The 60,948-nt window shown below is 38.5% G+C and overlaps 6 protein-coding genes across 11 annotated transcripts in view; 2 read left to right on the top strand and 4 right to left on the bottom strand.

Annotated features, from left to right (window-relative positions):
• The first annotated feature begins 2,894 nt into the window (after positions 1–2,894).
• On the top strand, positions 2,895–12,074 carry LOC121753875 (BAG-associated GRAM protein 1-like). Of its 4 annotated transcripts, none has more exons than XM_042149145.1 (19): positions 2,895–3,286; positions 4,181–4,231; positions 4,369–4,466; positions 5,184–5,259; positions 5,744–5,872; positions 5,968–6,014; positions 6,250–6,396; positions 7,440–7,557; positions 7,703–7,819; positions 8,339–8,368; positions 8,472–8,571; positions 9,450–9,556; positions 10,046–10,255; positions 10,320–10,424; positions 10,648–10,794; positions 10,889–10,942; positions 11,255–11,318; positions 11,538–11,599; positions 11,713–12,074. In XM_042149145.1, the coding sequence occupies exons 1-19, from the start codon at positions 3,119–3,121 to the stop codon at positions 11,833–11,835; spliced, it is 1,953 nt and encodes a 650-aa protein (XP_042005079.1). In that variant the 5' UTR covers positions 2,895–3,118; the 3' UTR covers positions 11,836–12,074. The 4 variants fall into 4 exon arrangements, with proteins under 4 accessions (XP_042005079.1, XP_042005078.1, XP_042005080.1 ...); XM_042149144.1 differs by having other exon boundaries at positions 6,238–6,396; XM_042149146.1 differs by having other exon boundaries at positions 3,269–3,286; positions 4,454–4,519; positions 6,238–6,396.
• Positions 12,075–12,831: 757 nt separating this feature from the next.
• On the bottom strand, positions 12,832–15,750 carry LOC121756477 (biotin synthase, mitochondrial-like). Its single transcript, XM_042152034.1, has 6 exons — positions 15,457–15,750; positions 15,182–15,361; positions 14,706–14,812; positions 13,852–14,057; positions 13,582–13,721; positions 12,832–13,336 (listed from the first exon to the last, which is right to left on the bottom strand). The coding sequence occupies exons 1-6, from the start codon at positions 15,637–15,639 to the stop codon at positions 13,028–13,030; spliced, it is 1,125 nt and encodes a 374-aa protein (XP_042007968.1). The 5' UTR covers positions 15,640–15,750; the 3' UTR covers positions 12,832–13,027.
• Positions 15,751–20,429: 4,679 nt separating this feature from the next.
• On the bottom strand, positions 20,430–27,827 carry LOC121754673 (something about silencing protein 10-like). Its single transcript, XM_042149994.1, has 16 exons — positions 27,532–27,827; positions 27,366–27,457; positions 27,183–27,246; positions 26,155–26,294; positions 25,927–26,073; positions 25,679–25,818; positions 25,031–25,112; positions 24,185–24,313; positions 23,782–23,976; positions 23,644–23,706; positions 23,403–23,542; positions 23,179–23,296; positions 22,293–22,735; positions 21,302–21,589; positions 20,989–21,055; positions 20,430–20,730 (listed from the first exon to the last, which is right to left on the bottom strand). Exons 1-16 carry the CDS (start codon positions 27,647–27,649, stop codon positions 20,599–20,601), a joined length of 2,358 nt encoding a protein of 785 aa, XP_042005928.1. The 5' UTR covers positions 27,650–27,827; the 3' UTR covers positions 20,430–20,598.
• Positions 27,828–49,630: 21,803 nt separating this feature from the next.
• On the bottom strand, positions 49,631–52,180 carry LOC121756135. Of its 2 annotated transcripts, none has more exons than XR_006040893.1 (4): positions 51,873–52,180; positions 50,652–51,176; positions 50,356–50,569; positions 49,631–50,286 (listed from the first exon to the last, which is right to left on the bottom strand). XR_006040893.1 is itself a non-coding variant. In XM_042151597.1 (4 exons), exons 2-4 carry the CDS (start codon positions 50,659–50,661, stop codon positions 50,003–50,005), a joined length of 447 nt encoding a protein of 148 aa, XP_042007531.1. In that variant the 5' UTR covers positions 50,662–51,176; positions 51,873–52,178; the 3' UTR covers positions 49,631–50,002. The 2 variants fall into 2 exon arrangements, 1 of the variants encoding a protein (XP_042007531.1); XM_042151597.1 differs by having other exon boundaries at positions 50,356–50,508; positions 51,873–52,178.
• Positions 52,181–52,744: 564 nt separating this feature from the next.
• Positions 52,745–55,691, bottom strand: LOC121756130. The gene is made up of 8 exons (XM_042151592.1): positions 55,536–55,691; positions 55,079–55,170; positions 54,518–54,591; positions 54,336–54,430; positions 54,077–54,185; positions 53,582–53,595; positions 53,195–53,296; positions 52,745–53,118 (listed from the first exon to the last, which is right to left on the bottom strand). Exons 1-8 carry the CDS (start codon positions 55,578–55,580, stop codon positions 52,969–52,971), a joined length of 681 nt encoding a protein of 226 aa, XP_042007526.1. The 5' UTR covers positions 55,581–55,691; the 3' UTR covers positions 52,745–52,968.
• Positions 55,692–58,682: 2,991 nt separating this feature from the next.
• LOC121756136 (signal recognition particle 14 kDa protein-like) overlaps positions 58,683–60,948 on the top strand; it is a 2,937-nt gene continuing 671 nt past the window's right edge. Inside the window, exons 1-3 of one of the 2 annotated variants that reach the window (XM_042151599.1) lie at positions 58,683–58,832; positions 60,034–60,127; positions 60,233–60,342. In XM_042151599.1, coding sequence (XP_042007533.1) covers positions 58,830–58,832; positions 60,034–60,127; positions 60,233–60,342 — 207 coding nt within the window. In that variant the 5' untranslated portion in view covers positions 58,683–58,829. Of the gene's footprint in view, positions 58,910–60,033; positions 60,128–60,232; positions 60,343–60,948 lie in introns of both variants that reach the window. The other variant, XM_042151600.1, reaches the window with a different exon arrangement.

Genomic DNA, 60,948 nt, shown 5'->3' with positions numbered 1-60,948 from the left:
GTACAAATGAGCATGTGGGTGTGATCATTAAAGCCTCCAATGAGACCACACAACAAGTCCATGTATTGCTAAAGTTGGTATTATAAATTATATTGAATGGGTCATGTATGATTAAAGTTTTCTAAGTGGTATACAAACCATCCATTACCATTATTTTACTTTTATTTTAATTAATAAACAATATTCCGTACCAAAAATTGAGTTCAGTATTCGAAAAGTATTATTACCATTATAATGGTCCCAAGTCTTCTAAATCGTTCACTCTTTGTTAATTGAACAAAAGCGCTTAGACATTGAAAAGGAAAAATGTTGCTTGAAGCAATTTATGACACCCAAAATAAATTTAATTTGACATAAAAACGCATTTCTCGCTTCAATCTTCATATTATTTGATATGAAACTAAAGCTCGTGAGTTCGCTTAATAATAACATAAACTCATAAAAACCTAATAATATTGTATTTTCCTTCTAATGGGAATAAATTACTAAAATTATATCCCATCAAGATGATAGACCTAAACTTCAATTAAATTGGTATTTTTGCTGAAAAGTTCATCCTACAAAAGAGCAATGCATTGATATAATAAAGTTATTATGTTTCGAAATACAAGTTGCTTAATATTTGCTCTGTCATTTGATAACCCATGTCATCAATTTCCCAAGATAGGATGTAATCAAATGCAAACTCTAAATATTGTACAAACTCCAAACTATAATCTGGATCGTTAAAAAATGTCAACAGATGATAAAATTACATAAACAGAAAATGTCAACACAGTGTCAACGGTTGATGTTGTATTTACATTGTGTTGATATCGTGTTGACATTTTGTGTTGATATAATTTTATCATCTGTTGACATTTTTCAACAGCTCAGATCATAGTTTGGAGTTTTTATAATATTTAGAGTTTTACATTTTATCACTACCCTTCCCAATATAGGATGTAATGTCAAAATCTTGTAATCATTCACAATAAGTTTGTCACATTTGGCTTTGAATGTTAATCTTTCTTCTAATTTTTTTTAAAAACTATTGAAAGATCTTGTATCCATTAGCCTATCATTTAGTCTAAAACGTAGAAAAATGACTTGTTTTTTCTAATTTATACAAGACTATTATTTTTAATGAACATATATAATAAGCACAAATAATAAAAGACAAAGTATGTGATAAAATAATTTCTTCTTATTTGGAAATAAGGATTTACAAATATAAATCACCATAAAACATGTTTTCCAGTATATATTCTAACAAATCGATATGGTGTTAGGGGACAGTGCCTCGAGTGATGGTGGATCGACTAACAATAGATCCAATGATGATGACCCAATGATTTAGGAGATGGATTTAAAAGGTGAATTGACGACGAGATGGTACCACATGATCTATATCAGAGCCTCTCGTTGTTGCGCACCCTACATGTCGTGGGCATAGTCACCCTAAATCAGCTAGTAAACTCGCACAAGTAACATTGATATCTCAATCTTAGACATTGTTCTAGTAAATTGACTAAATCTTTTACGTTTCAAATGATTTAGTAGTTGTTAGCCACGTAACATTACTAATATATGACATGTTTATATTCTCGAAGAAAACTGTTAATAAATGCAGTTTGAATTTTGTTTAGTTGAGTTAACCTTTTGTGTTTTATCGTTGTTGCTTGGGTCATTTACTCCGACTTGGACTGTTGTGAGACCTGTCTCTTATGCCGGATGAGATTGACAGATAACGCTAGGATGTATTATGTCTATTTGATTTTTTTTTGGTAACACCAATTATTTTTCTATTTAGTAATTTTGGATAGAGCGATTGATTTTATATTTATGTTGATTAATTTTCAATGTTTTATTTTTGAAATGTTACTCTGTTGCACATTATTTCTATGGCTTGAACAATTTTGTATCACATTTACATGGAATTGATATTCTTATGGGACGAATGAAAGTAATATTCTTATGGAACCAAAATGAATACATGACGCTACAAAACATCACTACTCTTTTTATAAATTGCATGGGGTCTAGGACTCTAGAAGGCCACTGTCCTACTGTCACTACGTTCATCATCTTCTTCTCTGATTTAATTGAAGATTAGAGCAATAATAAAATCTGCATGATTCATCTTCTTTTAAAAACAATTATTGTTCTTGTACATAAAACGTACGTATCTTGGTAAAAGTTATTGTTCTCGTGTTTAAAAATTAAGTATTTTGTTAAAATGTACTATTTCCCACTGATAGTCCTTATTAATACCGTTCCTTATTAATAGATACATTTCTTTTCGTCACGGAGTTTAAGAATAATGTATCAAATGGATGGTGGAAAAGCTAAAAGAGAATAAAGTAAATTGAGAATTATTTTTTACTAAAAATAGAAATATGGAACAGATGATATAATTGATTATTGTTCTTAATAAAAATCAATATTTTAATGTATATAACAAATAATTTGAAAGAAACAATTCAAGACACGACGAACCAAATCATAACATAACAAGTCTGATCATGCCCACTGTGCACGAGCACGGATAGGAGTGCGGCTCTTGACTAAAGTTAGCATAAAGAATTTCTTCTAATTTTATTTTTGGACCCTTTTCATTACATTTTTATTTCCCACTTTCACTTTAGTTTCATTCTCATCATTAATCCCACGCCATACACATCCTAGCTTTTTCATCATTTAGCCATTTTCTTTTTTGAAACAATTAATACGTACTGCTTTCCCAAAAATACCCCTACACTTATCATTTATAACAATCTAAACCCTACGCATACATACCATTCTCCTCCTCAGAGCTCTAGGCCTATTTTCGTCATTTCACAATAGTATTATTTAATATGGAGTAAAATAATAATGCACGCTTAACTTTTGAGTATTGTGTAGTGTGTGTTTTCCTGAGCTGTTTCGTTTCGTCCTTCCCTTCGCCTCTCTGTATAACTGTGTATACACATGCAGGAAAGCGTTTCCCTATATATCATGCACACAGTAGCGCACGCACTCAGTGTGTTGTTGCGTGTTGATCTCTACTCACGCCTCTGCGCATTTCTCTGATATTTTTTTGAATTGCGGTGCCTCCTTTTTGACATTTCGTAAAATTGGAGTGATTTTTGGAGGGGTAATGCTGGTGCTGGAGGCGTTGATCGAGTTCCTGCTCCCGTCATGGCCGGAGGTGCAAGTCTCTGTGGCCGCGGCGGCACTCGTGCTGGCGGCCTACTGGTTCTTAACCGTCACCGCTGCTCCGGATGAGAGAACTCTCGTCACAAATGTGACTGACGACGGAGAAGAGGTACCTTCCGTGATCTAATCACTAATCTGTGTTCTCTTTTATCTTTATTTCGGTGTTATAGCCATTCGACTTCTAATTTGCAAATTGTTTTGGTCCTTCAGCTCGGCGTTTTTGCTTCACTTATTTTTTTTCCCTCTAGTTTACAGCTAGTGTCCATGGTTTTATTGGCTTGATTTACGTTATCATGAGAATTGAGAAGTAAAAAGCTACTGTTAGTCTATTATGTGTGTAATCAAAATCTCGATTGAACGAAACATTGCTTGTGGTTGTTTTCTAAGTAGAGACTGGGCACCGATTATTTGGAGAAAGTGTGATTTATTGGAATTCATGATACTTATGGCATTTATAAACCAGATTAAGAAAGACTGATGCAATTCTGTCCATATGTCATTAAGTACCTCTATTTTGAGAACTAAAATGTGTGAATTTTGTGTACTCGATCATCATTTCTCATTATCCTGTCAGTAATATCAGTCCATTTTCCTGCCAAAATTAACTATTTGATGTTTGGTTATTTTTCATATCACAGTAGATTTATAAATTCACTCCCTCCTCTCCCAAAAAAACCGAACACTGGTATTGAAGTTGACGAGATATGATACTTCGTGAAGATTACATGTAACGGATTTGAACTAATCAAACTTATGCTGTTTAAATTGAAGCATTCATTCTGTCATTAGAGTATAATGTTATAGCAAGGGTTCTACATTTGTGATCATTCAGACCATTTACTTATAACCTTGATTTGTACATTTTGACACCTTGTAGCCTCTTCTTGCGTTTTCTATTCTGACAGTTATATTGTAGTAATTTACTCAGCTGCCTCTCTATGCAGTATAACATTTACTTATTCACTATCGGTTTCCTGGTATTTCATTTTCTTGACACAAATAGGTGGATCAGTATAAAAGAGATCTTCAGAGAAATTTAGTGTATTTAGTTAAGGTAATCTTTTACTCTAAGCATCTTTTGATCTCACTAGTTCCAATGCATGCTGAAATGGTTTTTTATAAAATTGAAATTCTAACAATTACTCCATTTTCTTTGAACTCTTTCCTTATGATAGTAAGTTTTGATTTCAGGTGGAGCTCTTAGCAGCTAAAAATCTTATTGGGGTGAACCTGAATGGCACATCAGATCCTTATGCAATTATCTCTTGTGGTGCAGAAAAGCGATTAAGGTGATTGATCTCTCTGGCCTCTCTAAAGCATTCCTGGGCAAGATTTGGAATAGGCATGACACTTCCTCTTGTATTCTTGTCTATATTTCTACATGACATATCTGAATGGAAAAAAAGAGCTATGATATCGTATTTAATTTTTCTCTGACATATTATGTTTCTACATTTCCAGTATGTTATGTATATTTGGCATTTGTTGTGCATGGTAGAAGAATGCAATGAGGGAGAAGCTTTTTCTTAATTTAGTTTTCAATACTCAAGCGTAGATATCTTTTTTATATCATTTATGATTCGATTCTGCTATATGTTATGAGATTGCATTTCTTTTTGTTATATTATGTTCACATTTTGTTATATCCTTAAAGACTCATAAGGTGTGTCAATACATTTTCATTTGACTCCAATTTTCTTTTGAATTGAATATCCATCTTATGGTACTGTCTTTTATTAATTTCGGAGATGTCTAACTCATCTCAATTGAATTTGGACAGCAACTTCTTTTTTTTTTTAGATTTAGTTTAGTGATGAACTCTAGTTATTTGGAAGGTCGTGTGTTACATTTTACATGTCACAGTATATCAATTGGAATCTGTCATTTGATATTGTGAGACTATGTTTTCCTTTATTATATTTCACATATGAAAGCCTTTACATGATTTATGTTTCTGTTGTTCATCCCTATAAGAGATTATAAGACTTTCTTTGGGGTTCTTGTAGTTCTATGGTATCTGGCTCAAGAAATCCTGTATGGAGGGAGGGGTTCAATTTTGTAGTCGATGAGCTTCCTGTTGAGGTAGTAGTTTTTTTTCCGTTACTCATTTGCAAATGAAACATCACCAAGCCCTCATCTCACGAAGGCATTAGACAGTTCACTTCTTCTTGTAGTCGATGCAGCTGTCTTTCTTTCTCAGTTACTTTAGCTAAGACTAAGAGTGGAATGCCTATGCCTTGATATGAAATGAGGCATTAAGAAACAAATTTTGATGTCTATTGTTTAAACAGAATAAGGGGATTCCTGTGAACAGAGGGTTACAGAATCAAACTCAGTTCTAAAAAAGATATAGAAGCCATGCAAGAAACACTATATGTGAACTCTATCTAATCAAAACGTCATTAAGAAGATGAATTAATGTTTTATGCTCATTTCTAAACCAACAAATATAACTGGAAGATGAATAATGTTTAATGCGGTGTTAGCTCAATTACATGTGTGCATTCAATATCAATAAAGCCGGTTCCTTTCAATTTATTCCTTCTTTTACTAAATTGTACTGCAGATTAAAGTGACAGTGTATGGTTGGGATATAATTCGAAGAAGTACAGTTCTTGGTTCTGTGAATATTTCTGTTGAACAAGAAGGTCAAACTGGTGCAATGTGGTATACATTGGATACTGCATCAGGGCAGGTTATAAATAGTTCATGTAACCTACTTTCAGATTTGTGTCTGTCCTTTTTCCTATTCTCCGGAGTCAATGAACTTGTAATTCTTGGATGTTTTAGGTATGTCTTCACGTTAAAACTGTCCAACTTCAGATGGACTCTTCCAGGTAGGTTTCTTTTCGGGCTGCCAATCATCTCTCTTCCCTGGCACTTCTTTTTTATTTAAATGGTAGCAACTTTTTCTCATCTTAAGCACATGCTTACTTTTTAAAAATGTATCAATTGTATATTTAGAAGAATTCATTTATTAACATACATACAGATCAAGTCATATAGTTTTTCCGTCTTCATTTTCTTTGACTGCTTATCTTGGATCCACAATAAACATAGACAAATGAGTAGGGAGTTTGAGAAAAAGGCATTCACAGAAGAAACAGCAATTAGTTGGAGAGAAAGTGAACAAGGCATTGCAGGGATAAAGAGAGTAGGAGTAATGATGCAGATGTCAACTTCAAAGAGGTCAGCACCTGATGGAACAAACACGTCAAGGTAGTCATTGTGGCTTCTTTAAAATATATACCACCATATAAAATATGTATAGATTGTTTTTATGGATAATTTCATGTGTTCATTAAATAGTTATGCCGAAGAGCATTGGGGATTCTAGTAGTATATTCAAAGCTTATAAATCTTTTCCCTGTCTACTGCGAAATATACAGCATACTATATTCTTCCTTTACTCACGGAGATGACTATGTTAAGGGTATTGAATGGTCTATGTTAGCTTGTGTTCACAAGATTGGCTTTATGTTTCTAATGTTTTGTTACTATTTGGCTTATATGTAGATTAACACTTGACAATCATTTACTCCCTCCGTCCCCAAAGAATATGCACTTTGGGTTCGGCATGGGTTTTAATGCAAAATGGGTAAAGTAAGAGAGAGGTAGAGAGAAAAAGTAATTAAAGTATTGTTAGTGGGGAATGGGTCCCACCTCATTAGAGAGTAAAGAATTTCTAAAATTGGAAAGTGCATATTTTTGTGGGACGGACTAAAAAGGAAAGAGTGCATACTCTTGTGGGACAGAGGGAGTATAAATTATAAGCTTTATGACACATCACTTGATGGGATAAATATATGTTATTCTCAGTTTTGAGAATTTTCTTTTATGAAGCAATATTTTGTTGCTATGAGATGCTCCCTGCCTTTTAAGTTAAAAGTATATTTTGTTCATCCTAAAATTATGCTGGATGTATTTGGAACACTGGAAAAAGTTATACATGCAATTTCACCATTCTGTTATAAATGCATGTGAATTCTTTTCTGGCATTTATGAATGATCCTAGCTTTTTGTACCTTTTGAGTAAAAATCTGGTAAACAATTTTCAATCTGAAATACTCGAGCTTGAGATAGATATATTCCTTGTACTCATACATGTTTGGAGAAACATTTTCTAGCATGTTGCCCTATTATGATACTGCATGCGTCACAATAGTAGAGTCACTCTTCTCATTTTTGGTGATAGATGCTAATTCAAACATTTACCATACTAAATCTTTTGTAAACTGAATGTTTACTTTATTCTGTTTTAGGGGTTTGAATGGCTGTGCAGATGCTGATATTCAACGAAAGAGGTTGAATAAAGAACTTATGGTTCCTTACAAAAAACATGGCCCACTACAAACAATATTTAGTCTCCTCCCAGACGAGGTATATCTAATAGTTATATTTGAGCATGCTTAGTTATTGGACTCCATTTCCAGATTCTCCTGCCTTATCTTTTGTGTTTTTACCGTTATACATTGTATTTAATTAGTATAGTAACTTAGTATTGTTTTTTCAAATGATTCTTCAGGTGGTTGTACATAGCTATTCATGCTCTCTTGAGATATCATTCTTGTATCATGGACGAATGTATGTATCCGCAAGACATATCTGCTTCCACTCTAATGTTTTCTCGAAGCAAATAAAGGTTATTTTCTCCTAATCTTTGCTTCTACGTTGCCTATTCACTATTAAAAGATCATATCTCTTGATGAGGCATTAGCTTCAAATTCTTCTATAAAATGTAATTAGCCTGATGAAGACCTTTTACAGTTAGGTATCTTTTTCAATTTAGGCATCCTCTAGCTTAAGTTGTAATGTTGTATCCTACTGAGTGTATGTATCATCAACCAACTACCTCATTGCATGATTGTTGTGCTTGTTCTTTTACAGCACAAATCAAACTCCAAATTCATAGAAAATTTCTAACATATGCCAGGGTAATTACCATTTTCATCATTGTATCTGTATGTATATTGGAATCTCAATCCTGATGCCCATGTCATATGCTAATACCTTCCAGTCAAAATAGATAGCTACTAATTCATTTGTGTAGCTTATTTATAAACTTAACTTATCTATTGCCCTTTTGATTTCTATCTAAACATTTAGTGGGGAATTTTATTTTGCTGTCTTTATTCTTATGCTTGCGTTTCCTCTTTGGCAGGTAATTATACCTTTTGGAGACATAAAAGAGGTACAATACTTCTCCCCTTACTGCTTTACCATTTTTCTGTGCTGGTAGCCTTTAACTGGAACTTTGAAAGGATTGAAATCAACTGATTTCTTTCATGTCACAGATAAGAAAGAGCCAACATGCACTGATCAATCCTTCTATCACATTAATTCTTCGAGAGGGTACTGGAGGCCATGGTCTGCCTCCTTTAGGAAATGTGGACAGTCAGTATATAGTTTCTTATTCTTCTCATCTGCCTTGCATGGCTAAAAAGGGACAAAGTTAATGTGCCTGCTTGAACATGACAATTAAATCAGTGAAACATTTATGAATTAAACAGATATCGTACATATCATTTAAGCTTATCTAGTTAATATTTGTATCTGAAAGTTACATGTAGGTCACGTCGTTATCCTTCTCCATATATAATCGTCAAGCAAGGATGCAGATGCCTAATGCTAGTGCAGTTTCTTGCTCTGTTGTCTTCAGACACTGAGTTGCTTTTAACGTTAAATTTCAAATTCTGACTATATGAATTGCCTAAAATTAAAATAAAAACAAATTTGTCCAGGAAATACTCCCTCCGTCCCATAGAAATAGGCCATATTTCCTTTTTCGTCCGTCGCATAGAAATAGTCCATATCCATTTATGGCAACTTTTTTCTCCTTGTCTTTTTATGGGTCCCACCATCCACTACACAATTTCAACTACTTTTTCTCCTTCTCTCTTACTCTACCAATTATGCATTAAAACCCGTGCCACTTCTAAATGGCCTATTTCTATGGGACGGAGGGAGTATGTTTTTTCTGTATCTATTCTTATCTTGGACCAAGGAAGATATTCAGATTTTATATTAAGTAACAGTATGTGGAAATAGCATCTCATCTCAAGCTGGTGCATTTTGTAACTGTTAATTGTGTTTTCAATATTTGACCTTCTGAAGTGGAACTCTGAAACTATCTCTGAACTAATCCAGTTAGGTTGTTGAATCTATATGTATTCGACCTTATTTACATTTGATTTTGTTGTACTAGCAGATACTTTGACTTATGCCACAATAGCTGTCTTGATGTTGCTAACATATTAATATTTCTTCTTCAGGCATAATCAGATACAAATTTGCATCTTTCTGGAATAGGAATACTGCATTGAGAGCTATACAACACATAGCAAAGAACTATGATGCCATGTTAGAAGCCGAAACCAAGGTTTGACCCTCAACCTCAATCTATTCTTAAGCCCGATTTTACCATTTCATCCGAATAACGACTCGATCCTGTCATATACTCTCATTGAACTCAACTGGACAACATTTTAAACTAGTTACATGGTCGTATGTCTCAGGTAAAGAGTTGCTATTAAGCACACGCTCATCTAAATTAGCAAAACGAGAACTAACCAAAAATACATTATTCAGAAACTTGATACTAAAACTGTTGGATCCGACTGCCTTGATTGTAATGGAAATTATTAAGTCTAGAAACTTGATACTAAATCTGTTCATTTGATACTGGTCCTCAGCATAGAATCCCCAGATAGTGTGGTCTGGAATTAGTTGATGCTTTCTGTACAAGAATAATACTTTCAGGACTTTGGATGTTGAATCACTGTTAGTTAGTTAGTAAAGCATTAACTGTTCTTGCCTGCTCATTTATCTTAGTAATGTTTCAACATATTTGTGCATTTATTTCTAAAAGGAGAGGCAACAGAGAGAATTGCTTGCTGAAATAAAGGAGGAACCAGCATTGCTTGGTTCCGTAAAGGAGAAGAAGCAGTCAGCACTGAAAACCTGTAACTGTGGTGTTAAAGACAGTGAAAGAGAATCGAAGACTTCTGAGGACATTGTGACTAAGCATAAAAACTTTCAACCATTCATCAAAGAGGAAGTGCTTACTAGTATATACAATGTAAGTATCTTCTGTCCTGTTATCTTCAGTTCAACAAGATATTTAACATCATGATTTATTGTAGGATGTTTTTCCATGCACAGTGGAGCAATTTTTCAAATTTGTTTTAGATGATGATTCAACTTTCACAAGTGAGTACCATACTGCCCGCAAGGATTCTAATCTGAAAGTAAGTCACAAAATACCCACAGCAATTATTTTTCATATCAACTAATCCAAAAGTAAAGAACTTGAGTCTGTGATCTTCATATAATTGAAAAGAAGTTTTTGTGTTTTGGGGTGGGAGGTGGAGAGGGGAACTAATATTAGTACAGAATAGTATTGTATAATGAATGAACATAAACTCTCTCTATACATATTAAATGTGTCAAGTTTCCTCTATGTAACATCAGGTGAGTCCGTGGCATGCATCTGATGAACACAATGGTCAAGTCAGAGAAGTGAAATATAGGCAAATATGTAACTTTCCGTTATGTCCTCCAGACATACCAGTAACAGAGCTGCAACATGTTGTTCTATCTGCAGATAAGAAAACAATGGTATAAGTTAACTTTTCAACAGGATAACTCTTTCATATCCTGTCTCTTTTGCCATTATTATGTTATTTTTTTATGCACTTAATTTTCACTTTAGGTGTTTGAGACCATACAACAGACAGAAGGTGTCCCTTTTGCTTCATATTTCGAGGTATGCAGATTTGTTTAGGCTCTGTTTCTAAGGATTTAAGAACTTTTAGCAACTTAAATTGGACAAAGATAAAAATTTTAAGTGCAACTTGTTTCTAAGTGATATTTTGATAACTTAATCTGGAATTTCTCAAAATTAGTTATGAAATTATTATACTAATCAGCTGAAGATTGTGCAAATTCTCTGGAGTTTGCAGAAAGATTCATGGTGTCAAAACTTATGCTTTTAGAATCAAACGATGAAGGTTATTTTCCGTCTTCTTTTTATTTCGTTCCTTATTCTTATGTTTTAGTGCACTTGTATGTCAATCAGGGCCACTGCCGGTGGTCAGTAGAGGCAAACTCTGAGTCCTTGTGCACCATCGATATCAGATTTGGTAAGTTTCTTTTCGGTTCATGACATTAAAAGTTCATATCATCATGTAAACTGCTCTTTTTTCCAACTAAACAATGTCATCAAATGCCTGAATCCATCGATTCCCATGCTTTGCAATCACAATTCACTACTGCATGTTCATTTCAAATTGACTATTTTGGGCATAAACTCGAGTTAAAATGAAACTGTGAATCTATTGAAGTTTTGATAACATTCTCAGGTGCATTTTTCAAGAAATGGTGTCTGCTGCAATCTAAAATCAAGACAGCTGCTGTGGATGATGTATGTATTCCCTTCTCACTTCCAGCCACTTTCTTCTTGTTATTAACACTACATTTAAACAAAGTTGCGATGAAAAAAACTAATGACTAGATATAATTGATCCACTCTCGCAGAATAAGAAAGTGTACAAGATAATGTTAGAAGCTGCTCGTGCGCATATCAAGCTGAGGATCACCAATAGCAACAACACTAGCAACACATGTTCTTCTTCCACTGTCATCCAAGAATGTAACTAAATCTGATGTCATTGTGGCTTCTGATTCCTCAAGCCGATTTCGAGCCTCAAAATATTGTTCCTGTAAATTTTAGTATGATGCATCTTGTAAAGTGCACGTGCTGATGCAACACAGAATAATGTTAGTAATTCACATTTGGAAATTAGATTACGGTGCCGGAGTTTGTCAAATGTGATGACATTAGCCGGCCTCAATCGTGGCCTTATCAAAGACTCCTATTACTTTACCTTTCACTGAAATACTGTTGTTAGTAAGTAATCTGAGTTTCACCCACAAATTATCCGTTTATATATTGTGGAGTTCTACAATTAAGGATGCATAGAAAAATTATTGAAATAATATTATAAAATTTTATATCATTAATAGGTATGGATGTATGGTAGAAAGAAAAATATTTAATTGGTGTTACGGTGTTTAGATGTTTAGTTGTTAATGAAGAGTGTTATTAATAGTAGTTATAGTGGCACCACTATTTCTATCACTATTCTCTATTTATTTATCTTCGAGCATCTTATACAGTCAATATCACAATTGCTTTTAGCAAACAATAACAATGGAAGTAAATTGGATGGGAAAATGTAAAACATGCTAAGCTAGTAGTATAAGAGAGGTTGGGAAGCAATGAGAAATGAGATTAACCAACCTTTGAAGAAAGAGATTCATTCGTTTTGGCATGAACCTGCTTTGCTCAAGAGAGATAGGCATAGACCCTCTTTTGTGTTGCATATGCCTATCTCTCTTGGTTGTGTAGAGCTTTGTTGTTATTGTCTTGTCGATTGCTTTGGTTTGATTGTGATGGAATCAGATGAAAACAATCTGAGTCAAGCTTAGAAGGGTTGTTGCGTGATTGCTGTGTGTTGAATGTTACTACTTCGCTCAAGGACGAGTAGGAGTTTAAGTTTTGAGGTATTTGATGCGAATCAAATATTCGATTCTTCCCCCTCATCTTTCATATGCTATATCACATTTATAGGCTCATAGAGGTGCATTTTCCACTGTTATAAAAACATAAGTACTTATATAAACTACAAAGATGTAAAAAACATAACTATCTTCCAACAGCTACAACAGTACTACATTAAAGTCTACATTATGAAAAAGAAAGGGAAAAGTCATAACTGAACTGCAGATATGAATACAGCAGAAAAACTCTTCTCCAAGTCAAAAAATATCGCAGGCGAAGATTGCAGATTCAACCAGAACTTGAAGCTGCCGCCTCAACGCGTTCTGTTTCAAATTCTTTGGCTGAATTTTGTGAGAAATCAGGAGCTTTGGGAATGAGCCCAAGCAGTTTAAACATGGTCTGATCAGCATCATAGTCATTGTTTGGAGTTGTCAAGAGCTTCTCTCCCGTAAAGATGGAATTCGCACCAGCAAGAAAGCAAAGCGCTTGCTCAGGCATTGAGAAACGAACTCTCCCGGCTGAGAGCCTCACCATCGCCTTTGGCATCACAATGCGTGCTGTTGCAATCATCCTTATCATCTCCCATATTTCAACTGGCTGAATTATGCAATCGCCAATCAATCAATTTGTGGTATCAGCAAACACAGACTCAAGAGTATAAAGACTTTATTTAAACCTAATTTCATTTATATATAAAGTGTAAACTCTACCATACGTGTGAAATTTGTATGTATAAGAAACTATATCATCTTCACTGTGCAATACCCATTTCTAGGACTCGTCTAGTCTATAAACTGATATTTTGTATGCAATGACGCCTCAGTGGCTAATTATAGGATTACCTTTTGATCTTCCAGGGGTGTGCCTTGTACAGCAATGAGTGCATTAATGGGAACACTCTCAGGGTGTGCTGGGAGAGTTGCCAATGTATGTAATAAGCCAACTCTGTCCTCCTCAGCTTCACCAAGCCCTATTATTCCACCTGAAACAGAAAATTGGAGGCAAAATTTAGCTTATGTCAAATAGACATTTTGTTACTGTAGCATGTCATCCATTCAAACTACATGTGACATAGCTGAGATGTATTTGCGCGAATAAAGTATGCAAATCACCTGAACAGACATTGATACCCGCATCACGGACATACTCAAGGGTCTGTAACCGTTCATCATAGCTTCTGGTGGTTATAATATTTGGGTAGTATTCTCTTGAGGTGTCAAGATTATGGTTGTAAGCTGTAAGTCCTGCGTCCTTGAGTGCTAAAGCTTGCTGCTTCTCCAGCATCCCCAGAGTGCAGCAAACCTCCATCCCCATACCCCTAATCAAGGAAAAACATTTCTTTTGTTGTAATTCAGATACAAAAAATGGAGGATGAATAAGTTTAGCAATCAACAAGATGGAATAAGAAGAACCCAGAACGAGCAAGAGCAAACAAATTAACCATCTGTGTATAGTAAACATTGTGTTGAAAGTGAAATGACAATAGGAACAGTTTACAGGACTCTTTTCACCAGCATGAGAAAAAATATCGGCATCCTATATATGCGCATCCAAATGGCACAAAGAAAGATTCAACTGAACTTGGATGAGCAATTTTTAACTTTACTTATTTTGGCATATATTGGGATTTGGGAAATCTTCTAATAAACCCCTTTACTGAATTAACTATACATTCTGAAGAAGCATCCCCAAGCAATTCCAACTAATATATATATGGAGATCATGTTGCTTATGAATCTTAATATAGCATACTAAATTATGGTGGGACAGTACAGTTCAAATTTTGCACAGAGCACATGTGCCAGGTGTCTTGTCTTGACTACAGTTAGATGGTCACGGATTTGTAAATATACGAGTCAATGAATATAAATAACAAGGTCTGTCATCATACCATACATATCATTATTTACTAAAAAACTGTTTTCAACACTTGTAATATGTGTGGCATAGATTCTTAGTCCGTTACCTTATTTCTTTAACATACTCAAGGATTTGGTTGAAATTAGTTTTCCTTCCCACAGTGTCTCGCCACGCTGCACCCATACAAAACCGAGTGCTACCAGCCTCTTTTGCCTGTTCCATAGCAAAGCGAAGAAATGCTTTATAAACTTGAATCACATGCATATCCAAGGAAGTTACTCAAGTAGGATAATCATATTAAAAAGAAAATCAACAGTTCACTCTACTATAGCTACCAAGAGTTGTCTTTGATACCACGGAACACTGATTGCGCTATATACACAGAAACCTCAAACCATCCCCAAATCATTTCCAAATGAGTGTTGCTAATTTGCAACAATCCCCATATTTCATAGAGAGCACATACATACCAATTTCACAGTCCCTAAGCGCAGAACAAATCCATAAAATTCAAGCTCGCATTATCAGTTGAGAATAACTATATTACTAAAGTAGATAATAAAATAACAGAGAGAATGGAACCTTTTCAGCAGCCTCCAAGACAGCGTCTTTATTCATAAGCTTGTGAGGTTTGAGGCCGGTGTTGTATCTGGACGACTGCGGGCAATAAGAGCAATCTTCGCTGCAACCGCCGGTCTTGATTGAGAGAAGTGTGCACTGCTGCACTTCCCTGAAATTGTGAGCGTGTCTATGAACTTGAGCCTGCAACATTACCACAAGCCAATTGGAGAAATTAAATCAATTAACCTAGCTAGCAGTGGAGGAAAAACAAAGGCAGAGAAGAGAAAATAGCATACAGCATGGAATAGGAGATCGAGAACAGGGGAATGGAAGATGGACTTAATCTCTTCTCTCTTCCAGTCGTTCCTCGACCCATCCCTAATGCACCTCTCCGCTTCCACCGCCGCCGCGGAAGATGAGAAATTTGCCGCCTGAAAATGGGCGAATGGGCGTCGAATGGATCTGGTTATCCACATCATTTAGGCAGTGGAGAATGTCGGGTTGTGTGAGTTCTCCTTCTCTGTTGCTCTTTGCTCCTTGAGAAGTCCGCTGTTTGGTTTGAGAGTGTTAAATGTTCAACACTGGTGCCATGTGGCTGCCTGCACATTTTTCTTATCATTTTTTCGCTAACCAATTTTACTTCTTTTCACCTGCTTTACCAGCTTTTTGTCCTAGGGTAATGCTAAATGGCCACATTATGGCCAGTTATAAAAATAAAAAAATAATAAAAGATAGTGTATTTAATGTCATTTCATTGAAATCAATACTTCTAAAAAGTATCAATTTTATTTGTACAATTGTACCCTTAGTTATGAAATATAAATATAAAGAGACTAGAATTTATTCAATTGGATCATTAGTTAACTCATGTTGCATGAAATTTATATAAATAAAAATTAATATTTATTAAGGTTACATGATAATTAATTTAATTCTTTCTTATATTTATAATACCAATACATCGTGGTAATACTTTTATTTTTCATATTTACTTAAAATACTCTAAATGTTTGTATATTTACAAATAAGTAAAATTGAGCTTTGATCAATATACTTATTTATATTAATAATCATGGGTTAATATTATAAATGATCACTAAACTACAGAGCATGTATCAAATTAGTTCCAAATAAATTTATTTCATAACGAGTACAAAACTTATTGATTCCAACTTGGTATAATAGGAAAACATTTTTAAAAGGACAAAATTTTAATCTTAAATTAAAAAATAGTGTAAAAATAAATTATTGAAAACATAAAATTAAAAAAATGAATGAATCTACTAAAAGAAATACGTATAAAAGTGTAAAATTTGGATTAGAGAAATGAAATAAAAAATAACTAGAATTAAGTAAAAGGGTAATAATGTAAAATTATTTAAGCAGTAAATGACTTATTTGAAACATTAATAGCCATACTATCTAAATTTACTAAAATGCCATTTTATGGCCAGTCATAATGTGGCTGCATAGCATTTCCCTGTGTTTTACTACGTAATTAAGCTATTGCTATTAAAACATAAAACCAACAAGCTCGTGTTGTGTTGTGTTGTGAGGAAAAAGAGAGTCTATTCTGAATTATAGATATGCCTTTTCAACCTTAAAAAATGCTACAAGCTCGTGTCTTCCCTTGTTGGAGTAATGTATTAAGTCTAAGAGCATCTGTAACGCAAGGGGCCGGGCCGCATCTCGCGAGTCCCGGCCGGTCCCGAGCGTTGCACGGAGGAGAGTCACGGCCCAGGCCCGTCCCGGGGCCGTGTTCCCGGCGCGTCCCGCGTCCCGGCCTGGGACGGCGTTGCACGGTGACGGGCCGCAACTGTAGAGTCCCTGCCCAGCGTTACACGCTCCTCGGGCCGGGCCGCAACCAATTTTTTTTTTTAATTCGAAAATTTTTTCTATAAATGCTACTCCATTTTCATACATATTCAACTTCATATTCAACTTCAAATCTCTTCCTAGAATTCGAAAAAATGCCTCCACGTCAAAGAATATTCGAAGATCAAATGTCCCGGTCGTTAGCAGAGGCGCTACCGGCAATCCAAGAAGAAATCAACAACGAAGTTGAACGCTACCAAGCTATTATTCAAGCTTGGAACGAAAAACAAACCCGGGTACCACGTACCCGGATGTATATTCACCGAGACCGTGAACAAGCTGCCTTGCGGCTTTTCACGGATTATTTCTCAAGAGGCGGCTCGGAAAGATGTCGAGCGTGCATTCGGAGTCCTCCAAGCGCGGTGGGCTATCGTGAAGGGAGCAGCCCGTGGTTGGCAGCGGTCAAACATCGCCGACACAATGTATGCATGTATCATAATGCATAACATGATCGTTGAGGACGAGCAAGATAACGTCACTTTGTGGAGCGACGATCCGCTCGCCAGCACCGGGAGCAACTACGTTGTCACCGAGCCGCCCGTGCAGGGCCTTCCTCACGACATCCGCAATGTCATGGCCCGTTCAGCTGCGATGCGCCAAGAGGAACAACACACTCGCCTCCAAGCCGATCTAATCGAAGAAATTTGGACTCGCACCAATGTTTTCCAGAATTGACGTTATGTTTTTATGTATTTTATTTTCAGTTTTAAAATTTCTATGTTGTAATTTTGCAGTATTCGATGAAATTAAATTTTCCGTGTTATAAATTTCTAGCGTTTTTTATTTTACGAGTTAAATAGGTTGGAGTTGTGAATAGTGTCATTTATTAGTTGCGGCCCGGGCCGCAACCTGCAGGGTTACAGCAGTTGGGGCCTGGGCCGCAACTGTAGAGGAATGATGACGTGGAGGGGACTTGGGGCCGGAAATGGGGACGGGGTTAATGATGCCCTAAGAGCATCCACAACCGTGCTCTTGCCAGTGGCACGGTTGTGGGCCCGACCCCACTTTTTCTGTCTGCTCTCTGACAAGAGCACAACACCCACAGTTGTGCTCTTCCGCAAAGACGAGCACAATTAATTTAAAATTCAATTACACAAAAACATTTCCATAATACTAAAATTCATTAAAAAACCACAATAAATATTACAAATTACAAATAAAATAAAAAAGACATCATTAAAATCCTAAAAATTAAAAATTACATAATTAAAATCATAAAAATTAAAAATTACATAATTAAATACTAAAAATTAAAAATTACATAATTAAACTCCTAAAAATTAAATATTACATGATTATTGGCTAATATTACCCGAGGAAGACTACGCATCCGGCGGCACCAACCCCAATTATTTTTTGAGACCCAATATCATGTCCCCGTGCACTTGAAGTTGCGTGGGGGTCATAGTTGACCTATCGGTCATATTAAGTTGTGCCAAAAGGGCCCACAATGAGTTGTTCGGGGGTGGAGGTGGAACATAGGGTGCGGGTTCGGGGGTGGGGGCCGATGGAGTCGCGGAGCGCCGGCGGTCGACCGCCGCCTTCTTCCTTCCTTGCGGTCGGCGTTTGGAACCGCTTGGTCCGGCGTCGGGGCTACCCAAGTTAGCTCCGGCGAGTTGGCTAGCCACTTCTTCGGAGCCGGAGTCGGATAGGGATACCGACCTTGACCGTTTGGAGGAGCCGCTCGAGGAGGATGTTACGCCTCCCATATACCTCGTGTTGAACCGCGTTTCCTGCCAAACGTTGAGGTACTTGAACGACTTACCGTTCAAGGATTGGTAGGTACTCAGTGCGGCAGTGATGATGTCGACCTCACTCCGGCCGCTCCCGGCATTCCGCGATTCCTGGAGGAAATAGCCATTGAACTTGCCAATTTTTTCGTTGGCTCGGCCGATGCAGTTGCGCACCATACTCTCGTTGCGCTCGATCGTTCCCGGCGGCCGGTTTGCATTGTACCGGCGAGAGACGCGCCACCAAAAGTGATCGCCGGATTGGTTCGTGCCAACCGCCGCATCTTCGGAGATTTCGAAGTACGCCTTGAACAATTTATCCATCTCCGCCGGAGTGTACGGTGTTCGGACACCGCTACGAGTAGGAGCCGGCGGAGTTTGGGAGGGGGCGGTCGGCCTAGGCTCCGGTGTCCACCCGTATCGCCCTTCGGAGGCACCTTGGTCGTCTATTGGGTATGGCCGGTAGCCACCCGGAACGGCCGAATCTTGGGTGAGAGAAGGGGCCGAATATTCCGTTTCCGGACTAGGAAACGGTTGTGCACCAAACCATTCGGGGTTCTAACCGTGAGAGGGCTGGTTGTCATCGCCTTGGATGGACATTGTTAGGGTATGAGAGAATGAAGATGAAAATGGATATGGGAGAATGAAGATGAGAATGGATATTGGAGAATGAAGATGAGAATTGTGTAGTTTGATGTGAATTTTTGGGTGTGAAAGTGGGGGTATTTATAGATGAAAGTGTGTATTTTTGGGGGAAAAAATAAAAAAAATAAAAAAAGTGTAAAAAACGGTAATAAACGGTTATAATTTTTTTGGGAAGTGAATTTTTTTTATTTTTTATCGATTTTTTTAATTAAAAAAAACATTTATAGGCAGCGGCTATGTCGTTGCCCAATCGCCGCGCGACACGTCAGCTGCTCGCTGGCGCGGCGCTGCTCGATGCGCAGCGGCGGCGAGACACATCCGTTCCAGCGGCGCGGACGGCGGTGGCGATGGCTGCCACCGTTGCAGATGCTCTAAAGTTTGAGTCCTGACAAAGATTTAGTGGAGTAGTACTTCATCCGTTCTCTCGAAAATGACTCACTTTTCCCAAGATGATCTATTACTAAAAATATAAACTTATTTATCTCTACTTTATTTCTCTTTTACTTTATACTTCATCCGTCCCAAAGAATATGCACTTTGGATTCGGTATGAATTCTAAAATAATTAGTGAAGAATGAGCCCCACCTCATTAGAGAGAAAATAGTTTTCAAAATTAAAAAGTGCATATTCTTATGAGACGAACTAAAAAGGAAAGAGTGCATATTTTTTTGTTAATATGCCTTGAATCTGTATAAATCATGTTTTTAAATTAGGATAGGATTATGTTTCCGAATTATGGTAAGATCTCATAATTTTGAACTATTCCATCACACACACACAATTTTGTAATCTGAAAACAATATGAAATCTGTAGTCACACACTGAAAACAATCTGAATAAAATATATTCTCCATTCTTGCCCGTGGATATAGCCAATTGGCAAACCACGTAAATTTTGTATCTCTTTACGTTTCTATTTATCTTGATTACACAATTGTTTATTCTGCCACGACATTACAAGACTGGGTCTTCACATCCTTCTTCAAAAACATTTTTAAATGCAATCTACAGCAATAAACTACGGGCCAAACTTGAAATTTTTTTCAATGCTCTAACTAATATAAGTTACAAATTAGTCAAAATTGCAAGCAAGCACTAATTGGTACAATGCCTGTAAATCTAATGTTGAATAAACTGCAAGAGACATAAAACATCCTGCTATCTCCAATAAATATGAGAGAAGAGCTACTAGTTCTTGAATCTGACACTCTGGCTGATCCCTGCATTAATACCAGATGCTTCACCTCCATAGCTGCCTGTTGGCTTTCTGATCTCGTGAACCTGCCCTTTTCTACGCACTTCTGCCTTTTTGTGCTTCAACTGTTGACAAAGAATCCATGTTAATGTTTACTGCAATGCATATTTTGAACTATTCCATCACACACACACACACACACACACACACACACAGAGGGAGCTTTTTCGATCAAATACCTTGTACTTCTTCCTAGGATTTTTAGTCAGTTTCTTGCGAGCACGAGTTAAACCCCTATTCTTTTCAATCTGGGAAGGAGGTAAGCAAGAACCACAATTTAAGTGAGAAAGCAAAGATAGAGGTTAACACAAATATTCCAGTACTTGATTAGTGATATGGCGCTTTCCATCATCAGCAACAGTATCTGTCAGTGATGGAACTTCCGCAACTCTGTAGTCATTAAATTTGGGTTAGTACACAATAAATACATCAAATAATCTAAGAAAACAGAATCGAGCACTATGATACACATGAGAAGTACATGATGATGCAAAATATTGCAGGAGGCAGAAGGCATGAGCAGATGAAGTAATGAGAAAGGGTAGAACAGCCAAGGTTGAAGAAACCATTGTAGCATATTTATTTTTCAAGCACGTAGGGAAATCAATTTAGAGAAGCTAGTTAAGTCAATGATACCTGGTGTACTTGGCAGATTTTTCAGCAAGCCTTGCAGCATGTTTGCTTTCCACTTGTTTGTAGAATTCTAAATCAGAATCAGCATCACTATCTCCGGTAGCATCATCAGCTTCATCACTAGAGAGGCTGCCGGTCTCATATTCAACACCAGAATTAATTCCAGCCAGTGTTGTTAGGGTCGCGGGGCGCCCCGGGGCGATGAGGGGGACCCCGGGTCGCGGGGCGATGGGGCGGCGGGCCGAGAGACCCACGAATCGGGGTGCCAGAATAGCCGAATGATGATTATATCTCTTTTATAAGTTTGTTGCTTGAATGTTTATCATATCAAATAAATCTACATACATCATTACTCCATATTAAATAAAGAAGAAGAAGATTAGACGAAAAATATAAATTTTTAAACAACATAACATAACTAAATAACTGAATTTTATTATCAAAAATCATCAAAGTTCCAAAATGATACGTAGAAAGTTGCATGTAAGTTTATGTCTGGTATCCGGATCAGCTCTTGCATATTTTCTAGCCGGGTCTTGAGACATTTTGTATAAAAATGATATCTGTACAAAGAAACAATCATTTATTTATAATTAATGATAATTGACCGTGTCTGAAATTGCTATTGATAAAAAAACTAATAAAACTAATAATTATTTTTATTCATCCGACATGACCTCGTGAACAAGTGCTTTAAAAAAACAAAAAAGGCCAAGAAACATGTTGTAAAAAATGGAATATGAGAGAAAAAAGTTGGAAAAAAGTAACACATAATTGCTTTGCTTCACGGAAGCATCTGTAAATTTTTATCTCTCTTGCTTTGCTTCACGGAAGCTGACACAATTTATAGAATATTTAATCCTGACACCTTTTTTTATTATTCAAATCAAAACTCAACAAACTAATTATGGGATTTTGGACAAGATTACACCTGTACCAACTCTCATTCTCCTCTTGCCAAATCATGTTCAACCTCTACACTCATTTTTTTCACAAACCCCGATGCAAGAAAGATAAAAAGCCAAACTTTAATTTGAGTTCACCCAAGAAAAACGATGGAAAATAGGAGAATACAGAAAAACTTTGATGCTCGTACATGTAGATAAACCTTGAGAATCTGGACGTCGAGTCGTCGAAGGAGTGGTGGCTGAAGAATAAAGTGATTTTTGCTTTTGCTGAAGAAGAGCCACCGAAGGAGTGGTGGCTGATGAAGAAGAAAGGAGAAGAAAAAATCGGCTCGCTCCACGGATCTCGCACGACCCCGCCGCATCGGGGCGATGTCGGTCTCGACCCTTGCGACCCGCGACCCGCGAAGCGCGCTCGGGGCGCGATTTTAACAACACTGATTCCAGCTCCTGCCAGAACTCGTAGCTCATGCTTTCTTCGCCTTTCCCCAATATCATCTCGTTTTGGTATATCATCATCACCATCAGCAACCTTTCATAGACACAGTTAGTTCCCACGGGAACTTATTTCAAAAAAAATTGGAAATTTCTTAACACGCAAACTGAAATGATCTCAGAATATGTATGAGATATATTATCAATCTCATAATCAAAAGAAAATAGAACTTTTGACTGATTAATTGAAGTCAAAGTTTAAGGATCACCAGCCATTCAGTTTGTTCATTCTATTTACTGTCCTTGACAAGACAAGAGCAAGTCTTGCAGTATAATTTTACAACAGTAAGTCCATCCAAGTTCTGTGCACCATTACCTGCTTCAGAGTTTGTATCCTCTGTAATGTTTTTATAACTAGAATAATTATCCTGACCTCTCTTTATGGACATATTAATGATATTTATATTATAATGGCTAAAACAATCTTTTCATTTATAGTGAATAGAAATGACTTAGATATTACTAAGACACCTTACACACCTTGCGTTTATTTGGGCGAAGAATCGTTTTCTTAATTGCATCCCCATTGCCCCCTCCCTTTGACACACCATCTATTTCCATGGCCTCATCAATAAAATCATCAAATGTCTCAAGTTGCCTATGAAATACAGTATGACATTTATTTCAATTAGTATAAGAGCATCGCATTAGTCAGATCAGTCAGCAGATGCAAAACCAGATACTTGTCGAGAACAAAAGAGTACCTGTTCACTGGTTGTTGATTTTTACTAGACTTAGCAGCCTTTGGTGCCATGGAACTAAAAACTCCTTGCTGTTTCAATTTCTCCTCAAGAGAAGCTCTTATTTTTAACATTTCCATGCTTTGTGGTCCGACTTGCTTATCCTGTCATAATTCAACAATATCAATGCAGTCAACCTAGGCCAGGCCATCTAGCAAACAAAACCTAAAACTGGAAACCACAGTTTTTACTACATGAAGCTTACATGATGCTTGTTTTGTGACCCCTTAGCTTCTTTTAAGGTATTCAACGCAACTTCTTTGTTGGGCTACAAGGTAAATATCCAAAAAGAAAGAAGAGTGAGGCTACATATATAAAAAACTCAGCATAAAGTCAGGTTGGCAGACCAATCAAAGGATCCCACCTCTACTGTTGCTTGTTCTGCAGATGCTACGATGGAACACATTTCACTGTTTTCGAAAGAATCAGATTCTACTGGAGCAGTTTGTTCCACTAACTTAACAGCTCCTGCACCATTCACTTCCTTGTTTAAAATTTCTTCCATGTCGAAAGAAAGGTTATCATCTATGGTTTTTATCTGCCAAAAAAGGGAAAAGGTTAATAATAACCAGTCGCAGAAGAAAGGACGGGTTAGCATCTTCTAGTCAAGATAAAGTGCATCTTGTAGGCTCCTCCTACAAGATTTAAAATTCCAAAATAGAGTGCTACGTTATCTTATGTTCTACAAATTGTAAAAAACTCCAGAAATTAAAAATTAAGCTCGCCAAAAAATGAGAATCAATTACCTTGTCCAATAAACTCTTGATCTCAACAAGATGAGAAACAACTGGGTGATCACGAACAGGCTGCCCCTCGGACTTGAGAAGAAGATAAAAGGTTATAGTTTGGTTCTTTCCGCTCTCTTGTCGTGTAATCTTCATACATAATTGAAAAATTAATAGAATGCATTACTAAACTCCAACTATTAAACCAAAATTTGTTAGTCAAGCATAACATCTGGATGAGCATAATATCAGAATAGTGATCCGTCTCAATATAGTTTGATATATCAATTGTAACATTACGAAAATTATTCCTTCTTACATGGTCTATCTCCACTATCGTCAAACAAAAAAAATTGTATCAAAAGTATTCTGATGACAAATCTCTTCTTTGTGCATGATAAAGCTATAGACTGTATAGCACATAAATAAGCAGCACCCCAATCTCAATAGAGGACTCTTTATAAGCCTGATAAAATAGGATAATATCCAAAATACAAGTACACATAAATGAAAATGTAACTATTTCAAATTTATTTAGTTTACAATCTACATTTGTCTTCTATGATTTTTACTATAGTATCCACTTCATCCAATTTCTTTATTCACTGATTTATCTTTTCATTTACCATGCTGATCTGTATTGGTACCTTCAATGAGAATTTTCTTACCACTGTAAACAAAAGATGCAGACAAAGGTCGCAATAAGAAATTGTTGGAATTCATATAATCTATAATGTATCAATGAGCTTTTCCATCAAGCAAAACTAAGGTAGATATTAACATAATGATACAAAGCATTATGCGCAACGTATTGAACTAGAGAAAGTACAACCAAATAGTACATAGGACGATAATTAATACCTATTCTACAAGTGGGTTCACTTTGTTCTCAAGTTGCTCAAGGGCATCTTTCAGCTCTGATAAAAGGCCAATTAACTCCGGAGCAGAGCTTTAAAACCAATCATTAGGTTAGCCGGTAAGCATAAACAGAAAGCATTCATCGGTCTGTGTTGCAATTGCACCATGACTTTATCATAATGAGATGTCAGGCTAATTAATTGTTAAAACATAAATGCACTGTAATCACATTTCAACCTTTCGACACGGTACGATTATTGTTGTACCGTACTACATAAATAGTTTGAAAAATTATTGTGCATACAACACTTACTTCGCTTTTTTGCAATAAAATAATTAAACAAAATTCAGGTATATGTGATGGAAAGGCATCAACATAATTTTGGTAAAATTGATCAGAAGAAAATGGCATCATTTAGGCTAAGTTTGCTCTGTGTGCATCAGATTTGTATCCATTTTATAGAAAGTTGGTTGTTCTAATTGTGAAAATTTGTAAGTTGGTGATGTACTTGATACAATTTAAAAGTCTCAATTGAATATCATACATGCATACAATGACAACTGATGTAGATGAAAACTATACCAAGTCACAAGCCATCCCATCCCTAATTAGGACAGCTATTCCAGGATGATCAGGATACTGAAAACAAAACTAACCTGTACACAACATCCATTTGCTCTTCCTTTGTCAATGCATTTAAATCTTTCTTTACTATTTCATATGTCATTCCTTCTTCAACCTTGATTTCTTTGTCGAGGGAAGCTTTCGATGGAACATTTCCATTGTCCAGGATTTCCTGAAATGTGACACAATATTGAATAATCAACATAGCTCCTTTCAAACCCTAGATCATGACACTATAGCATGAGAATTTGTTGAACAAAATTGTTACACATTTTTTCACCTGAAACGTGAGCTCCCTATCTGTCTCATCTTGGCTAGTATCTACAACACCATAATCCTCCATTGATAGATTATTCGCTATTGTCATTTGTCGTTTCAAAACTGCATCCTCCTCTTCAGCTGCATCTTCATCATCACTTGATTGTGGCTTAAGATAAGAACAAAATGTTAAAACAAGTCATGATTATAACATGCCAAGAACTAAACATGAATTGTTGGGTAAACAAACCTCATTGCCAACATCAGCACCATACAGGTCACTTTTTTTACCCCAAAAATCCCTTCCTGGTTCTTCTTCATCAGCATCAGCAAGAATTCCATCCTCAACATCGCCAAATTTAGCCCGCAAAAATTTTTGTGTTCTTGCAACTATAGAAACCCCATAATCAACTTAGACTACAAAACATTTAAGATAAAGGTATTTACCAGGAAAAATAATAGAGACGCAAAATGGAGATGTGACCAACTACAATCAGATAATCCAAGTCCAAAACAAACAAACAAAATCAACTCCTTTTAAATTTAAATGATACTCTTGCAAGTTGCAACTTGCAAGCATATATATCAAGGTCATATCATCATCATTGGAGTAAATTACATAGTGCAATAATAACAAAATGAAGGGAAGATTAAGGATTCATGTCAGTCATGCCTCTAATAAGTGAGAAACATTATGACTAAAACACTATGATGTTTATCATACTGTTACAGAACGAGAAATGGAGTATTGTAAGTGTAATCAATCTAATAACATATCTGTGATCTTAAGATACTGTAAGCTTCTATCGAAGCAGCCGAGCACCCCAGGCATGCTTTTGAACACTATATATTACTCCGTCCATTCCAGATTCCATAGTAGTAGAGTCATTTAACTCATTTCATTTTCTTCACTTGTTTTGGAAAGATGATAATAAATGTAGTTAAAGTGGGGAAAGAGTAAAGTAAAAAAAAGAATAATGTATATAAAAGCCTTCTCTACACTATTCTCTCTCTTACTTTACACTTTATTCACTTTATCTATTTTTATCATTTTTCCAAAATGAGTGCAGAAAATGAAATGACTCTATTACTATGGAATTAAAAGATTCAATACTTGGTATATGATTTATCACAAGATTCCCCTCATATTGATTTGAACTGTAAAACTAATCATATGTAAATAAGCTTCATTCTCCAGGGATAGCAGAACCACCTAACAACATATCAATGTCATATGCAAAAACAAAAATATTTAAAGAAACAAAGAAGCTAGCTTACTTTTTGCAGCCAGACCCTTTGGCGGCTTATCTTCGTCAGTGTGTGCATCTTCCTCATCATCATCCTAATAAAAATAAGACCGAAATTTATGAAAAGAGTAAAATAGGTCAAAGCAATGATTTCTGATCTAAGAATCAAATAGAACAAATAAACAGAAATTCCTTGAAGCCAAACAAATTCAACCTCAAAATCAAGCACAGGCTGCTCGGCATCCTCGTCGGATTCTTCCACATCCTCGTGTATGTTCAGTGGTACAACATCCCTTTTCTTGTGGACTAAAACAACAGAGAAATTACCAAAACAATTGTGTATCTGAAAAGTATGTGAAGCATCAAAACAAATGACATACAAACATCAATGTCGTCGTCCATCATGTCTTCATTATCCGAATCAAATCGAATTGAATTTTTTTTCTTGGGACGGCCATTATCTTCCTTCTTCTTGAACTTGCCGCTTTTTCTCACCATGATTTTTCCTCTCACTGACTAAACTTATACAAGTATTTGAAAGGGTTCCAAAACGCTGAGGCAGATGTAGGCGTCTTCGCCGGAAAATGCCGGCGGAGGAGTAGAGATTAAAGATGGAAAACGGCGAACACAAAACCCTCTCACAAAATTCAGTGGTCGTATGCAGCCCAACCCTTGCAAATACTCCTATCTTTATATTTTAACATAGAATACAACGATTATTAAGTTAAAGTGCTATAGAAAAATAAAATAAGAATTTTAGTACTATATTATCATTCATATTTAATGTGCTACAGAAAAATAAAATAAGAAGTATACTATATTAAGTACTATCATTCATATAGATAATTTATTATGTGCAATACTTGTTAATAGAATAACAAAAATAATTCCATTAAATATTGTGTACAATGCATTTTATCAAGTTAATGTGTTATTGGTGATGATGAAATGGTGGCTTTTTTAATTGATGTGAAAGATTTTTAAGAGCATAGCATAGTAGTAGTTATTGCGTGTATATGGAGCTAGTAATTAATGCGTATATATGTGTATATGGAGCTATATGGTTTATGTATGGACATGAGAAATTCTGTATATGTGTGCGCCTATGTGTGATTCTAGTTTGAGATGGGATCCATAAGCCTATCTATTTGTCAAAATACTATTGATTGGGCATACCACATATACTTTTCATGGTGGTATACTGAGACCACTGAATTTTTTCTCCTTCGCAGGGTTTAGACTTTCGGGTTAGTATCACACAGGCAAATTAACTACTCCATGAAAAACCTCTTACTCATACAAAATATTTCAGTTTTATTTCATATTAGCACAAAAGGTTTGAAATTTATATAAATCATACAAAAAGTTTCTTTCGTGTTTCAGTTTAGTACATTCCGTTATTTTTATTTAAATGTCGTTAACTCTTTGTCTATGTGCAGTACAAAATGTTTCATAATTATTTTATGATGGTACAAAAAATTTTATCATTGTTTCATATTGATACAAAAAAATTCCATCATTGTTTTATGATTTGTGTGTCACATAAGTAAAGAGTTAATGTAGTTTAAAGTGTAAACAAAAATAATGGAATGCGGTAAACTGAGAATGAAACTTTTTTTATGATTTATGTAAATTTCAAACTTTTTGTACCAAATGAAACAAAGGTGAAACATGGTCCCCACTCTTTAATAGTTAAGAATCGAAATTATTCTCTTTGTTTGGTCACGGTCCCCACCAGCCTTCTGTATTTTTCTGTTTCTCTCAGTCCCCACATGGTGAACATGTGACAAAGTTGGATTTTTTTTGTGAATTTGTGAACATGAGACAAAAACATTATTTATTAGGGTTTTAGTTTCCATTTTTGTCATTTTTTAAAATTAGGGTTCGATTTTTGTGTTTGTGAACATTGCATGTGAAAAGTTCTTTTTCAAAGTTAGGGTTCAACTTTTTGCAGAATTTATTTAGTGTTATTTTTTCCTTTTTGCATGGATGATTTTAGCATACAATTCTATTATGGTGGAAATATGGTGAAAGATGGTACGTTGGAGCTGTATATAAGGGGGATACAATCATACAACTACTAAACCTCACTTTGATGCAGATAGATTTGGTTATTTTGATTTGGTTGATGAAATTAAGCAGTTGGGATATGATCAGTGGAACAAGGTTACATTTAAGGTTCCAAAGGACTATGAAAATGGTAGACATAAAGGATGACAAAGATGTTATGCATATGTTGTCTTATCTTGAAATGAGAATATGTGTGTTACATGTGTACATTGTTGGTGGAGTTGTTAGTGGAACACATGAAGTTGAACATAGTGATAGTGCTGTGACAGGCAAGCAGGTTGATGGTGGTGAGGATGTGTCTGAGGGAGAATATGAGGGTGGTGATGAGAGTGTTGATGATGAGTATGAAAGAGAGAGGTAGATGATGATGGCTGAGGATGATGGGGATGGTGAGGATGAGAGAGACTGTGAAGAAGAGGATGAGTATGAAGATGGGAGCTACCTTCCATCTACTGAAATGGAAGGTGAATCAGATGATGACTCCAGCTTAGATGGATTCATATCATGATGAATTCATCAAGTCTAAAGACAAGTTTAAGAAAGAAAACTTGAGGGTTATAACTGATGATCTATTCAATGGTATTGTTTCTAATGTTGGGGTGACTAATACTACAGATGGATGTGGGGAGTAAGACTTTGTAGATTCTGATGGTGATTTTGTTTCTGATTCAACTGATGAGGAGGATGTCCGAGCAAGGATTAGAGAAAGACATAAGAGGCGTGTGTATAATCCTAAATGTGATCATAAGACATTGAAAGTTACAGTTGGTATGAGATTTGTGGATGGATTCCAAGTTAGGGATGCTTTGACAAACAATGCCATTGAAAATGGTTGGGAAATACATTTCAAAAGGGTCTGTAAGAACTAAGTGGAAGCTTCTTGCAAGAAACCATGTAAGTGGAAGTGCTATGGGAGTTATAGTAACACCACTGGGGCATATATGTTAAGAAGAGTGGAGTTTGAACATACCTGCCCTAGGAATATGAGAAGCAAAATAGTTTCTGCAAACTGGATTGCAAAGAGGTATTTGAATGTGTTTAGGCTTAAGCCTGACACAACTGTTAAGGAACTTAGAGCAGACTTAGTGTAGAGATTTGCACATGATGCATCCAGGAGGAAGTTGTACAATGTCAAGAGAAAGATAATTGAGTTGCAGACAGGCTCAGTGGAGGAGCATTATGGAAAGCTTAGGAGTTATGTCCTACAGTTGATGAGGGTAGACAAAGAAGGCAGGTTTGAGATTGATGTGGGTATTGGGTCTGTGTTCAAGGGAATTTACATTAGCTTCAGTGGTTTGAGGAAGGGATTTATGATGGGTTGCAGGAGAGTTATAGGATTGGATGGAGCATTTCTGAAGACATATTTAGGAGGTGCAATTCTGACAGCAGTTGGAAGTGATGAGAATAATCAAAATTTCCCAATAGCATGGGCAGTTGTTCAGGCAGAAAATGAGGTTAATTGGAAATGGTTCTTGAGCATTTTGGCCGAAGATTTGAACCTGGGTGAATGTGTTTGAATCACAATCATTAGTGACCAGCAAAAGGTACATTATTTAAACAAATTCAATGATTTTTATGAAGCTTATAACTTTTAATAAAGTTACATTATTCTTGTTCAATTACAGGGATTGGAGAATGTTGTTAAGGAATTCACTCCTCTGGTCGAGAATAGAAATTGTGCAAGGCATGTGTATTCAAATTTGAAAAAGACTCACTTAGGGCCCAACTCTGAAGAGTCTATTCTGGCCAGTTGTGAGGAGCACATATGTAGAGGAATACCGTGCAGCTTGCAATGAATTTGAAAATGAGCTTCCTGAACCATTTGCTCTATTAATGACCAAAAACATCACCAGGTTTTGTAAGGCTTTCATTACTCCTATTCAGAAAAGTGATTCCATCTTGAATAATGTGTGTGGAAGCTTTAATGCATGCATTGTTTATGCAAGGGCTAAGCATGTGATACATATGTTAGAGGACATCAGATCATCTTGATGGAGGGATGTTATAGGAAATTGCATGAGGTGCGTGACAATCATGATGTATTGTGTCCTAGGATAATAAAAAAAGTGGAGGATTTGATGTATAAGAGCTGTTATTGTATCACAACGCTTGCTTTAGGGGGTCAGTTTGAGGTGACTTATTAAGAACATCGATTTGTGGTCACACCAGCCTTGAGATCTTGTGGGTGCAGGGTTTGGGATATTACAAAAATCACTAGTATTCATTCTTGTTCAGTTATAACTTTCTTGAATGAAAAGGTTGAATCCTATGTGAATGAGTACTAGACTTTAGAGAAGTACAAACTGGCTTACAGCTTTGGCATTCCACCTTTGAACGGTGAGAATATGTGGCCTGAGGCAGAAGGATACAAAGTCACCCCACCTTCGGCTAAGAAAATGCCTGGCAGACCCAAGAAACTGAGGAAGAGAGACCCACTGGAGAAGGATCCATCTAGGCCAAACAAACTTCGCAAAACATGTGTCATGACTTGTCAGAGATGCCTTCAGCAGGGGCACAATACTAGATCCTGCAAAAATGATCCAGTTGCAAAGCCATCAAAGGAGAAGATACAATGCACTTAAATTTATGTAATACATGTGGATTTGGTACAATGCACTTCAATCTTGGATTTAATTTTATGTTGTTCTTATTAGGGGAAGCCAGGGCGCCCTCGAAAGGTGGTACCTGTAACCCGCAGCCACAAGCACACCAGCAACGAGCACGCCGGCAAGGACCACGCCCACAGACAGGCCGAGCACGCCGGCAACAAGCACCCTCAGGATCTGGAGCACAGTCTGGCTTAGCTACCCAAGAGAATCGTGTTTAGGTAGTTTGTTGATGGTTTTTTGATGAAGTGTGTTGGCAAACTTTGATCAGCCTTAACTATTTTGAACTTGGAAGAGTATTTGTCCCATGACTTGTATTGTTGGAAACAATTTGGTTTTACTTTGATGTCTACTTTGATGATGTATCTACTTTTGGTGTTCTACTTTGATGATGTATCTGACTACATTTTGATATATCTACTTTTGGTATTCTACTTTTGTGTTTATCTAAGTTTATGCACTCTAGATGTGTATTTTTGGTAACAATTGTGTTCTACTTTTGTGTTAAACCCTAAATGCAGCAACAAGAGGTGTATATCATCAAGATCATCCTACATCCAAAAATAAGGTACCAATGGGATACTCATTCAACATCATACGCAAACCTAATTCCATAATATTAACATCCTACATCCAAAAACAAGGTCTCAATGGGATACTCATTCAACATCATACACAAACCTAATTCCATAACATTAACATCCTACATTCAAAAATAAGGTACCAATGGGATACTCATTCAACATCATACACAAACCTAATTCCATAACATTAACATCCCAAACTAAGGTACCAAAAGGCTACAAATTCACCATCATACTTTACATAAACATTACCAAACACAAAGAAAAGATCATACATGAACATTACCAACCTACATAATGATAATGTAACACCCGTACCTTAAGTTTGAAATTAATTTTATGTAACGGAATAATTAATAAAATTATTTCGAAATGCTATGCTTCTCGATAAATGTGATATGGGAAAAATTACGGTTTATGTGTGTGTGCGAAAAGGAATGTGTTTATGTTTTTCTTAATTGTGAACGATGGGAGGCACGTTTAAGGTTTCGTTGAAAGGTCGATGATGAAATTGCTATTCTTTAGCAAGACGAATGAATTAAGTGGAAAGGAATGTTTTATGGATAACGACGTGCGTAAAGCGAGGAACGGTTGAATGAATATTATGTTTGGAACAACACCAAATATAAATTTATGTACGATTTCTCGTACTTTAATTTTTGGTTATGAAGAACGAGATAACAAAATTTAATAAAGGCCCGTGAATTTTATTTAACGGAGGAAAATACGAAAAATATAAAAATGTATGAATTTATTTTGGTCTTTCCAAAATAAATTTGAAGTCCAATTAAATATAAGATAATTTGAATTCTAATCACTCTTTAAATCCATCAAGTAGTAGTTTTTACTTGGGCTTGTAATTTATTTATTGGTTTTAGCCCAATTGAAGTTTAATTTATGGAAGCCCAAGTATGGATTTAAACTAACTAAGCCCAAAATTTTCCTTCTTTCCCCCCCCACGTTCGGCGGTTTCCTTCTTCCTCCATGACCGGCGGTTTCCTCCTCTTCAAGGGGGAGACTCCTCAATGTTCCACCTCTCCACTTTCCCCATCAATACCTACACCACAAAAGCCACCCCCACTTACTCTTGTAACCATTTGCACTTCACAAAAAAAAAAGAGAGGGAGACTTGCGAGAGATAGCCGAGAGGAAGGAGGGAGAAGAAGGAGTTGGTTCCACCATTTTTGTTCAACCACCATCAAATTCAAGCTCTTGAGGTATACTATCTTTTCCGCCCTCAAAGCATGAGTTAATATAGCCTTACATGATGCATATAGCCTTGTTTTCTTCATAACCAATTAAGTAGAAACCGACGTAGAACCAACCGAACGATCGCCGTACGTAGCTGAAGCTTAGAAAGAACTTAGCTTTATGTTAATAACACGTGTTTCGAGATGTTTCGGGGTTGAATCGGGGCTGTTCGGGGTTAGTTCGGGGGGGTTGCCGTGTCGGTTCGGGGTCGGAGCGACGAGGGATAGGCACCTCCGAGCAGACCGGGCGGCTGGGGCGCCGTGTCGACGGCCATCAGTGGCAGCCGGAGCAGCAGCGGGGTGGCGGAGCCGCCACCGACCCTGCGACTGTAGATCGTCGACGGGGCGGCTTCAGCGGGCGACGCGCAGCGATCCAGCAGGCGGCGACGGGGCGACTCCAGCTGTGGCGACGGGGCGACTCCAGCGGCGACGGCGTCGAGTCGGAGGGAGGGCGACGGCAGCTCGCTGTTCGTCGGCGGAGAGAGCGATGGGGAGAGAGAAAGAGGGAGAGAGAGAGTGTGTGTTGGAGAAGAATATAAAAGATTGGGCCATGCTTTTGGGCCTCTTTGTTTTTGGTTTTGGACCTTTTAATAATTTAGAAGTCTAATTAAATTGTGGGCTTTTCTTTTAATTGATGGGCACCCTAATTAATTCTTGGAGGAATATAGTGGCTAAGAAAGTTAATGTCACGCCCGCATTTCCTAAGGATAGGAAGTACGGTGGACCGCGACTAGGGGAGGAATAAAGAAGCGGGGAAGAAAGGGGAGAACAGGAATATTTGACCCAAAAGCATTTATTAAAAAGAAGTTCACTTCAAACATTGTACTAAGAAGACATTTCTAAAGTTAATGTAAACAGAGTTAAATAAAAACAATGTATCGGATTACAAAGCAGCGGAAAAGACCAAAAGACAGATGATGCCGGGTATGACGACACGACACCATCCAAAAGACCAAGTAAAACACTCATTTGGCTTTCACTGCTCAACATCCGTCATCCCCATCGCCGCTCAACCTGCACATTAAGAAAACAACATGCAGGGCTGAGTACTTATTGCACTCAGTGGACACACGCCAAAATCATAGTTTGTCATGCCACATCAGTGTAACCTTGGGGTTTTAAGTGTAAGAAAGTAACCCAAGTACACAAAATATATTTCATAAATTCGACTGCGCAGTCATTTTCAGATATTGCCACCCTTATTCCCACTATCATACACTATCTGATCCAACCATGACAAGGGGCGTGGCCACACCCCAGGTCAACTAGACCGGCCAACTTGCTCTCAGATGGCTCCCGGTCTCGTGTACACTAGCCTGAGGGTTCGCAGCTCAACAGACCCGAATTCGATTAAACATATGTGGTAAACCACTTCAGATAGGTTTCAAAACAAAACAATTGGCAAGACAAACAGTTCACCTCCATAAACATTTCCGGAACAAAGTCCGTATTTAAAGATAACCCACATAAAAGTAGGGTAGAAAAGCCCACCTCGATTGCTTAGCTTTTAAAACAGTTCCCTTCAACCACACTTTCCTCGTAAAAGATCACCCTTTTTGAAAGATAAATAAATCATGATTAGAGTCAGGGTAGACGATGTTTAAACGACAATGCATGATTCCTACGTGGACGACTTCAACATCTAGCACGTTACACGAACACACACTTAACAACATCTCATAAGCCAAACACACAAAGACACGCCCGAAAACACACCCCGCACGCACCCGACACGCATACGACGTACTCAAAACGCGCACACGACACACACACAACACTCAAACTCCTGGCATACCCTTACTGTGCAACGGCTCACTTGGCTCGGAAAAGGTTCGGAAAAAGCTCGGAAAAAGGATCGGCGTCTCGGCCTGGCTCGGTGTCTCGGTCGCCTGGCTCGGCACCTCGGCCGACCGTCTCGGCCGCCTGGCTCGGCACCTCGGCCGACCGTCTCGGCCGCCTGGCTCGGCACCTCGGCCGCCTGGCTCGGCACCTCGGCCGACCGTCTCGGCCGCCTGGCTCGGCACCTCGGCCGCCTGTCTCGGCACAGCTCGGCACCTGTCTCGGCACAGCTCGGCACCTGTCTCGGCACAGCTCGGCACTTGTCTCGGCACAGCTCGGCACCTGTCTCGGCACAGCTCGGCACCTGTCTCGGCACAGCTCGGCACCTGTCTCGGCACAGCTCGGCACCTGTCTCGGCACAGCTCGGCACCTGTCTCGGCACAGCTCGGCACCTGTCTCGGCACAGCTCGGCACCTGTCTCGGCACAGTCCAGTGTACACTCACTTTCCTCCAACCTCCGATTCTCAAACCCTATACGACATTCACACCACACCTCCTACGTCCCAAAACACACCCAAACACCTGGGTCATCCCTTCAAAACTCTCCACAACACTGCCCTAGGCCGAACCCTACAACTCTCGGCCAACACACACGAAACCGTCGAACCAAACACTGATTTTCCCGAGCCATCTCTTGGCCAAACACACCCACATGCTTCACAAAACACAACACTCAGAAACACACCCAAAGCACACACAAACATCACCCAGAACACACCACACGCAGAACTGCGCAGTTTACTTGCAAAAATCATAGTAAAATCATACGACATCCAATGAAGCTGAAATTTACACACCACACCGAAGACACATCCAAGTTTATACGGTTAAAAATTCGTACCAAAAGGAGATCGTTTGCTCAGTCAAAACGGGGTCGGAACCCACTGTCAGTTACTAACAAAACATGCTCGACAACAACACATAATCACAAAACCTATTCAGCATCTAAACCTTCCCAAAACGTCCTACATGCATGTTTTTCGAATTAAACGAGGGTTGAGGCCTTGTATTACCTTTCCCGGATAGTTCAACGTAGTGAAAAAGCTTTACTTCCTCTTACGACTCCGATTCACGACGAAGGGGGTATCACCTTGAGGAATCCAAGAAGATGATGAGAGGGAGTGAATGGAAGAAGGTAAAAACCGAGAGGGAGAAGGGAGGAAGCTTACCGGTGTTGAGATTGTGAGGGAGAAGAGAGAACCGATGATTGATTGTGATTGGGAAGGGAAAGATATCGGTTTTGTGGGAGTGGGGGGGGGGGTTGAGAAGATCGTGGGGTGAGGGAGAGAACCGAGAGAGAGAGAGAGAGAGATATTTAATTTATTAATTAGGATATTAATTTGCTTTTCAAAAACCATAAACTAAATATTCACACCCATAAATAATGTAAAACAAATAAAACATACCACACCATATCTTAAACAAGATATTCACAAAAAGCAAACACCCCTTAATTAAAAAAAACGGACATTACATTCCTCCCACCTTAAAAAAAATTTCGTCCCGAAATTTCCCTAGATTACTCAAACAGCTCCGGAAACTTCTCTCTCATCTTATCTTCTAATTCCCATGTTGCTTCTTCGACTCCATGATTCCTCCACCGTACTTTCACCGAAGCAATTGACTTATTCCTCAATTCTTGCACCCTTCGATCCAAAATGGCCTCGGGCTTCTCCTCATAACTTAGATCGGGATTTAGGACCATCATCTCTTCTTGGTGAACGATGTGTGTGGGGTCAAACACGTACTTCCTCAATTGTGACACATGGAAGACGTTGTGCACATTTCCAAAGCTTGGTGGTAGAGCCAACCTGTATGCTACCACGCCGACTCTATCCAAAATCTCGTATGGACCAATAAATCGGGGTCTCAGCTTTCCCTTCACTCCAAAACGAGTTATTCCCTTAGAAGGGGAAACTTTCAGAAAGACCTTTTCCCCGACCTCGAACTGTAACTCGGTCCTTCGAACATCCGCATAAGATTTCTGTCGATCTTGTGCCTCCTTGATCCTCCCACGGATTTGTCGGACAATCTCTATCATCTCTTCTACAGAGTCTGGTCCGAGAATTCTTCTCTCACCCACTTCATCCCAATAAAGTGGCGATCTACACTTCTTTCCATACAAGGCCTCATATGGGGCCATCTTGATAGTCGTCTGGTAACTATTATTGTAAGCGAACTCTACCAAGGGCAACACTTCTTCCCAACCTACGCCTCGATCTAGCACCACGGCTCGTAGCATGTCCTCCAATGCTTGTATCGTTCTCTCCGACTGCCCGTCGGTTTGCGGGTGGAATGCTGTACTGAAATTCAACTTAGTCCCCAACTCGCGCTGCAGGCTTGTCCAAAATCTAGAAGTGAATTTAGCATCACGATCAGATGTGATTGTCGCTGGAACTCCATGCAAGCGTATAATTTCCCGTACATATACCTTAGCCAACTGATCGGATCCATAAGTGGCACGAACCGGCACAAAATGGGCAGATTTGGTGAGGCGATCTATAATCACCCAAATCACCGTGTTCCCTCGCTGGGATTTTGGCAGTCCTACCACAAAGTCCATTGCAATATGTTCCCACTTCCATTCCGGAATCTCGAGGGGTTGCAATTTCCCATAGGGCCGTTGGTGTAGCGCCTTTACTTGTTGACATGCCAGGCATCTCTCCACAAATGCCGCAACATGCTTTTTCATACCGTTCCACCAAAACTGTCTTTTCAAGTCTTGATACATTTTGGTGCTCCCTGGATGAGCAGCGTATGGGGTTTCATGTGCTTCTCTCATGATTTCCATCCTCAGGCCTTCATCCTTAGGCACACACAACCTTCCCTTGTATGTGAGACCCTTATCCGCTGCCTCACGAAAATTTCCGAGTTCACCCGTCCTCACTTCTGAGCGAATCTTTTCTAGTAACGTATCTCGCCGTTGAGCTTCTACAATTCTGGCTCTTAAGTCGGGTTCCATCACCAACGTGGCTACTATCCCTTCCACAGTCTCGGGCATTCTCACCACTTCCAAGCGCATCTTACTGAACTCTTGGATTATACTCTCCTCGATAGTAAGAAAGGTGGCCAGCTGAGATTGAGACTTCCTACTAAGAGCATCGGCCACTACGTTTGCTTTTCCCGGATGGTAATTTATACCACAATCGTAGTCCTTCACCAACTCGAGCCACCTACGTTGGCGCATATTCAGCTCCTTTTGCTCAAAGAAGTACTTTAGACTCTTATGGTCCGTGTATATCTCACAACGGACTCCATAGAGATGGTGTCTCCAGATCTTCAAAGCATGCACCACAGCTGCCAGTTCCAAGTCATGCGTCGGATAATTCAGTTCATGGGGCTTCAATTGTCTCGATGCATATGCAATCACTTTCCCCTTCTGCATAAGCACACATCCCAGTCCCACCTTCGACGCATCTGTATATACCGCATAGTCAGTCTCTGGCTCCGGCACAGCTAGGATTGGTGCGGTGGTCAATTTCTCCTTCAACAACTGAAAGCTCGCCTCACATTCTGGCGTCCAAATCATCTTGACTCCCTTTTTCAGTTGTTGCGTCATTGGCCTTGCTATCTTCGAGAATCCCTCGATGAATCTTCGATAATAGCCCGCCAGTCCTAAAAAGCTTCGGATTTCGTTTTGTGTAGAAGGTGACTTCCACTCCTGCACCGCTTCTACCTTGGCCGGATCTACACGAATTCCATCTGAAGTTACTACATGTCCAAGAAAATTTACTTCCTTGAGCCAAAACTCGCATTTACTGAACTTGGCATATAGTTTCTCGTCCCTTAGAGTTGCTAGGACGGTTCTCAAGTGCTCTTTGTGCTCCTCCTCGTTCTTTGAGTAAACAAGCACGTCATCGATGAAAACCAGGACAAACCGATCCAGAAATGGATGGAACACGCGGTTCATAAGGTCCATGAACACTGCCGGGGCGTTCGTCAGTCCAAAAGGCATTACAACGAACTCATAATGACCATATCTTGTTCGAAAAGCTGTCTTGGGTACATCTTCTCGCCGAACCCTCAGCTGATGGTACCCAGACCTCAAATCCATCTTAGAGAAGACTCCTGCCCCTCGAAGTTGGTCAAACAAGTCGTCTATCCTTGGTAGTGGATACTTGTTCTTCAGCGTTAGTTTGTTTAGCTCCCGATAGTCGATGCACATCCTCATCGTTCCATCCTTCTTCTTTACAAACAACACTGGTGCTCCCCATGGTGACACGCTAGGTCTAATGAATCCCAATTCCAGTAGCTCTTGCAGTTGCACCTTAAGCTCCTCCAACTCTTTTGGCGCCATTCTATAAGGTGCTTTGGATATTGGTGCCGATCCGGGCTCCAGATCGATCGTGAATTCTACTTGCCTGTCGGGTGGGGGTCCCGGCAATGCATCGGGGAAGACATCGGGATATTCACTCACTATCGCCACATCTTCTATCTTCCTGTCTTTCTTCTCCTCCCCATTCAAATAAACAAGGTACGCTGGACATCCCTTCCTCATCATTGTAGTGGCTTGCAGCGCAGAGATAATGGACTTGCGTCGGCTCATTGGGACTCCGTGAAACTTCATCGGCTCTTTTCCGGGGGTTTCAAACGAAATTTCCCTTTCTCTACAATGAAGGGTAACGTGGTTCTCCGCTAACCAATCCATACCCAAGATTATGTCTACGCTACCCATCGTCATTATTTGCAAATTATAAGCCACTAAACTGAGTTCACCTATTCCAAAGTTCACACATGCACAAGATCGGGATATATCTATAGCCCCGCCTACCGGTGAGGTCACACTCATAGTGGGTTCGGTCTTAACAGTAGGTAATTCCAAAGTATCCACACAAGACGTTGATATAAAGGAATGCGACGCACCCGTATCAAACAAGACAACTATAGGCATATTGAGAAGTGTGCCCATACCTGCCAAGTTTCCTTGCTCAAAGGTTTCTTTCCCGTTTGCCGGCTGTTTCCCCTTCAAGGCGTAGGCCCTTGCTTGCGATGGTAATCCTTGGCGGCGTTGTTGCGGTGGAGGTGCAGGTAGTGCCTGGGATTGTGGACGGAAACCTAGCTGGTTCTGTCTCGTTCCCGTTCCCCTGTTCTTATTTGGGCAGCTTCGGAAGTAATGGCCACTTCCACCACAGTTGAAGCACCTAGGGTCTCGACACTCCCCGGCGTGGTACTTGAAGCACCTTCCACATTGAGGGTTCCTCGGCGGAAAGTTTGCCCTCGGTTGGAAAGTATTCTGTCTTCCGCCATTGTAGGGTGGGTTCCTCATGTGTTGTGGCCTCTTACCACCATACTGAGCCTGGTCACCATCCCACCTCCTCTTCTCTTGGTGGCCCGGCTGAGCTTGTAGAGGTGTCGCGTTTGTTGTTGCCACAACTCTTGGCTTAGGGAGTGCATCTTCCACGTCCAGTGCACAAGTCAAGATCTCCGAGTAGGAGAGTTCTCCTCGACAGGCCAATGCGGCCTTTATCTCATCTCTGAGCCCGGCCCGGAACTTCACCGTCCATTTCTCATCGGTGTCCATCAACTCGGGCGCATATCGTGCCATCTGCGCGAGGGCTCGGTCATACTCGGTTACAGTCATTCGGCCTTGGCTTAGCGTGTGGAACTCTACCACCTTGGCCCGTCTGTACGTCTTTGGAACATACTTGTTATCGATCTCTACTTTAAACTCCTCCCATGTTAGCGCCTCCAGGCGGGCAGGATTCATAGTTCTTTGCCGAGTCTCCCACCAGTAATCGGCAGCACCTGACAGTTGAAAGGTAGCACCAGCAATGCGCTCCCTATCTGTGCACTCCATGACCCTGAAGATACGCTCGAGGCCGCGTATCCACTCTTCCGCTTTGGATGGGTCTCCTTGTCCGTCAAATTTAGGAGGATTCTGCCTTGAGAACGTAACTATGAATCTTTCTTGTTGAGGCGGGGGTGGAGGTGGTGGTGGTGGAGGTGGTGCCTCCACGTTGGGTCCTTGTCGTGGTTGGCGTGCACGTCTTGGCGGCATTCTGATTCAATATCCAAAAAGTGTTACTACAATTCTCATCCAAAATTACCACTTTCTCAAAATTTTCTTATAAAATCTTCATGTAGTATAAGATGCAACACATAGGATATATATATCAAAATCCAAATTCTCATTAAAAGAAAGAAGGCCAACATTGTTCCCAAGAGTAGATCGTACTGAAAGCAAAAACTGAAAAGACAACGAACTATTCTAATTCTAGACTACGACTCTATCATCCTCATCCATAGGCCCTTCCTCCGGGTCTTCGTCGTCGTCCTCCTCGGAGTTCCCTGGCAGAGCCTCCTCATAAACATCTTCATACCCTTGTTCACCCTCGTACATGCTCACATACTTGTCCTGATACATGACCCTCTCTTCCACCTCCTGTGGGGGCTGCTCCTCTCGAGAGTCCACCAGTGCACAATACACGGCTTTCCGAAAGCCAGCCATGTCACCCACCATGTCATCGGTAGCGGGCTCATGCCACGTGTACCTCCTCGCCGTTCTTTCGGCCCACTCCTTCCAGCTATCGGGAAGCAAATCTATTAGCTTCTCAATGCCGTCATGCTCTGTCACTCCGAACTCCTGAGCTGCCCTCCAGAGGGTGTCGAAGTGTGCCACGAACTCGATCAACGGTACGTGATCCTTCTTCCGGTACACTCTATAATCCCTGAGCACCCTCTGTGCCCTAAGTCTATCGCGATCACTCCGTCGCGGGGTTCGGAACATACGCGCCATCTATAGAAAAACAGAAACAACCGCCTCGCGTATAAAAACAGAGTACATAACCGAAGAAGAGAGAGAGAGAGTGTGTACAGACGTATCGATGTTCTAAACCAAACCCGCTGGTGTTCAAAGGCCAAAAGTTCTTATCTATCATAGGTCCAAGAAGCACTAGTGAAATTCTATCACGTCTAAGTTCAAACATTCAAAAGGCCAACACATACTCACATAAAAGCTCACATCAACATTCACGTCATCATATCATCACACATCAGCCACATGCTTTCATATAAGTTCATCATACATCAACAGTTCATAACACCATAACAGTTCATAACTCAAATAATTTCCAACTTTTCCACATCACGTTGTACCCTTCCACATGTCTCAACATTTACTTAAACTTTACATAAAAATCATTTTCAACACCAAAATCACAATTTCCTCCACTTCCATATACTTTCCAAAATTTCGAAATTTTCATTACCTCATTTCAGGTTGAGTGCGATGAGTCGGATGTTGAGCCAATGACACTTTTGAAAACTTACTCCAGTCAGAAAAAGAATTTTTTGGGTCCAGAGCAGAAAGAGAAAACCTAGGCTTTGATACCACTCTGTCACGCCCGCATTTCCTAAGGATAGGAAGTACGGTGGACCGCGACTAGGGGAGGAATAAAGAAGCGGGGAAGAAAGGGGAGAACAGGAATATTTGACCCAAAAGCATTTATTAAAAAGAAGTTCACTTCAAACATTGTACTAAGAAGACATTTCTAAAGTTAATGTAAATAGAGTTAAATAAAAACAATGTATCGGATTACAAAGCAGCGGAAAAGACCAAAAGACAGATGATGCCGGGTATGACGACACGACACCATCCAAAAGACCAAGTAAAACACTCATTTGGCTTTCACTGCTCAACATCCGTCATCCCCATCGCCGCTCAACCTGCACATTAAGAAAACAACATGCAGGGCTGAGTACTTATTGCACTCAGTGGACACACGCCAAAATCATAGTTTGTCATGCCACATCAGTGTAACCTTGGGGTTTTAAGTGTAAGAAAGTAACCCAAGTACACAAAATATATTTCATAAATTCGACTGCGCAGTCATTTTCAGATATTGCCACCCTTATTCCCACTATCATACACTATCTGATCCAACCATGACAAGGGGCGTGGCCACACCCCAGGTCAACTAGACCGGCCAACTTGCTCTCAGATGGCTCCCGGTCTCGTGTACACTAGCCTGAGGGTTCGCAGCCCAACAGACCCGAATTCGATTAAACATATGTGGTAAACCACTTCAGATAGGTTTCAAAACAAAACAATTGGCAAGACAAACAGTTCACCTCCATAAACATTTCCGGAACAAAGTCCGTATTTAAAGATAACCCACATAAAAGTAGGGTAGAAAAGCCCACCTCGATTGCTTAGCTTTTAAAACAGTTCCCTTCAACCACACTTTCCTCGTAAAAGATCACCCTTTTTGAAAGATAAATAAATCATGATTAGAGTCAGGGTAGACGATGTTTAAACGACAATGCATGATTCCTACGTGGACGACTTCAACATCTAGCACGTTACACGAACACACACTTAACAACATCTCATAAGCCAAACACACAAAGACACGCCCGAAAACACACCCCGCACGCACCCGACACGCATACGACGTACTCAAAACGCGCACACGACACACACACAACACTCAAACTCCTGGCATACCCTTACTGTGCAACGGCTCACTTGGCTCGGAAAAGGTTCGGAAAAAGCTCGGAAAAAGGATCGGCGTCTCGGCCTGGCTCGGTGTCTCGGCCGCCTGGCTCGGCACCTCGGCCGACCGTCTCGGCCGCCTGGCTCGGCACCTCGGCCGACCGTCTTGGCCGCCTGGCTCGGCACCTCGGCCGCCTGTCTCGGCACAGCTCGGCACCTGTCTCGGCACAGCTCGGCACCTGTCTCGGCACAGCTCGGCACTTGTCTCGGCACAGCTCGGCACCTGTCTCGGCACAGCTCGGCACCTGTCTCGGCACAGCTCGGCACCTGTCTCGGCACAGCTCGGCACCTGTCTCGGCACAGCTCGGCACCTGTCTCGGCACAGCTCGGCACCTGTCTCGGCACAGTCCAGTGTACACTCACTTTCCTCCAACCTCCGATTCTCAAACCCTATACGACATTCACACCACACCTCCTACGTCCCAAAACACACCCAAACACCTGGGTCATCCCTTCAAAACTCTCCACAACACTGCCCTAGGCCGAACCCTACAACTCTCGGCCAACACACACGAAACCGTCGAACCAAACACTGATTTTCCCGAGCCATCTCTTGGCCAAACACACCCACATGCTTCACAAAACACAACACTCAGAAACACACCCAAAGCACACACAAACATCACCCAGAACACACCACACGCAGAACTGCGCAGTTTACTTGCAAAAATCATAGTAAAATCATACGACATCCAATGAAGCTGAAATTTACAAACCACACCGAAGACACATCCAAGTTTATACGGTTAAAAATTCGTACCAAAAGGAGATCGTTTGCTCAGTCAAAACGGGGTCGGAACCCACTGTCAGTTACTAACAAAACATGCTCGACAACAACACATAATCACAAAACCTATTCAGCATCTAAACCTTCCCAAAACGTCCTACATGCATGTTTTTCGAATTAAACGAGAGTTGAGGCCTTGTATTACCTTTCCCGGATAGTTCAACGTAGTGTAAAAGCTTTACTTCCTCTTACGACTCCGATTCACGACGAAGGAGGGTATCACCTTGAGGAATCCAAGAAGATGATGAGAGGGAGTGAATGGAAGAAGGTAAAAACCGAGAGGGAGAAGGGAGGAAGCTTACCGGTGTTGAGATTGTGAGGGAGAAGAGAGAACCGATGATTGATTGTGATTGGGAAGGGAAAGATATCGGTTTTGTGGGAGTGGGGGGGGGTTGAGAAGATCGTGGGGTGAGGGAGAGAACCGAGAGAGAGAGAGAGAGAGAGAGATATTTAATTTATTAATTAGGATATTAATTTGCTTTTCAAAAACCATAAACTAAATATTCACACCCATAAATAATGTAAAACAAATAAAACATATCACACCATATCTTAAACAAGATATTCACAAAAAGCAAACACCCCTTAATTAAAAAAAACGGACATTACAGTTAATCTCGGCCCGGTAATTAAAATTTGATCGGGGGAAATTATTTAATTAATTCCCAGAAGTTTTGAAGAATGAATTATTTACCTAAGTTTGAAATAATACTTTTTCAATGGTAAATAATTATGAAAATTTAAAGTATACTCTTAAATAATTTTTAGAAATTATTTTCGACGTTATGGAAAATACGAGGAGCTAATGAGGGAAAGAACGAGCGTAAGCGGCCGACCGGCGTCGCACGCGACGCCTTGGGCGGCCATCGAATAATCGAAATACACGAAAATCGAGAAAGAGAATTAAAAGATTTTAAAATAGAGTGCATGCATTCTAATTATCGTCGTTACAGAAGTTTGATATGAATTTTATGTGTTTTCCGAAAAGGTGGTTCGCACGCACGCTAAAAGTCAGAACGAGGAATTTTACGGAAATCATAAGCTTTTGAGGTGGGCTTTATTCTTTAACGTTTATTTTAAATCAATATGTTTACGGTGTTATAAGGATGTTTCTATAAGTATGTCATGCCGTGTTTATGTTTTGAAATTGCCTATCTGATTGTCTACTAGAATAAAACTCTACTAGACTTTGATGGTTAACGAATTCGGGTCTAACTAAGGTCTACGCCCTACTTTGACTAGTGCACTGATGGGGATCGTGAGCCGTCCCCTAGGTCGGCCGGTCCAGTGATCGAGATTGTGGCCACAGTCTCGTTTCACATGATGGTTCAGATATGGTATATGATGGAGGATGATGTTAGTCCGCGCAGACACTATTTCATGGAAATGGTTTTTCTTGTGCTTCTCGGTTTTTTTTAAAGTGAAACCCGGGATTCACACGATGATGGCTTGACATATCTTAACGATGAATGTTTTCGGGCATGAGTTCACTGGGTGCATCAAGTACTCAGCCCCTGCATATGTTTTCCCTATGTGCAGGTTGAGCGAGGTCGGGAGGCGGAGGATGTTGAGTGGTGATTCAAGAACTGGTCTGGTTACTATTATGTCTTCATACGTAGTAGTAGCTAAACTCTCAAATTGCTTCCGCTACTTAATGTCCTAAGAAACTCTGTTATTTTCTTTATTGTCGAACTCTGTTATCTTTCATTTTGTAAACTTCGGGGTTGAAACGTTAGTTAACTTAAATGGAATTTCGTCTCTGACTGTTAAGTGGTAATGCCTTGAGCTGTTTGATTGATTCCCCCTTCATCCCCGCTTCTTATTTTTTTCCCCCACTAGTCACGATTTCCCGTGCTACCTATCCTTAGAAAGTGTGGTCGTGACAGATAAATATTAGCACACACAGCAGGATGATCACTATCTGCAACTTTAGCACTTTTTTCCCTAATTTTCCAATCCTTAATTGAAGGGATTCACACTCTTCTTTCTTCAATTCACACTCTTCAATCTTCGCATTCGAATTCTCTTCAAGAGAAATAGCCTTCAAGTATTGACATCTCCATTTTCTTCGACTGGTCTTTTACTGCACGGGTTCTTTGAAGTTCAATTTGTGTGCTTAAGGGAGAAGAAGGTTCAATCCACCGAAAGAATTTACAGTCAACGTCCTACAAAATTAAACCAAACTCCATAAAATTCATGGTGTGTCAGCTTACAACGGTGAAATGGAGACGTAACAAATACCTTTCAAGACGAACAACGATAAAATCATTTTCCGGGATTACTATCAGTGCTCGACTTCCCATTCTCAGCACGAACTCCATGATTGCATATAACGTATCCCCTATGATTCCAACTGAGGTTCAAACTTGATGTTTGTGAAGAAGACGACATCTCAAGCACCTAAGCAACACCTAAGCTTCCGAAAACCCAAACACCCAAAATTTCAGTTAAACTCATCGACAAACCCTAATTCGAAACCAAAATACCCAAAATAAGTTAAACAGGAGCAAACAACACAGAAAATCAGAAAGCAATTATCAACCAAATCGGTCCAATAATCGCCGAATTGAAGAATACACCTACCTGGAGATGAAATCTGGAAGAAAATGCTCGAAATGAGGTTTAAATCGGGCTTAAATGCTCCAATAAACATGATACCTGTTTTAAATTAGGGCGTGCACAAAACGACGTCGTTGCCCAGTCATTTTTACGGCGTCCACATTGGACAATTTCATGCAGAAACTTAAGTGGAAATTGGGTATTCGGGTCGGGTTGGGAAATTGCATACGGACCGAAAGTTGGTGGTTTTAAAAACAAATTTGAAAGTTCGTGGAAAAAATCAGAATTCGGGGAAAGTTTGTGGTTTTTAAGGCCAAAAACCAGAATTTAAATTTGTTTACGCAAATGCCAAATTACATGGTTCTTTAGCGCAATACTTTCAATTTTAAAATAATAAAAGGGACTTGGCACGTTTTTTCAAGTATAAGTACCTGGCACTTTTTATAAGGATTATTTATAATATAATAATATTATATTAGTAACAATTTTTAAATCTTCTTCTTTCTGGGCAGTTCCACAGCCATGATTTTTTTTATTTTACTGTATTTTTCTAATTTCAGATTAAGTTCAACCCCTCTCTTCATTCGGTTTTCAGTAATTTGGTCTTCAAAACCATTCTTATAGTAAGGGCTTAAGACAACTTTTCAATTTTTTTCAAAAAAACAATAGTAGAAAAAATAAAAAATATTCTTTTTGGGTAAGGGCTTAAGCCCTACCCTCTCCTTGAGTGTGTCCGCCCCTGCATACCTGCAGATTGGCGCGGACATATTCCTAGTTTGGCGGAAATCTGATAACGGATTCCGCAATGGCTACGCCACTAGGATGTATTAGGTTATGAAGCGCGAGATCCCAAACATAGCTAAAGGTGTGTCCACACAACAACTCCAAGATCACAATGTGGGAGCGTGAGTACGGAGCTCTGTCTCTCATACTTGGTCGTAGCGGGGTCTGGTTCAACTCGAACAACAACTACAAGATTGAATGCAACGATGAGCCATGAGCCTAAATTGTCAAGGTGCGTTTTAATTTATGCTCTATACGTACATATGTGACGTATTTTTTGTGACACACAGTGCTCCCATTTTTTGATATCATAGGCCGATAGCAGTGCGATAACTATAGGCAACAAGTCGTGGCCATACTGGGAGGACTGGAAGTGTATATTCAGGAAGGATCGAGCCAACGGGGTGCGGGAAGATGATTTGACCCAGGCTGATGAGCTGCTGAACGGGGATGACACATCTGTGGCAGACGAGTCATAACCAAATATGGCTCTGTACACAGTTGAGGACTTCTTCACTGATGATCAGATCGACGAAGCCCTCAACTTTTTAGCTACAACTGATGTGCTGCTAGTTGACAGTGACACAAAAAGTGTTAGGTGCCCAAGCTCGGCGAAGAAGAACAGCCACAAGAGGAAGCCGGAGGATGTGTTGGAGTCTATGCTGGATGTGATGGTATGTTGGAGTCCATGAGCCATCCAATCATCCAGAGTTTACAATATCTCGCTCTGTACTCTTATTTATTACACCATATCGTGTAGAGGATTTGTATTGGTGAATTTGTGAGCAGCACCACACTTACTTGTGCTGTAATGAATATCCTATGGGCATATTTATACTCACGTATATACACTACATATGTAGGTTATCACTTATGCATATCATTTATGTTGATGTGGCCACATATCTGCACACATTAATACCCTCCCACTTGTTTGGTATCCTAGTGAATACAGTAGGTCAATTTTTTTTCTATAAATAGGGGGGTGGTAAGAGCAGGTTTCTTCACACCTTCTCTCCACAAAAAAAAGCTTCGTAAAACTATTCTTCATACCCCCCTCGACAGCATCAATCGCTCCAACCATGGTAGGAAGAGTAGCTCGCGACTTTCTGAAGTGAGATACTTGTGTTTTTACTTCATTTAAGCGAATAATGTGTATGGTTATACTCATGTTTTTTCTAAAATCATAATTGTTTTATGATGGTACAAAAAGTTTTATCATTGTTTCGTATTGGAACAAAAAATTTCGTCTGATTTGTGCGTCACATAAGTAAAGAGTTAACGTAGTTTAAAGTTTAAACAAAAATAATGGAATACAGTAAACTGAGAATGAAACTTTTTTATGATTTATGTAAACTTCAAACTTCAAAGCAGCCTACAAAATGCATGCACGACATTTCCTAAAATGGAGTGTGAACAACATACAACAACTTAATAACATTAACGTGGGTTAAAGCAGCAATCAATAGCGATATAAATGGGATACAAAAAAAATAAAAAATAAAAATTAAAAATTAAAAATGGGATAACAGAATGAATTCACACAACAAAAGGCACCTCAGCCCCGGATGTCACTGATAATTGTGCATGGATGGTTTGCAAATCATAAAACAACACAAATAAAAAGAAATAGATGTCTACTTTGGCATCATGCCAAATTCAGAAGGTTTTAAGTTCTGTGTCGAAACAACACACAAATCAATCTACTGATGCTGCCACATGTAGTCGGCTAACTCTTGTCGCATCTGGTTCCACAGCGGTGTCGATTCAATCGTGTCAACGTAGTACACTTCGTTTTGGTAATCCCCGTGGGCAGGCTGTCCCCCTTCTCCAGCGGCATCCAATTCTTGCTCAACGGGGTCTTCAAGCATCTCCCCTCTTATGTAGTTGTGTGCAGGAGAAAGTACGACATGATGAGTCGGGACTGAGTCTGAATGGGGTAAAAGCTTGTGCTGCGCAATATTTCCCACCGCAATTTCAATATGGCAAATGCACGCTCGATTATATTCCGTGCCATGGTATGGCTCATGTTGTAGAGTTCTCGTGGACTAGTCGGCCTCTGATGTTGTGGCCCCCATTCCTTAAGATGATACCTAACTCCTTTGAAAGGTGTCAGGAATCCTTCACTATTGGCGTAGCCGTTATCGCACAAGTAATACGAGCCTGCAATGTACAAACGCTGCACGAATGAACACCACCATTTGAAGATGTCAAACGACCAATAGTAATTACCTCTAGGGACTTTGAGTCCGTTGGGACGAGTCAAAGCATCACGGAGAACGCGGGACTCAGCTACTGATCCCTCCCATCCCGGTAGGACGTAAAAGAATCTTAAGAACCTGTCAGACTGCAAGGGTGTTCGTAGAGATCTGCCCTTTGTGTGACCTATAGCGAGGTGCATCAGCTATGCTAACACGAACGTTAATATATGTCCCGTCTAGTGCACCTGGGCATCCCTCCACTAGTCATATACAACTTTGATGAATAAATCTATGAAAAACAGTTCATCCAAAGTCTTGAACGTTTACCTTGAACCATTTTTAGCGTGGATTGTCACACGTATCATCAATCGGATTTGGCTTCACCAAGAGGATACTGTGGAGATGGATAACCGCACGCATAACCTCGTGAACGTAATGGCTGACGATATAGCCGGACCTTATGAAATCGAACCCAAAAATCTGGGTTTTCTTGTGGTGAGCAAGGGTACTAAAAAAACATGGCTACCTGCTCCTCGACGCTGACATATCTATGATCAACCAACCCGGCCCTGTCTCGGAGGATGTTACATAACTGCCCAAATGCGTTGCGATCCATCCTGAGGTTGCTTATGCAGTCCTTGTCAATTATACCAAACAGTCGGTCCATGCACTTAACTTGGGCGGGGACTTTTGATTTCAGGTTGTAGGCGACTACTGCACCCCATCCCCTATTTCTGCGAAGAAATCATTGCGCGGACCATGTTCAAGATCGCGAGCAAATCCTGTTGCTGGGTACGAACGATGTCCTCCACCATAATGACAACAACCTCCGTCTCCTTTCTTTTTTGTTGTCTGTCGTTAACCAACTTACAAGAATATGTTATGAAATGAGAAGCAACGATAAAGGAGTGAGTAAATAAAATACATAGGGGATGACTAATCAGACACACAGACATATCAGAGGCAACCGACAATCAAGCACACAGCCAAATGGTTATGGTCAACACTAAAAGATCATCACAAATTAGGAAAATCAACACCAACAATCAAACACACAGCCATATCAAAAACAACATCATACACAACAGGGGCAACCTACAACCAACTTCTGCTACGAGTCTACAGGACATGCTCACCACCAAAAATGTACAAATCAACGATTACAAGGGTGAACATCAAAGGCATTTTCGCAGATGAGTATGAAATGAGAATGAAAAACGGGGAGGAGAGTGAGTATTGTGTGAGCATCACAAATGGATGGTATCAATCATAATCATAGCTGACCATCAAAGAAGGGTCAGGAATTCATACATGGGGAAATGATACTCGATCTACTGGGTAGTATGCGTGAAATAAAGCTCAACAAATCCTTATACATAAATGAAATAGAACCAACAAATTCACTTCAGATCTCAGCAATAATCGATGACATAACATTTCATAATTCAGTTTTAGTGGATGTGTTCATCGTCGGCCTGTTATATAACTGTGTAAGCCCCAAAATTTAAACTTGAGGGTTTCATATAAGCGACGCCTATACCGGCATACCTGTGGTGGTAGGAAACCTGGATTTGCCACCGCTAATGAGTGTCTGGTGATGGGTGGTGTGTGCTTGTAGAGTTCGAAAATTGGGAGGGCAATTTGGGCATAAAGGCCCAAAACACGAAGTCGGAGAAGCGGAGAAAAAATTATACCACAACTTTTCTCCGATAGTGAAATGCAAGAATCGCCGTTTCTATTGTCTATTTCACTGAGATCCGGGAAATTTGTGTCGGGTCCTCCGACAAAATCGAGCTCTACCAAACGGTGGAGAAGATGGGATAATGAGCCATTTTAGGGGCTTTTACGAGGTTTTATGAGCTTTTATGGGCTACCAATCATGCCCTTAGATTATTTTTCACTCTGTATAAAATGTTCATTCTAATTATATATCAACTTTAAAAACTTTAATATTAAAATTTATAGAATAATAAAATATCAGTATATCAATATTACCGCATTGTTTTAGTGAAATACGGCTTGTAATTAGCATCAATTTCTTTTTGATGCCTCATAAACAATATCACCATGACGACAACATGTTAGCGTGTCCCCTAGAAGTGCGGTGGCCAATACAAGTATGTCCATCATTCTCTCATTTGTCATCGTATTTTCTCATTGATGCACCAAGTAACTTGTTTTGTAACTATCACCTTCACAATGCACAGAAGGAAAGTATACTATAATGATGACGGCAAAAGTATATAGTGGAGCATCTTTCAAAATATATCGACTACAAGGACTATGAAATAGGAAATTTATGCAAAGTTGAAGCAAAAGCTGAAAGCGGCAACAAAGATAAATTCCACTTGAGCTCTGTACCCCTCTTAAAACACACATAAAGATACCGCATTTATATGTATTGATTTTCTTGTTAGATCTTTTACAAAAAAAATACTAGTATTAATTTATAAAGTGGCAAAACTGGAGCTGCTATGAGTTATTGGTATTCATGTTACATACATCAGGAAAGAATAAAAAAATTAATCAAAGATTATCTGTCCTCCCCTCCCAAATGTTGCTGTATGAACATTATACAAACAGTTGTCCCTACTACAAACAAGCCTACCAATGGTTAAGGAAGGGTACATATTTGCAAATCAGACTATTCTTCAACAGTCACCTCAACTTCTGTGGCTTTCTCGAGTTCGAGAGTAGCATTAAACCCAAAATCATTCCCAGGGATGAACATAGATTTGAGCTCTTCAGCAGTTTGTATTGTGTTGATCTTGTTCTCCTTAACAGTCAGATTTTCCTGCACTTGAACACTTTCCTGATGAGGTATCTATTGGAGCCGTACCAAGAAATCTACACTGTAAAAATGTACTTGCCTTCTTCACATAATCAGCCAATGTTGTGCTCACAATCTCTTGGATAGTGAACTTTGTAACTCGATCTTCACCAATGATTTGCAGAAGGAAGTCCTTTGGGACCTGCATCATAATCATGTTTTCTCATTCTACCTTTTAACCTAGACCAAAGGAAAGCATACTTTCAAAAGTAATTCATGGATATGGCGTTGATCATCGTCTCGTATTACAAATTACTAGTATACTATTTTATTGAAAATAACATGTCATAATTAATCAAAAAAATTCAGTTGATTGACGCGATGATGAACAACATACAATCGCAAATTGCAAATCAGGTCCACACACTCAGAGAAACAGTCGAAAAACACGGTGGAAGATGTTGGTCAAAAGAAACTGAAAACTTACTTTAGATGTCTTCCCTGCAGTATCCAGCAATCACATGAAAACACAAGTTAGCCAAAAAAGAACTGGTAATTTTTCATTATAAGAGTGGCAAGGCACAAATCAAGTAATTAAATCACATGAAAGTATCAATATACTTTGTACCAAGCCATCCAAGCGCAAGTGGGTTTATTTCAGCACATGAGTTATCAAGTCCAAAAAGAACTTAGTCATGCTTGTACAATGGATATAACACAGTGATGTTTCACATGAAAGTCGCAATACTCATTTTCTTGCTTTTGAAATTAAATAAGAAAATTTGAAATGTCAAAGATGAAGCAAACTAGAAGAAAGAGATCATAATGGCAGCAGTTCAAGCAAAACAGTAAGGAAGTATGTAATTTTAGGAAAATCACAAAAATGTGTCAGTTTTTCCTTTTGCGGCAGTGACATTAAGAAAAAGAAAATTCTTCTCTTAATAAAGGGTTTCCTTACTAAACATACAAAGCAGACAGTTACCTCCTTTTTCTCTGCGGAATCCAGGAACCGGTGGAGCTGTACGAGCTAAGTTTCTGAGAATTTTCTCAAACACTATCTGTGTTTCTTTCCCAGGCAAATCGACCCTTACCTGACTCACAGAAAATGGAAATTTAATCCCAATAATAATTTGATATTTATACACAAGCTAAATCAAATCAAAAGCTTTAATTATAGTGGAAGTTCCTAATATGAACGTGTCTTAAAACAGTCACAAAGCTCTAATTATAGTGGAACTCACTTGCATCTTATCATCATCCTTAGACTCCACTACTATCTCAACATTTTTAATGCTAATTTGATTCTTGTCTGGATCTGTTATTGTCGCCTCTAAACCTGTATTAATACATAAGAATTTACTCTATGACCAAAAATATACATAAATAAAAGGCCTTTTAGTTTAACATATGTCGTTTATATTACCTGAACCAACAGCAGATATTGGCTTCAGTGGAAGTCTCTTGCCCATGCTTGAGGAGCCACAGTAAATCAGCGGCCTGAAATTTCATGAGTAAATAAATGATAATGCTACAATAGAAACTCCAACTAACACAACAAACTGAGTGTGAAAATGTGAAAGCTTAAGTGTTTAAACTAGTTAAAGCCTTTGATCTGGCCATGACAAGTTTGTCCTGAAGAATCAAAGAGACCTACTTAAGTATTTGATAGGTTATGCTTCTAATGATATATTAACCTTCAACATCTAATAAATCACAACAAATTGAAGCAACACAGTTTTCCAAAATAACAAGCACATCATCAAAGCATCCTAGGCACTAACAAATACTAACAATCATACATATGTTGACAAGCCTTGTAACTTTGCAATAACTTCCTCTACCAGCAGACATTTCACAAAGCAAATCGAAATATCAACACAGATATCTGATAAAAGAATTATCTGAAATCATTTTTATAGAAAATGACATGAAATTCTTTCTTTTTCTTTTTCTTCTTCATTTTTCTTTTACTTATGTTGTTTACCTTGAGAGTCCAAAGTTTGTTCGAGAAAAATATTGGACATGAAACAAAGGAGCAGCATCTGCCTTGGCATTGCTGCAACCGAGAGAAACATGCTGCAGCCAATAGAAATAGTTAGTAACCAAGCACTCAACCCTAACCCCACAAACAGAGAGAGAGAGAGAGAGCATAGAAGAACGGCTGCCTAATTCATTACTCATTCCTCGTAGATAAATTAACAAATAAAGCCTTATTCGTGTTCATTACTACAGTTTCACCAATCAATGAGAAAATTCAAAAAAAAAAATCAGAACTTTGTGCACCCAATCTGTTCCAAACTCAGAAAAGGTGCGGCTTTACAGAGGTAATCAGGAGCAACGTAGTTCTTCTCTTCCACAAAAATTCATTAAAAATGCGGATGCCGAATAAAAATCTTGATGATTAATGGAACAATTAAGTACAGAAGGAACTAAATTCGTACCTGAAAGAAAGGAGCAGAAGATGAAGCCAGCGTCGTGGTTGCCATATATTTCTGACTGGGGAATGGAAGAGATGATTGGATAAATTCGTAACAATTCTCACTATAAAACAATTTATTGAGTTAAACTCCTACAATTCACTGTATAACGTCGAGGAGTATACAATAGCATTTAATTTGTTGCACCCAATTGTTAAATTGTTGATTTAGAAAAATTATGATTGAGTTATTGCATTTAATTTATAATAGTAAAGAAGATCCTGCCCAAAATGTACGGAGAAATTTCGGAATAAGGGTTTAAATTCACTGACCTTTCGTAATTAGGGATTCAATTTACTGATCTTTCGTAATTTGGGATCGAGGCATGCGTATTCTTCGTAAGAGATTTCTGATATTTTAGCTTATTTATGTGTTTTTTAATATTATTTCCCTCTAATCATTTATCAATCGTCTATATTATCCCCTTCAAATTTTTACCAAAATTCTATAAAAATAGAATCTATCGACAGTCGAGAACGAGCAGATCCTGCGGCATATTCAGTTAAGCTAGAATCACCATGAGTTAAATTTTTTTGTCGATGTGAAAGCATCAATAGTTTGAACATATATTAGCAGAGTGATTGAAAGGAGAAAATCATTGTTGTATTTATATGGTTAATTAGTACTCTCAATTATATCGTGGAGCTGATTCTATTTTTATAGAATTTTGGTAAAAATTTGAACAGGATAAAATAGACGATTGATAAATAGTTAGAGGGAAATAATATTAAAAAAGCACATAAATAAGCTAAAATATCATAAATCTCTTATTACGAAGAATACGCATGCCTCGATCCCAAATTACGAAAGGCCAGTGAATTGAATCCCTAATTACGAAAGGTCGGTGAATTTAAAATATCCTGCACAAAATAAAATAATGAACTAACACACTACACTGTTGCCATACTCAAAAGTATAAATATTGAAATGACCAAAATGCTCAAACCCTCAAGAGGATATTTTTGACTAAAAAAAGGGCAAAAAGACCGAATTTGAAATAAACCCTTAGTCTCGGGTTGTCTGAGGATATTTTTAAAGTACAGAGACTATGAGCGAGATAAACTCATAATTCATGGACTATTTTTGCAATTCACTCTAAAATAATTAATCATTTTTTTTATATTTACGTGTGAGATGATCGAAAATAATTGCAAAAGATGATTAAAAATTAAAATATACAAGTATTAAATATTTTTATACTACTATACATGGAATGTACATCAACTTTTCATATAATTTAATTGCGTGTGGTTATATAGATTGTTTCCATACTTTATATATCTAGTTGAAATTAGGCATATGTATATTTCCATTTGTCACAATTTTATTGATATGACATAACAAGTAGGATTGCCAAGTTGGTATTCCTTGACTAGGGCTGTCAAATCGGGTACCCGACCCGAAATTTTCGGGTACCCGATCCCAAAAAACCCAAAATTTGCTACCTGATACCCGATCCGAAAATAATTTCGGGTACCCGGATACCCGATTCGGGTATCCAGTCCCGAAAAATCAGGTACCCGACTCGATTTTTAAAAAAAAATCTTTGTTTTTTCCATATTTTTCCCAAGTTCCAACCTATTAAATACTTACAAATTCCAAATTCTATAAGTTCCTAATCCTAATAACAACACAACATTCAAAGTTATAATTTTACAATCACAATTCACAAGTTATAACAATATAAGTTATAACATACACAATAACTATCAAAGATTCATAATTCAAAATGTCACAAGTCAATGAAGTCATAATCTCCAATCCATTATCCATAAGTAACATAAGTTTAAGTGACATAACAATATAACATAAGTCTAATAGTCAATTTGGAGAAAAAATTAACATTCTTCATCCAAAATCCATCATTCATTCATTCTTCATCCAAAATCCATCGTTCTCCATCTAAATTCAATTGATTAATTGAGTCAAATTGATTAATCGAGTCAAAGTCAATAAATAAATAATAAATTGACAAATTAAATAAATCATTATTAAAATTATATTTTTTTTTCAGATTTTCGGGTATTACCCGATCGGGTATCGGGTAACCCGATACCCGAAAATCCCAATAACCCAATACCCCCCGACCCAAAACCCGATTTTTCGAATATCGGGTATCCAATTACCCGATTTTTTTCGAGTTTAGGTATCGCGCATCCAATACCCGATATCCATTTTGACAGCCATATCCTTGACCATGGATTTTTTCTCATTTTAAGGGGCGAAAACTACTTGGGATAACCTATGACATTTCCTATTCAATCTCCTACTACATACACACAAATATAATAAGTGATGGAGGGTCTATCACTCATATTATATTTGTGTGTATGTAGTAGGAGATGGAATAGGAAAAGTCATAGGTGATCCTATCTGGGCTAAAACTAGGGCCGTGGAAAAATACCGAAATATCGTACGAAAAAATACTGAATTTTCAGTATACCGTGGTTTTCTGTATGGTATGATATCTCACCGAAAGATTATGGTAAGGTAACGGTATGATTTTTCAAATACCGCGGCATACGGCTGCATACCGTAAATTAAGGTATATATCGTAAAATATAAATATAATTAAATATAAAATATATTTTTAAATTATAAAATCTATTGTGAAATGTAAATATAATTATGAATAAAATATATTTAATATATTTTAAAAATTATATAATATAAATAATATTCTAAAAACTCAAATTTTCTATTTTAATTGATGCTGAAAGTCAGGTATACTGCAAAAGTACGGTATACCAAAAATGAGGTACGGTGTCGGTATGGAAATTCGTCATATCGAAAATAAGGTATACCGAAGTTCGGTATACTGAAAACTTTGATAAGGTAAAAGTATGACTTTTTCGTATGCCAAATTTACGGTAAGGTATACAGTATGGTGATTTCGGTAAGGTATAACGTACCTACCCATCCCTAGCTGAAATCCTTAATGAAATTATTTTGTAAATATTTTTCTATTAATTTTTTATAAATTTATTCAATTTTAAAGTAAATTATTGTATAAAAGAAAAATCCCGTCATTTCTATTGTACCTCAAGTTTTCTGTATAAAAATACATAAAAGTAATGAAAACTAACCTTTTATAAAATTCGGAATCTGATCTGGATTTGGAAAAGCGGATAGCCCGACCTGAATCGGGTCAACTGATGGAGCTAAAATCTCAAAATTCTCAGTCGCAACAGAGCACGCGGAGAAAAAAACCTCACATTTCAGACCAAGTTATCTCCGCCATCCGTTGCCGGTTACAACATGGTAATTTTCAACTGTATCACTATCTAATGCTTGTATTCTTGTGGGAATATCTCTCTGACCGAGCGGTATCATACTAGGTCGGGGCTCTTGCTTTCAACCTAATTCAATTACTAATCTTTTGATTTTATTGTGTTTGTTACTTCTGCTTTTGCTTTTACTGATCTGCAAATTGTCCGAATCTTATTAATTGATAGATGCATGTTAACTAATGTTATTGAACGATCTTTAGGTTTAATTTGTTTTGATTTTGATTTCTTCTTTTGCGGGGGAGGGTGGGTGGGTGGTGAGGGTAAAGAATTTTGGGATGTGTTGAACTTAGTAAAATTTAAAATTGATGTTCAATTGCAGTTGACATAGAGAATTGTGAGTCATATGACCTAGTTTAATGTAGCATTGTGATGATTTATCTTTAACATGCTTTAGGGCATTACTAGGGTTTGACTATGTTTCTTCATTATATATTAGCATATGCATATAAGGGCTGTTCCAGTATGTAGCTCAAAGTGAGCAATGTACTATGTTTGATGCAGGTTTCTTCATGACTATAAAAGTTGAATGGGTTTAATTATCAACACCTGTGGAATATATTTTGGATACTAGGATAGAGGGGCATGTATAGATGATTTGTTATTGCAACAATGTATGTGTTTTGAAAGACATTTACTATAGTATATGGTATCATGTTATGGGTGGTTTATGTGGATGAAATTATATGCTAAATTTTCTTTCTGAGTCTCTTTTCGGTTTGTTTTACAGTTGTACAGTTGGATGTATGAAATATGAATACTTAAATATTGTAACGATTTCTTAGTGTTCTGGTAAAAACTCACTACCCTTTCAATGGGAAAACCAACACATTTTTCATATTGAAAGAATTAAAATAGAAGGAAAATGGAACCAAACTTTTCCTTCCAAGGTCAAATGAAAATTTTCCTCACTTAGGGTTGGGGGAGTATGGTGGGGCAGGGATGGCGTATGGCACATTGGAGAGTCATTTACTGGTAACAGCTTTCTAGCTTACCATAATCCATTAAAACTTTCCTGGATGGGCAATATGCAAAGTCTTCTATTGAATGTATAGACTAATGTGCATGTCCTGTTTCCATTGGAAAATACCTAGATCAATTAAGGTGCAAACTGAAGTAGCTTTGTTGACTAAAGTAGCATCAACTGATGCTAATCTTTCATTTTCTTTTGCTAGGTACGGCTACAGCCTGATCCCTTCCTCAATGAGCTCACCAATATGTTTGAGCGGACTACAGAAAAGGGCTCTGTGTGGGTTACTTTGAAGCACTGTGAGTTTTTATCTTTAGGTGCATGTTCTTTTCCATTAGATTTTTTTAACTGCTGCGGCTGTTGGAAATTGAGATTAGTTTGTTTCTTCCTTTGACTATCTCCAGCTTCTGACAAGTCCAAGGTTAAGAGGAATAAGATGAAGACAGCTGGGGAAAAGATTGAATTTAAGTGCCTCATTCGAGCTACAGATGGAAAGAAGACTATTTCAACAATGGTATACTACTATACTAACTTCCCTTTCCTTTCATGTTTATCTCCATTATTTAATAGAACATAAAATAACTATGAATTTGGGAATATACAGTGTTGAGAGACAGTCAATCATATTAAAAAGTGATGTAGAGTGAATACGTAGTATTCAGAAACTGGTTAATTATATTCTGTCAGTGATGTTGTAGTTGCCTGATGTGCCAATTCTCTTCATATCTTTTCGAGAAATTCTACTATGATATATATGCATTTACAGACAAGTGCAATTAGGACCTCTGCTATTCTTTTAGATAACCCTTTTATATTTTGAGCTGATCTCAAAACAGTTACTATCATAGGGAGACTTCATATGAGCTCAATGATCTTATTTTATTTCCATATGACAGCGGGCTAGTTAGTGTTGGAAAGAAAGTTTCACATATTATATGAGGAGTCGAATAAATTCTTTCAATTGAAATCCCCTTTTAGACTTGGGGAGAATTTCAATACACTGATCCTTCACCTTAATTATCATGTCAGGAATGTCATACTATTTCCAGTTGAAAAATGATGTAAAGTGTAAACACCAGTCTTTCTTCCTGAGGTTATTGGTTTAAGAATGTAAGGCGCC

This window comes from Salvia splendens, chromosome 11 (assembly GCF_004379255.2).
Source record: "Salvia splendens isolate huo1 chromosome 11, SspV2, whole genome shotgun sequence".
NCBI classification, from domain to species: Eukaryota; Viridiplantae; Streptophyta; class Magnoliopsida; order Lamiales; family Lamiaceae; genus Salvia; species Salvia splendens.
This window is presented reverse-complemented; position numbering and strand designations above follow the sequence as displayed.

Coding starts and splice junctions, on each gene's coding strand:
- LOC121753875 (XM_042149144.1), top strand. CDS start 3,119: ATGCTGGTGCTGGAGGCGTTGATCGAGTTCCTGCTCCCGTCATGGCCG. Junction 5,260..5,743: donor TCGATGAGCTTCCTGTTGAG/GTAGTAGTTTTT, acceptor ATTGTACTGCAG/ATTAAAGTGACAGTGTATGG. Junction 5,873..5,967: donor TGGATACTGCATCAGGGCAG/GTTATAAATAGT, acceptor TGGATGTTTTAG/GTATGTCTTCACGTTAAAAC.
- LOC121756477 (XM_042152034.1), bottom strand. CDS start 15,639: ATGATGTGGATAACCAGATCCATTCGACGCCCATTCGCCCATTTTCAG. Junction 15,362..15,456: donor TCGATCTCCTATTCCATGCT/GTATGCTATTTT, acceptor GTAATGTTGCAG/GCTCAAGTTCATAGACACGC. Junction 14,058..14,705: donor GAGTATGTTAAAGAAATAAG/GTAACGGACTAA, acceptor TTCCTTGATTAG/GGGTATGGGGATGGAGGTTT.
- LOC121754673 (XM_042149994.1), bottom strand. CDS start 27,649: ATGGTGAGAAAAAGCGGCAAGTTCAAGAAGAAGGAAGATAATGGCCGT. Junction 26,074..26,154: donor GTGCTGATGTTGGCAATGAG/GTTTGTTTACCC, acceptor TCTTATCTTAAG/CCACAATCAAGTGATGATGA. Junction 25,113..25,678: donor CAAATGGATGTTGTGTACAG/GTTAGTTTTGTT, acceptor TTGGTTTTAAAG/CTCTGCTCCGGAGTTAATTG.
- LOC121756135 (XM_042151597.1), bottom strand. Junction 50,287..50,355: donor CGGACTCAAAGTCCCTAGAG/GTAATTACTATT, acceptor TGTACATTGCAG/GCTCGTATTACTTGTGCGAT.
- LOC121756130 (XM_042151592.1), bottom strand. CDS start 55,580: ATGGCAACCACGACGCTGGCTTCATCTTCTGCTCCTTTCTTTCAG. Junction 54,592..55,078: donor ACAAACTTTGGACTCTCAAG/GTAAACAACATA, acceptor ATGAAATTTCAG/GCCGCTGATTTACTGTGGCT. Junction 53,119..53,194: donor TGGCTGATTATGTGAAGAAG/GCAAGTACATTT, acceptor GTTCAAGTGCAG/GAAAATCTGACTGTTAAGGA.